We start from the raw sequence: 72,089 nt of genomic DNA, 5'->3' as shown, positions 1-72,089 counted from the left end.
TTTGCTGGCAAACATAGGCCTATACTTCAAAATGACGCTACAAAACGAGATAACTGTTAGTTTATTTAGCATTATCAACTTAATGGTTTTGGAAACAACTGTCTGTGTCTAACTCTGTAGTGATCTTACCTTGCATTGTACCGTCTCTTAAAACAACAAGCGCATCGCGCAGGCAGGCAAAGGTGAAAAGTCACGTTGATAGCCTATGACGTCACCCAGCGGCAGCTGCGCACTGAGCGCCGGTAAACGAGGCTACAAAGTACAAACTTTACTTCTCGATTATTACTTTTAGACATTTTTATTCTCGAATAATTTATTCACATGTTAATGTTTAATTGTTCATGTGTAATTTTACAAAGCATTGAAAATTTAAATGACCACTCAAAAGGGCACTTTGGTCCTTCAGAGGGAAAAGGGCAGGGGCTCGGGCACCCATAGCCCCCCCCCTCTGCACGTGCCTGGTTCACACCAAATGCGAAATTTGTCGCCCGTTTGCGTTGTCGCCGAAGTTTTGTCGCGCCACACATCATAATCTCTCGCTGTGCAAGTTTTGTCGAATTTGTCGCACCACAACAAGATAACCACCATTGCATATCTTTACCTTTTGTGGAAGAGGGAGAGACAGTATATTCATAATATTGTAATGACCACAGAAGAGGCAGTGAATGAAGTATTGAATAGACAGAGATTTATTAGATAGGCCTACCTAATAAACCGTTGGAACACACAAGACCGGAAACATAGCAACGCCGGTAAACAAACCCAGAGAAGCCCAATCCCTACGAGAGCTCCCTGCACTACGGCCATCCGGAGGCACAAAGAGCTTTTGGCCGTGATATTATAGACAAATATTATATTATATTATATTATATATAGAGCTCCGGGAGTCGCAAACGGCAACATTCACTTTCTCCTCCATGCTGCAGTTCACCCCGGACTGCACTGCACTGAGTTTGACAGTTGAACGCTGATTGGCTGTTACGTTACACATGTGACTCAGTGGCCACGCTGTTGAATGCTGATTGGCTGTCATCACGCGAAATTCGCGTCAAAGTTCAAATATTTCAACTCGAGCGAATTTGTCGCGCCACAAATCCTCGCGAGCGCGCTCGCCTGTGCACGGCGAAAGTGTGGCGCGACAAATGAAAACTTGTCGCCGGCTTTCTCTCGCGAAAAATGCGCCCAATACGCATCTATACGTTCACTTTGTATGGGATCCTGTCGCCCCGTCGCGTTTGGTGTGAACTCACAGTTATGCTTCATAGTTACCATCAGGAGCGAGGCACCCCTAAAACTTGGGAGTAATAAATGTTGTTAAACTAAAAATAAATTTGTCTTTGACAATGTTAAATGATGTCCAAAACATACTCTGTAGTTTGTGGTTTAAAATGTATATGTTAAGGACGAAAATGAAAACATCCCCGCTTAGCAAATGGTATCATCCTCTTCTCACCCGCTTCTCCTCTGTACCTGCACCGCTCCGCAGCCCGACCGTAGTCCAACGCGACTCACGCAGAGTGAGATCCGTTTAGTTGTAGTGTTGTGAATCAACTAAGTAAGTTACTCCAAAGCTGTGTCTCACACTTTTTTCCTTTTACCTAGAGTTGTTCCGATACCATATCGGTTAGTGCTGGAGTCGAGGCACCGTTTACCAGTTAGCTCCGTTAGCACCAATAGCGCGGCTACAGTCAAACTGGAGCGGTCCATTTATTAAGCAAAAACAGAAGCGCCACAAGTACCTGTGTAGTGCGTACGTGTGTCTCAGTTGTTAAAATTTATCATTACTTTGAGACTCATTTTAACAATCGGGAGTCATGTCAACATGACGTCAGGCGCATCTTTTCTGGTCCGTCGTCATGGAAACATGAAGCCCTGCCAGTTGTGCAGCGTTTGGACCGGAGTGAAAACAAGCGTGTGTACAGCTGAAAAACGAAACGACATATCACTGTATACCACCAGTATGTGTGAAAACATTCACTGTGGCTTTTTTTATAAATTGTTATTTATTCATAGATTTATATCTGTTTTTTTTCAGTTGTGTCTGACTATCACACTAGACACTAAAAGAAAGTTAAAATATTTTTCTTTTGCTGTATTCATTCATGTTTTACAGAGGATTTAAGCTGAACCAGGCTTTGCAACAATAATAATCACATCACATTCATGCAGGCGTAGTAGCAGGGCTGGACTGGGACAAGAAATCGGCCCTGGCATTTTTGGCCATGGCAGCCCACCATGATTATTTATACGATATGCGGAGGCACACAACATACCAGAGGATATATGCGCATATTGTGCTGTTTCAACAATTAAAATAAAGCGCAGTAGCCTACATGGATAAGAGTAACCATGTTGAAAAATGCATACACTCTTTCACTATACTTACAGAGACTTTCATCTTTGGAGAGATGGCTACAATGCCACAATACCCATCTTGAAGTGAAAGTGGTTGTCAAAGAAACATTGCTAGAGATGTCTTTTCAGTGTTTAATGAAAATACTGTTTATACAAACGTGTACATTGTTTATAAAAATAGAAATTAAACAATTAGGTACGATCATAATTTTAATCTTTTATATAATAGCCCAAAATAACCTTTTGTTCTTTCAATGGCCACATGTAAAAACAGGAGTGGAGATTAAAAAAACTATCAGATCCTCGTGATTAGACGCTTACAAAACGTTTACACTCAAAAAAACAAGGCAGATTACAGGAGTTTGAAGAAGAGAGGGTTCTGCATTTGTATTTGGGCACAATGGAGGTTTTGCAGCTAGGTCAAATCTCCTCTGAAATGACTAATGCTTATAATATGTACAGTTTGAACCGTCTCACAGTCAGCAGAAAATGCTAGAACAGAGAACAACAACAACAACAACAGGAAGTATACACAATATATGTATTATCTTATTTACACTAACTAGAACACACCAAATTATAACACAGTAAGTAAAAGTGGCACCCTAAAGTATGAGAGAGAGAGAGAGAGAGAGAGAGAGAGAGAGAGAGAGAGAGAGAGAGAGAGAGAGAGAGAGAGAGAGAGAGAGAGAGAGAGAGAGAGAGAGAGAGAGGCAGACAAAGGAAAGAAAGAGCAGGGATCAGTTAAGGTATAGTTTAAATAATCTTTAGGTGAACAGAGAGATAATAGCTAATTTTGTACTTACATATGCTGAGACAAAAGGCTGCATGGACCTTGGTGCTCTGAGGGAGACAGAAAGGAGCAGTCAGATATGATAGATTCATCTGATACTGTCTATTCTATAATTAAAATAAGAGCTATTTAGTAAACTCACAATGAAACAAAAAGAACACACGTGAACTCCACATCATGGGAAGGCAATCCTTCACTCCAAAAATTACCTAAGGGGAGAGAAAGAGAGGCCACGTGGGTCAAGGGAACAGTGAAAATTTGAATGTTTCAAAAAAAATTACATTGATAGTATTGGTGTCTTTAAAGTAATACATTAATGGATAGTTGCATTCATTACAGTCACTCTGTAAAAGTAGTAGGCTTTATGACCATCCAGGTGGATGCCAGCAAGAACACAAAACAACAGTATTGTAAACTTACAAATTTGATGAATGCCTGTGAAGTCCACACCAATGAAATGCACATCCCTGGAACATCCCTGGGGGACAGGGCAGCCTTAAGAAAAAAGAGTTTGACAGACACAAAAAGTGAGTGATACAAACCAATTGCATTATAGCAGGACAGGACTGATGACTAAAAAAATAAATAGAGCTAGACAACAGTCTGATATACATACTGGTTGAGAAAATGTTGAATGGCCCTCCAATAGTCCACAAGAACAAATATGTAGCAAGGCAATGAAATTGGATGAGCAGGAACTTGAGCAACTGAAAACAGCAAGGGCACCCTGAGAGAGGAGAGAGCAAAGCAATAACAACATTATTTTCTGTCAACATTTTTTATTAAATCCACTAATTTAACACAAATGTATTTATTTATCATAAATCTCACCTTATAAAAGCAGTTTCTTCATTGATTCGCTCTTCTCTGCAACTCTGTCAATCACTGTGTCAGTTTCAAGGGACACAAGGACATCCTTTTCAATGGCCATCAACATGAAGGCTTCCAGTTTGCTGGCAGACAGGCAACTCCTCAGTCGGTTTTTGATGTAGCGAAGGGTTGAAAATGACCGCTCACAGGCTACCTGAGTTATTGACAGGGTTAGCAGAAACTTGTATGCCAACCCAAGTAGCGGATATGCGTGAGTCAGCATGTTAAACCTGAGAAGGATTTTGTAGCAGCACAGGGGGCACTCTTTGCAAGACACACAGGTTTTGCTTATTATTTCCATCTCTTCTTGGCCATCTGATTCCTCTTCAACTGCTTTAGTTGCGTAGTTATCCAATTGTGATTGTACCAGCCTGTCCCATTGCTGTGCCAAGTTTCTGAGTTCAATCTGTAGATCTGTAACAGTTGCCCTGCTGTCATACACAACTAGACACTTGCTGAGTTCTTGAAGTGCAGATTCAGGGAGAGCACCGCCACTGGTCTGGATGAGGGGGAAGTTTTTGGGATGTAGGAGGGATAAATCTGCATACAGAGTGCCATGAGTGAGGAATCTGTTGTGCATGGCCTCAACAGCTGTATCCAGGATCTGGTGGTGAACATTGACCTCATAGGCCTTTTCTGAATCACTGAGGCTTTCATCCTGGGCCATCTCTCCTGGCAAGACTTTCTTCTTCTTCAGCCTTTTCTGAGGTAGTGCTGCCTCCACTTCCAAATCTAGATCATCCTGCTCCTCTAGCTTTTCATTTGCCCAATGGACAAAACAGTCAGCTGCATCTTTGACAGCCGGGAAATCTCTTGCTATCTTTGTAAGTGAATCGTGTGTTGTGGTGACCATCCTATGTGCAGAGAGGATGTCCATTCCTCCGGTCTGTAGGTATTTTGACAGTGGTGAGGTGAACTCAAATACCCGGAGGAATAACTGAGCTGTGAGCACAGTTTCGTAACGAAGTAAGCCGTCTCTGTATCCTCTGGCTTTGTTTCTTGCATTTGATGCAAGTGACTTCAGCTTCATTATGGCAGAAAGTGTGGACACCACTTCAACAAAAAGGCCGCCATCAGGTCTGCCAAAGTTTCCAAAAACTTTCCTCAGGGCATGATGTTTAGCCCACCATCTCGTCTCTCCAATTGTTGAGATGCGTTTGTGCCTCTTGTCCTGGCTCTCGGTCTCCCACACACTCACTCTTGTGTATGAGTCCCTGATGAATACGGCAATGTCGTTCAGCAGGCCAAATAGTGATCCGCTTTCAATGACGCTATGGGTGGTATCGGACAATACAAGGTTCAAGACATGTGCATAGCACCACACATGCTGATGGGTGGGGTTTTTGGATGCCATTAATGCAGAGAAACCTCTGTATTGACCCTGCATATTAGAGGCTCCATCTGTGGCGTTTCCAATGCACAGGCCTATGTCCAATTGCAGACTCTCAAGGACTTCTGTTAACAGCGTCACGAACGACTGTCCTGTAGTTGTGCTGCATTGTACGACTGCAACCAGCCTTTCATGGACTGCATCCGTCACAAACCTCAAAATCACAGAACACTGCTCTCTCCCTGTAACATCTTGTGTTGTGTCGAGCTGCACAGAATACATTCCGGCTTTTTTGATGTCTGCTGAGATGCTCTCTTGAATTAAATGCTTGATAGCATCGATTACTGCATCCACAGTTGTTTTGGACAGGAGGGTAATGAGAGAGCCTCTGCCTTGTGTGCCTGAAGCATGGATCTGCTTGCTTTTCTCAATTACACTGCTGAGGTGCTCCTTTAAACACACATCATATTTCCCCAACAATATAATGAGTTCTAGGAAATTGCCATGGTCGAGACTGTTGATGTCCAAGGTGTACGCAGCTTCATTGTGCTCCTGCCTGTAGCTTAAGCCTCTCTTCCCTAAGACTTTCACAACCTCCACCACACGTTCCAACACCTGACGTCTCTTCTTAACCTGCTCACGGTGTCCTTTCAGCTGTCTTCCCTCAAGGAGGTGATCAACACTTGCTCTGGAGCAGTTTAATACATATGCCTCAGCACACTGTCTATGTGCCATGCCTCTCTCATGCTCCTCTATTCTTTGGTGCACATGCCTCCAGTCTGTCATGCCTCCAATGAAAGAACTTGGGTCATTGGGCTTGCTAAAAGCAAGCTAAAGAAAACAAAATAAAGCATTATGTTGATCACTATAAGTCAGCCATTTCCATGCCATGTCGTCCGTTCTTGTGAAGAGCCTCTGGATGACAGGGTTTGTGGCATTCTGCTGTGGGTGAAACTTAAAGAATTCCTGCCTTTTTGTGGAATGTGGGCGGCTAAAATAGTCTACAACTGCCTGATCTTCCTGTGACTCCTCCGCTCCTACTCCAACAGTCTGACTTGACTAAACATAGAGAAAGAGAGAGAGACAGGAGCATTAATTTCACTAGTGTTATTTCTCTGGTTACCTACTAATGAATAATCATTCATTAAAGGGACACTGTGTAATATGACATCATCTAGAAAGTTCTAGAATGCAACGCTCCCTGGGTAACCCCACCCCTTTGACTAATAACAGAAGCTACAGTGGCCTTCAAGGACAAGAACAATTCTAAATTCTAAACAATGCACCTGATGACATTCCAAAAACATGGATTCCTCCATACGACTTGCCCGCTCAATGGACAAAATGTAACATTAATATTTGTAATTCTCCGCTCAGGAGGATAATTCAGATTATTGGCAGAGGTGATTTTACACCAATGAGGACATATTTATGAATGAGGATATTGATTTTAGCTAATAAATTACTTAAAATGTTACACATTGCCCCTTTAAGGCATAGCAATATTTCACTATTACATGATAATAAATAATAACTGTAAGCTATAACACCTGCAAACTATAACATAATAGCAAGCAAGCTAAAATAACACTAAGTTGGACACAAAGTCTACTCATAGCACACACACACACACACACACACACACACACACACACACACACACACACACACACACACACACACACACACACACACAAAAGAAATATTAGAACACATGTTTTCTCCAGGGAATACATGTTTATCTAAATTTAGTTTATTAAGCTTGCTCACAAACAAGTTTTATCTATGTTTTCATGTCCCAAAAAAGCTGTTTACCCATATAGCCTAAAGCCTAATAAATTAATAAAGCAATTAAACACTGACAGCTTCCTCACATTAATGTTGTTCAAATAGCAATAGCAAAGTGATGCTCTTTCAATACACAGTCAACAGAGCTATTTCACTCCCCAAAGAAAAGCTAGCAAATGTTTAGTGGGCTAACTGTTGTGTTAGCTAAAATAGCCACTTTGACCGGGCTCAGTCTAGATTACTCTGTACAACATGATGTTATAACGCAGGAGCTAACTGTTAGGAAACTACATACTGTGTTAAAGTTTAGGAATCTAGCTTAACAAATATTTCTTTATCAACACAAACTTAAATTTCAACTTCTTACCGCCGCCACTTCGTCTGAGGCTGAGCTCGGCCCCGGGGCCGGGCCGCCGCCAGCGCCACCCATCTCTGCACTTGGCCTCGGCCTCCATTCAGTCACCTCTCCGTCCACATCATCACCGTCATCCTCCTCAGCCTCCGCCGTCGCAATTTCCACCGAAGCAGGTGCTAATGAAGCCGGGCCAGCTGTCGCGGCAAACATGTCCGATATTTTAGCACATGTTGCAGAGTTTGCCTCTAGGGCTTTTCTCTTTTTATCTCGGACTTTCTCCGCGCCTCCTTTCCGTTTTTTCTCCATTTTTCTGTCAGTGTCAATAAGTGACGTGACGTGACTGATTGACAGCCGAGACCCAAGGGCGGGACCTCGGCCCTCTGCTGTGTATGTGATTGGGCCAGGCCCAGCATAGAACTAATCATAATGAGTAATTGCCTGAGACCGCCAGGGACAAAGTTTTTTTTTTTAACTTTCAGGTGAAGTTGACAGCCTGCCTGGCCTGCACGCACCTATGTGCCATGGGGGACCTCGGCCCTCGGCCTCGGCTGTGTGACTTGGCCGGGCCGGGTCCATTAAAAAAAAAAAAATAGAATATTTTTTTTTTTTTAATTTATTTATTTATTTATTATTATTTATTTTTTTTATGGACCCGGCCCGGCCCAAAATGCCTGCCGGCCCACCGGGCATTGCCCGGTACGCCCGATGGCCAGTCCAGCCCTGTGTATATATATATATATATATATATATATATATATCATAATTGGGGGGGTGTAAAATTGGACTTCCGCCACAGTAGGGGGCAGTGTGGTAAGGGAAGCTCAGGATCATGGCATCAGGGAATAGCCCAGGGGGTGTTGATGAAAACAGCTGTTTTGTAAATATCTATAGGTTGTGCACAAGGTGTGGGTATGTATGTATAAGGTGATTGTTTATTTAGTGTCATGTTTATTTTGTATTCACACAATGTACTTTCTGTTCAGTTATGTAGGATTGGTAGCTTTAGGTACAGAATGTTCCCCCAACTAATGGCCTTGATTGGTCCACTTAATTTCCCTATTTAAGGGCTGCCTCATTTGGTGTTTGGGGGAGGCCAGTACAAGAGACGTATGTTTTGGTTAGGCTATGCTATGCTATCTAAGGTTATGCTTGCTGACTGATGCAGTCATTTTCTTTTCTTTTGGAACGTTGCTTTATTTTTTTGTGAATGTTTTGGGGAAAATAAAACTTTTCTTTGTCCTGAGACAATTGCCCTAATTTTAGCCCAAAGTCTCAGAATCTGGTTGGCCGTGTCCCAGATACGTGGGGCGACCACGCCGGTCCCTCACAATCCCATTCAGCTCCTAACCCTCCTGGGCCTCGTTTCCCGAAAGCGTTGTTAGCCTAAGTGGATCGTGAAGTGCGTCGTAAGGGCATCGTGGAGTTTTCACCGCGTTTCCCGAAAGCATCGTTGGTAACGAACGTCGTGAAAACGCTCGCAACTAACGAGTACTCTTGGGGTACTCGTAGGACGCTAAGAGCATCGTTAGCCTGCTATAGCCTCAGTGGCGTCACCATCGGACATTCCGTGTATTGGATGCGTTTTATTAAAACGCATTGCGCCTTTATGTTCTTAGTTTGGTGATTAATAAAGTTTATTAATTAATTTATTAATAAAGATGTTAAAATGGCCAAAATAAAACGGGACAGTCCAGAAAATGTTTGCGCAGGCAGGGCACTAAAAATGTGTGAGAGAAAGTGGGGGGATTTGTGCAGACTGACATAGGCTACTCATAAAACATAGCCTAAAATAACCCAAAAAATTAAACAAAATAATGAATGAAAGAAATGAAAAAAAAATTAAAGGCAAAAGGCTGGGATATGGTGGTGATTGGTCACGTTGACGGGGATGTTTAGTGACATGGGGGGGGGGGGGGTTAAAAAAAAGCTGCGATCACTCTTCGGCGTGATTCCAAACCAGCAGCGTAATCCGGGAGGCCGTCCCGAAACTTCCTCGTCCTCATCCGGTTCACCCAACGCCACCCCAGCCTTGGCTGCAATGTTGTGCAACATTGCTGTCACACAGATCACAGCGCACGACTTGGCTGGCGCAAACTGGAGCCCTCCGCCAGACTTGTGGAGGCATCGGAAGCGCAACTTCCACCTGCCGATCGGGCGCTCGACAATGCACCGGGCCAGACGGTGGGCTTCGTTGTACTGTTCCTCGTGGACGTCTCCCGGGTTAGCCACTGGGGTGAACAGGTGAGGCATAAGCGGATAGCCACTGTCTCCGAGGAGCCGCCACTCTCCCCTGGAGGCTGCAGCCAGCCGTCCGATGGAGGACTCGCGGAACACAAAGGAGTCGTGAGTGCTTCCAGGCCATCTCGCTACGACATCCAGGATGATGCCCTGATGGTCGCACACCACCTGGCAGTTGACAGCGGCATATCCCTTCCGACAGATGTAGACGTGGCCATCAACGTGGGGCGTGAGAATTGGAATCAAAGTTCCATCCACGACTCCGGCCACTTGTGGGATGCGGAATGACCGAAAAAAGTTCTCTTGGGTCGCATCCATCTCGTCTCTGCTGTGGAAACGGACGTGTCGCGGACCGATCTGCACACTGACGCCTTGCACAGGCCCTGGTTCCGCATATAGGCCTATATAGTGCAAGGGACAATGCAGTACGTCAGTGCTGCATTGTCAACAAGTGAACCGGACGAGGACGAGGAAGATCTGGAGCGCTAGAGCTCTGGAGCGCTAGAGCTCTGGAGCGCTAGCTCGCGCTGCCTCCCAGCCATTATTTGCACTGACGTACTGCATTGTCCCTTGCACTATATAGGCCTATGTTCAGAGACTAATTAATCAAACCTGTCAACGATTGTTAATTTGATGCGTACAACAATCAAGGAAACTTTATGCGGAATCAGATTAAGTCGGCTCTCTTTGCTGCGCAAAGCATGTTTCAGAAATCAGCCCATTAAGATAAATGTAGTTGTCACACAAGCTATTTTTAATTTTTTGTCATGGAATTATTTCAGGGGGGAAAATGCCGTGAAACGCACAGTGCATTCAGGATTAGGACTGATATATGTCGGCTTAAGCCTAATCAATTGTGTTTTAATGTCTTTAGCATTCATATAATTGCAGTCTATTTTTTTCGTAGGCTACTCTGCTGTTGTCCTTGATGGGGAGATATTTTAACCCTTTTTAACACAATTTTCCTGCGACATTCCTGCGTCTCCCCCTCCTACGGAGCCCATTTCAGCACCGTGTCAGTAGACAGTTACAATCCTACGACGTCGTTAGCGCAGTGCACGCGCGTTAATGTCAAGAGGAGTTTCGAGAAACGCGACAAAGAAAAACATGAGAATGATCGCACGACCAAAGATCCGTCGTTATCGGGAAACGGGGCACTGGATCTTAGGGGACACCAGCTTTCAATTTTAAATAGGCTAATTTAAATTGTAAATATTTTAATTACTGATAAGTAGTAGAAGCAAAATGTGCTGTCTTTGTAAATGATGAAAAAGCATACAAACAAACACAACATGACGCAAATAACTTCAGTCATAGCTTGTGGCAGTGCGCTCACTCATGCGCTTTTCATTAATGATCGGGCTATAAAAAGCCCACGTTGACTATGTTATCGCGGACAAAAGGGGACATTTCATAGTGGATTGTGAAAACCGGGACATTTTAGCGTCCCAACTTAACTTTAACGTCCCAGGCTTTTGCTCGGACTCGGGACACGCAACTCAAAATCGTGACTGTCCCGGTAAAATCGTGACTGTCCCGGTAAAACCGGGACGTCTGGTCACCCTAGGTTAAACGCGGAAACATGAAAGATAATTTCAAATTCTTACGAATTACCTTTTTCTCTGTGTGCCTGATGTTCATCCGCCAAAGCCCTGCTGTGCTTGATAACGTGGTGCACATTCTCTCATGACTTGAGCTGCACCTGGCAGTGGCAAGCTGCTACGCTGGTGGGATGGGAACAGCGATGCTAGCTGACTTTCCTTGTCCACACATGGCATTACAACATTCGGTTGCTGACCGATTGTTGTGGCATGAAACCATTCAAATAGTCTATAAGAGCTTTTCAGTTTGAGTGAAGGTGTTTCAGTTGTGTATGTAAAAGCTTTTACTTGTGTATGTGTGAGGTTTTCACTTTAGTATGTTAATGGTTTCATTTGTGTGTGAGAGGACATTTTTTCAGCTGTGTATATGAGAACATTTTACTAGTATGTGTGAAAGCATTTCAGTAGTCCATGTAAAAGGTTTCACTAGGTTTTATGCAAGCTTTTCAGTTGTGTATGTGAGCGTATAATTTTTCAGTTGTCTGTGTGAGTGCTTCAGTTGTGTATGTAAAAGCTTTTCACTTGTATGTGTGCGAGGTTTCAGTATAGTACGTGATTGAGTTTGGTTTCATATGTGTATGCGCATTCTTATTCTGAATAATGTCCCATACGGCCCCTCATAGCATGCAGCTCACACACACGCACACAGTGCCCCTGAACGCATACATACACCGTACGCACGCACACACATACGCGCATGAACACGCACTCGCTTGCTGACGCAGACGTTTCAAGACAAAAGCAGCGCAGGACACCGCATACAAACACACCACAAATTATGTCTATAGAATCCACCACAAGACAAAATTTTGGTGCTAAAATGGAATATTACTCTCCTCCTTGAGCCTCCCGAAATGTCTTTACATTTTGTTGCTCAAACTTAACAATGCTTACCGTTACCCCCTCCGACCCAGCTAAGGCACCAACATAATGGCACCCTCACTTTTACCACCGTCATGTAACCCCCCCTTCCCCTCACCACTGGAAACCGCTCTCCACCCCCCTCTTATGATCCCTCCTCAAACACCCAAGTGGACCCTCCTCCCTGCATTATTACTGCTGACCAGGTCAGAGGAGAACTGAGGAAGCTTCGCCCAAAGAAAGCAGCGGGCCCAGATAAGGTGTGCCGACGCCTATTGAAGACCTGCGCTGCTGAACTTGGGGAGCCGCTTCAGCACGTCTTCAACCTCAGCCTACAACTAGGGAGAGTGCCCACCCTCTGGAAGACATCTTGCATAGTTCCGGTTCCAAAGAAAACCCGACCTAGCGAGCTGAAGGACTTCAGAAATGCTACGGAATGATAGCGCTGCGGCGCGGCGAGCCGCTCCTGGGACGCTGCTGAGGCGTTCCGCAGCCGCGCCCGGTGGTAATCGTGTCATTGATTAGAGTGGAACCTATCTGCTGCGGTGACCGCGGCCAAGCCGTGCCGCAGCCGTAATGCGTCCGGTGGAATCAGGCCTTGACTGTGCCCGCCCCCTTGCCCCTTGATGTGAGTGCCACCGGTCGGTGGCACTCACATCACATCTGATGAAGACCCTGGAGTGGCTCCTTCTCAGACACCTCAGGCCTAAGGTGCAGCACGCTCAGGACCCACTTCAGTTTGCCTACCGGACAGGGGTTGGTGTGGAGGATGCCATCCTGTATCTCCTACATCGGGCCGACTCACATCTGGACAAGGGGGCGGGCACAGTCGAGGCCTGATTCCACCGGACGCATTACGGCTGCGGCACGGCTTGGCCGCGGTCACCGCAGCAGATAGGTTCCACTCTAATCAATGAGACCATTTCCCCCGGGCGCGGCTGCGGAACGCCTCAGCAGCGTCCCAGGAGCGGCTCGCCGTGCCGCAGCGCTATCATTCCGTAGCATTTCTATTTTTGCCGCAAGCCGTTGCTGAACCGCATCAATTTCAACAGAGCAGATCGAGCAGGGCAGGAAGTGAAAAAGTAAAAGCCATAGAGCATCCGGTCAATTTCAAAATAAATCACAATACTCAGCTCATGTAGCACAACTTCACATCAACATTATTACGTCATGACCGGTGGTACCAGGTCAGCAGTCAATCAATCAAAGGGACTCAAATCATCCTTTTTATAAGGACAGTCAGAAAGGACAAAGCCTGGCAAATTGCAGTAGTTTTGGGAGTGGAAGGTGAGTACATTAGGTTTAGGATTATTGCGTGATCTCGCGTGAATACGGCTGGCTCGCAAGGCAGCGCTGCGCTGCCGTAACGCGCCCGGTGGAAATGCAAGCAGGGCAGAGTCGCAGCCGTTCCGTGACGGCTGCCGTAACGCGTCCGGTGAAATCCCCGCGTCAGGATTCTTTTCCTAGACTTCCCTAGTGCCTTCAACACAATCCAGCCCCTCATACTACAAAACAAACTGTCAGCTATGCAAGTGAACCCCCACCTGATAACTTGGATCACCAACTACCTCACAGACAGACCACAGACTTTTCGATTAAAGGACACCACATCGGACATCTTAATCAGCAGCACTGGGGCGCCTCAGGGGACGGTGCTGGCCTCTCTTCTCTTCACCTTATACACCTCAGACTTCAGCCATAACTCTGAATCGTGCCACATTCAGAAGTTTGCTGACGACACAGCCATCATGGGGTGTATAAGGGGGGACCAAGAGGAGGAGTACCGGACTCTAGTGAGAGACTTTGTCACCTGGAGCCATGCAAACAGCCTGCAGCTCAACACATCAAAAACCAAAGAGCTGGGAAGTCAAGGCCACGCCCCAAAGCAGTGGACATCGATGGGGTAGAGGTGGAAACCGTGGGCAGCTACAAGTATATGGGAGTGTGGCTTGACAAAAAACTGGACCGGGCAATCAATACCGACCACCTCTACAAGAAAGGCGAAAGCAGGCTGCAATCTTTTAATATCTGTAGTAAACTTCTGTCAATCTTCTATCAGTCGGTGGTCGCCAGCATCTTTTTTTGCACTGTGGTGTGTTGGGGAGGCAGCACAACCAAGAGGGACTCCTCCAGGCTTGACAAGCTCATCAGGCGGGCCGGCTCTGTGGTCGGCTTCAAGCTGGATTGTTGTGATGACAGTGGCAGAGAAGAGAACCACAAAGAAGCTTCTAGCCATCTTGGATGACACCAGCCACCCTCTGCACACTGTCATCAGCAACCAAAGAATCTCCTTCAGCGACAGGCTGCTCCTCCCATGATGCCGCACCAACAGACTAAAAGGCCGTTTCTCAATTCCTAGCACGCGTACTACGGACTCGATGACTTGCAAGTACGTACTTGGCAAGTCCGTACTTCAAGCACAGACTTGCGAGTACGTACCTGCAATTGGAACAGCAGCGGACTCGATGACGTCACCACCTCTGCTACGGCCTCATTCAGGCATATACTACTGAACAATATAAACAAATGATATAAAACAAAATCCCAGCCTCTTTCATTTTCAAATAGTATGTAAATATTCTGAATGAATAAAAATTGAAAAGATATGCGTGTCCTGTCATGTGTATAAGCTATACACACACGACTTTATATATATATATATTTATATATTATCTTATATTATTTTTATATTATATATTATATAAATACATATATAAGTTAAGAGTAACTTAAGCTACAGTTGTGCGTCTTCTCCATATTGTCCGCCATCGTACTGCGGGACTCTCTAAATCGACGCCACTTCGACCTGGGCGGGACTTTACGTCCTACGTCACTCACTATGGGTTTGCATGTGTGCGCGTAGCCGTTTGTCTCAGGGATCTGTGCACGAACTCCCTTGCACTACAAATTACGAGCGTCAGTGTCGTACGCGATGGAGGGTGGGTGACATTCCTACAGTCTGTGATGATAGGCTATATTTCTACAAATGACTTACTATTACTAGCGATTAACATGACGAAACAACACGAACTAAGCTAACATTAGACTATAGCCATACCAGATAACGCCATACCAGCTAACCCTAACTATTTATATTAAACTCTGAACCATTTTGCAACAGGCAACTGTGTGTTGGTGCGTCTTAATGCTTCCTGCGTCTGCATCTTTCCCACTCCTGGCTAATAGTTTCAGCTTTTGTACTGTATATCAGAAATGATCACCCTGTACCACACTGCTGACTTGTTGATGTTTTGTGAGCACTCACGCATTTCTCTAGGTATCATAAGTTTCCTACTGGAGTCATCAAAACTTTGGACTTTGTTATTGTAAGAAATATTGTGTTGCAAAAACACTTTGTGTCTTACCCTTAGCGTTACCCTAACCTTAACCCCAGTAACATTTCTTCATCATAAACTACAAGTTACGCAAAATGGCATGCAAACATCCAGTCCAATATGAAAGAAAAAAGCTAGCTTCATTAAGGAATCGAACCCCTTATCCCCGCGTTAATGAGTTGTTCTCTGACCACTAACCCATCAGGTCTTAGTACATGCGATTCAAGAGTTAACCACTTGACAATCTTTCAACTTCGGTTGCCTAGAAATTGTAAAGACATGTGTGTGTACATTGTGCGAGTATCCGTCACTCGCGATGTGTGTGCAGTCCAAAATGAAAGAAAAAACCTTGCATCACTAGGGAATCGAACCCCCAATCATCAGTTGGTCTTGCTAACTGTAAACAAAGAGATCGCATTTTGTTTAACTTCTAACTAACAAACGGGTTTATGCGTTCACTGAACAAAGATTATGTTAATAAAAGACCACTTTTCCATCAGAAAAATCATCAGAACCGTTATTACCAACCCATAGACACTAAAGCCAAAACCTTTCTCACATGCACACCCATCGCGAGTGACGGCTATGCGCACACATGCACACCCATAGCGAGTGACGTAGGACGTAAAGTCCCGCCCAGGTCGAAGTGCCGTCGATTTAGAGAGTCCCATCGTACTGCTGCGAGTGCGAAATGCATCCTGGGATTTATAGCGATTGCAAGCACACACGAGCCACCTCCGATGCATGCTCGGTGAAACGGCGAGATCGAGCCAGAGGAGAACTGGCACTCGCGGGTTAGTTCCGGTTTTCTGGACTGGTGTTTTTTCTAATCCTTTCTAATCCTCACTAGTGCCGATGATAAAGCTTTTTTTTTTAGTAACGTTTATGAGCCATTTCTTTCTCCTAAAATAGAAACCTGGATTAGAATCATAATTTTAAGACTGCATCAATTTAGTTTACATCAGTAAACAATCTGCTAGAGAGCAGTGTTCTGTTGTTCTCCTCATGCCTCTTCCTTTCTTGATCTCTACAGTCGGACCTTGATGCTGTGACAACGGACACAAGTCTTCTTCCTCTGTCCTTTTCCCCTGCCTCTGTTCAGTATGTTCAGTGTTGTTAAATAATTTCTCTTTTTTTTTATTAGTTACTGTTCTTATTGTGTTCTTGTTAGTGTGATGTTTGAATAAACTTGCCTGTTGCAATGTTGGTATAATGTTTGTATAATTACTGTTATACAACTGTTACTGTTTCAATGTGACCCAGACCATATTTCTCATTTAACAAACATGTGTAGCTTATAATGTGTTGCATGGCAGAGCAATTACGGTATATTCAATGGCTTAAAACAAACCCATCTGTAAAGATCAGTGAATGCATAGAAATCAATTACAAGTGGTGTAGATGGTTTTCCCTCTGCAAGATCATTAGCCCAAGTCCTACAAAAAAATAACGACTGTAATAGCAGATGTTGAAGTTGTTAAATCGTTAACTAACCATTTGTATGGAACAATCGTTTAAGGTAAGTTAAGTGCTTGAGTCTCGACACTTTAGAGAATGTCTAGCGCACAACTTGAATAAGCCATGTGCGATATTACCCGGGCTCCAGCGCAACTTTCCTTAACAGGTGAAGCCTCAGGTAGCCTAGGACCATTCATACAGGAGCAAGCAAGAACGTTACCATTTTCTGTCCTTTGTAAACGAAAAGACGGACAATCCGTTTCCACTGTAAGTGCAGTTTATCATTGCACATTTACGAGGCATTTATTTTTTAAACTATCTTTATTTTCGAAAAATAGACAATGACAGATTAAATGATATTGAGCGGGATATTGACTATTATTTAAGGTGGTCATACCGTACCTACCATGTATATAACACATTGAACATTGAACACAAGAAATGGAAGAAATTCCATTTATGCCATGTACTTTCACCATACATACTATCTAAAAAATAAAAGGACCTGCAGGAAAATATAAGTACAGTACTCAAAAATTGAGTTAACACGTTTCTGATTGCTCTTCAGCTTCAGATGCCGTAAGAGGGGTCTCTGGTCGTAATCAGTCGCAAGTCCTTCCCTGACCAATCAGCATTCATTAGCAGAATGCTAGCGTGTATGGCCAACAACGGCCCAAACTGTAAGAAATCGAAAGGACATAAGTACTCACTCATTTGACTTTTGAGCCATAATCTATATTGAACTTGCGGAATCTTCAATACAATTTGCGATATTTCAACGACAAGCAGGTGAAAGAGGCCTAATTAGCCGTTTAGCCCCATAGACTCCCATTCAATCTGGACTCGCCCGCGATCACCCCCAGTGGATGTCTCATGGAACTACAACCAAAATCGGTACAATGGGGCGTATAGGGAGTGCCCAGGCTCTTCGTAGACGGGCTCTGATAGAGCCATGGATCGAGCACGCATCAAGAACACTTCCGGGTTTTACACAGTACTCGCTTGATGCGTGCTTCGAATTGGAACAGTGCTCGGGCAACGACTGGTGACGACTGGTGACGTCTGGCGACTCCATCGTGCCATCGCACTCCACAACTCTGCACTTGGAGGGAGGAGGGGGGAGGCAGTAGGAGGAGTACAGTGGATGAAGAGAAACAGAAATAGGATAGACTGATCGATCGAGCTTGCATGATCTATTTATTTATTTATTGCTACACACTCCATTTATTATACAAGAACGCAAATAAAATATCATAATTGCTGATAAAATCTGCTGCTGCTGATTATTTTTAAAATGTATTTGTCTTGATGCATTTTAGCTTGTTATTCTTGCTTGTTTATGTGTCTTGTCCGTACTACCGCTGCTGGTATTTTGAATTTCCCTGAAAGAGCATTCCCAAGGGATCAATAAAGTGTCTATCTATCTATCTATCTATTACTCTCCTTGAGCCTCCCGAAATGTTTTGCGATTTTGATGTCCCCCCTCCCCCGTGCCGACTCTTTTAGTTGTTGTATTTTTCTAATGTTTTGTGTGTATGCCATGTGTGACTGTAGGTTACTGCTGCCTGTCTTGGCCAGGTCACTTGAAGAGATGTTTAATCTCAATGACATATTATTCTGATAAATAAATAATATAAACATCTTAAAATCAGTTGGCCAATGTACATCCAATGCAATTTGAGCCCTGAATAATAGTAAAAACTATTGAATAATTGATTTGCATGCATAGTATACTACACTTTCCACTGAACATTTACCCCTGTAACCTATTTGCTAATTTTATGATGTAATCAAATGCTCACACTAGCTGCTTTCAGACACACATTTTGCGGATGCAACATAAAATATAATGCATCATTTTAGCAACATTGCGGTTCATTGATGATTGCGATGGTTCTTCCCGTTCTGCCTCCATTTTGTCTATGGTCAATGTGATGCTGCGGCTATGGGCGCGTCCTTATTGGGGCTGCACCAATACATTTCTCTTGCATGCAGTCAATTAATCAGTTGCGGTAAAACTCAAAAAGTCCATCAGGCGGCTGTAATTAAATAGAAACAAGCTCATAAAAAATCAGTCCTCAAAGAAAAATTTGCCTCCCAACCCCTAACAGCCCTTGTGGATGTTGCCCTCACCCAAGACCATTATGACCCCTTCCAGCCCCTACCCATGCTTCACTGCTCCTGAGGTAGCACAAAGGAGCAAAGTCTGGACCGAGTCCTGGAGTTGATAATTGAACAGCAGGGACAGAAGGGGTTTAAGTCTGATAATGATATGATCATATCATTATCAATCAGTAATATGAAAATGCTGTTCTTAAAACCAAACTAGGTATTTAATCATTGGGCTGTTCTGCAGGCTTCACAACAGGGGGTTGCACTCATCTAATGTATCTCGATCATATCACCTTTACACAATGTTTTAGGCAGCCTAGTTTGACTTGCAATAGTGTCATAAAATGTATCTGAGCCCCGACCCCTCCCCTGCACACAAATCAGCTTAAACAGTATCATGCTAGGATAGGTTCAAGGTTCAAAATTGTTGTCTTTATTAACTTACATTATTTATAAAAGATTACAAAAGAACAACACTCAGCATAACAATTGTTTACTTTTTGTAATAAGAGAGTGAGTGAGTGAATGTGTCTGTATCAAGCAGCCTCCCAGGTTGGCAGCCAGATTTTCCCGCTGGGAAAAAAAATGGGGAAGAGATGGTTGGTGAGAAAGACAATCATGAATAATCACTTGACAATCAAAGCTGCAATGTTTACACTGTAACCTGTATTCCAATTTAATTAGGTATTCCAGTTTAGATTAACCAATGTCATAACATTGTAACGACCAATGAAATATCTGAATAATCCACAGTATGGAAATAAAAGGAGGACAAGGAGTCCCGCCGGGGAGGGGGGTCATTTCGCGATTGCTCATTTGTGTAATCGAGCAATTGCTCAAAAAATACATTTCAAAGTGGACCGGCCCACCGGGAGACCGCCCGATCTTCCCGATCTCCAGCCTCTGCTGCAGAGCGAATTAAAATCGGCGGCAGAACGGCCTGGGGGTCTAACATCATAATATATATAAACTATAAATGCATTTCACATTAATCGCAATTATTACAAGGGTCTTCTCAATGCCATGGACCGCTCCGTTCACTTGCATCGGCCCTTCACAACTTCCGGCTGTGAATTATATTTGATAATTCACCGTTATCATTGAAAAATCTTGGGTTACCTGTCTCAGGTTCAACACCAGTCTCTGACCCCTCGTTGGTGGTGGTGGTAGGGGGTGGCTGGTCTCTGCAAAAGGTGTAGACACATAGAATATTTACTATGATAATAATGTACTATAATAATAATAATAATATGCTGCTTAAGCACATTCTCACCAAAAAATATGAAAGATGACAAAGCATTGCTAACCACACCTTGTTGTTGCATTGGGTCTTCAACGGACTCGAAATTTAAAATGTAAATGGCCTATCCTTGACCCTGTGGCAAATCAGTAGCTGTGTCTGATGGCACTTTCTTTCCTGAAAGCAACACAAAGAATTTACAATTAGGTCAAAATGTGAAAGGTAGGAGTGATGCAAAGTAAACATACATCTGTCATAATCCTTTTTTGTACATTTGGTTATTTGATGTAATTACATTTTTACAGTCTCCTACATTTTTCAGAATTGGGGTTGTTTAGAGACGTTATAATAATAATAATAATAATAATAATAATAATAATACATAGGTTTTATATAGCGCTTTTCTCGGTACCCAAAGACGCTTTACAAAAACACAAAACAAAAAGGATACAAATGGACAGTACAATACATACATGCAAGATTTCAAGATTCAAGATTTTATTAAATGTCCCACGAGGGCAAATTTGTTCGCAGCCAGGAGAAATGGTTTAACCCACAAGACAAGACAAAACAACAATGAACACAAAACACTGTGGAGACAAAGTGCTCGAAAGATAAAGTGCCAGGATATAAAAAATGTAAAATACAAATTAAAACATTAAAACATTAAAACATTAAAATAGATTTAAAAAAAAAGTCATCGCAACACAAGTAAAATAAATTATCTGCTACTGGCCGCATTGAATGCCCGGATGGCTGCAGGGACAAAAGAATACCCGTATCTATTCCTGCTGATCCTTGGTAAACACAAACGTTTGCCAGAAGGCAACAGCCTGAACTCAGAGCTCAGCGGGTGGGCACTGTCAAGACGGATATGAGAGGTTTTCTTGAACAGCTGTCTGTTATAAAAGCAATTGAGGCCCTCTAGCTGGATGCCGGTGATTTTGGAGGCAGTTTTAACAATAATGCCAAGAGAATTTTTGTCCTTGACAGTGAGGTTACCAAACCAGCAGATGAGAGAGAAGGAGATGACCGAGTGTATATATGCACAGTAAAACAGTTTCAACAGACTTTTTGAAACGTTGAATCTGACTAGTTTCCTAAGGCAGTAAAGACGTTGCTGGCCCCTCTTGCACAGCATGTCCGTGTTAACATCAAATTTTAGGTTATTGTCGATGATCGTGCCCAGGTATTTATAACTAGACACAAATTCCACTGGCTGGTCACAGATGATAGTGTTCTCAATGGGATGGGGGCCACGTCTGAAATCAATACAGAGCTCCTTAGTTTTTGAGATGTTCAGCTCAAGGAATGCATCGTTGCAGCAGGTCAGGAAGTCCTCTACAACCTGGCCATGCACAGTCTCATCATCATTGAGAAGGCTGACTATGACCGAATCATCGGCGTATTTTAGGATGAAACGGTTGTCGTGGTTACTGCGACAGTCGTCGGTGTATAAAATAAACAAAAGAGCAGAGAGAACACAGCCCTGTGGCGAACCAGTGGAGGTGGACAGAAGGCTAGACACAGTTGTATTCACCTTAACACATTGGGATCTGTTAGTTAAAAAATCCAGTATCCAACCTACTAAACATGGGTCTAGGCTAAAGGTGTTAACTAGCTTGTCAATAAGAACATGGGGCGGGATCGTGTTAAAAGCCGAGGAGAAATCGACAAAAAGTAGCCTGGCGTGCTTCTTACTGCCCTCAAGGTGTTTAAAAAGCAGATTTAAAAGAGTAGCAGTAGCATCCTGGACGCCTCTTCCCTCCCTATAAGCAAATTGAAAAGGGTCAAGAATGCATACATACAAATACTCCAAAACAACAATACAGAGAAAGATAGGACAACAAGAAAGAGAGAGGGTGAAAAAAGATTTGTCAGGTGTTGTAAGTGATGTTGAAGAGATGGGTTTTGAGATGACTTTTGAAAGACGGCAGTGAATCAGAGTTACGGATGGCCAGGGCGATGGAGTTCCAGAGGGTAGGGACGGCAATGGCAAAGGTTATAATGCAAGTAAATGTTGAATTACCTTTAACAATTAAGCTGTAAATGTCTTTAATGTTATCGAAACATTTCCTTTCCCCGACACTTGAAATAAGCCCCTCTGGTAGGAGCATCTTTGCCTCCTTCTTCGGATATTCCAGAAGGAGGATGGGCCTCGAGCCCACTGAATTCAGCTTCTCGACCTGAAAAAAAAAGAACTTTAAAAACAATAATGAATTGTGCCAAAGATATATGGAGATATCAGTACTTTTCAATTGCAACTCAGAGGCACACTTTTATTTATAGAAGAGCTGATGTTGACGCCACATTCTTAACCTAACATTAGTACTATGGTAATGTTACTTACCAGAATGACAGCATCATCGAAAAGGTGTGAGGTGACATGGTTTCTTTTTATGTTGGCCACCCAGGTATCTTTTTCATGTCGAAACTTGGCTGTGAACATGGGGCATACTTTGAAGCCATTATAAATGGGGGCCTGACATGCAGCGCATGCCTTCTTTAAACCTCCTCTTGCCATTGTTTTAGTTATGCTGTAAACATAAACAGGAAAAGCATAATTAGAATGACCCTTTTATAAAAATGACAAATTCCTTAATGGTTAAGCGAGATTTAACCATAAAACACTTTCAGTCTTTCAACTCGTAGGGAGTGCGTAGGGAACCAAGTACCTGAGGGGGGCACCAAAAATTTAGGTTTGTAATTTTTTTTTTATAATAATACATTAATGAATTAAAAAAATATGTAAATTAGTTATGAAGAGTCCTACCGTAGTTTGTTCTTAATTGTATAACATATCACTCAATTTCGGCAAATTAGATGTTTTTACCTAATATATAAAAAGGGGCTCTCCTCCTCCAGCTAGACCTTGAAAGTCAGATCTAGATCTAGCTACCATGAGACAACTGAGAAAAACTAGCCTACATATTTGCAACACCATAACAGATTGAAACTAACTTTCACGATGCACCCTAAATGATGCAAAAAAATAGTTAGGTAGGCTTATGACAACAACTTTGGTGTTTTGAAGAAATTAACATTGCACATTACACATGGTGTAGATACTTACTTACCGATCGTGTAACTGTGAAGCTGCAAAGTGGCGAAGTCACGCCACTTCCGGTAGAGCCCATCGGACCCAAGCCAAGCCCATGGCCAAGCCCCCAGAAACAGTGCAATTTTCCGGAATCCAACAGTGCTCAGAGGCCACGCCTGGTATTGCACCTGCTTCAGCGGGCTGTGGACGGGTCCGTCATTTCATGTGGCTCAGAAGTAGATATCGCCGTTCACACCAATACAAGTGGGGAACAGGAATGTGTCTCGGCAAAAAAATGTCTGGATATCAATCAAAGGCTCATAATAACCTTCATGCCATGTCCTAAAAATATAAATGGAATTTCTTCCATTTCTTGTGTTCAATGTTGAATGTGTTATATAGATGGTACGGTATAACAACCTTAAATAATACAGTCAATACAGTCCCGCTCAATATCATTTCATATGTCATTGTCTATTTTTCGAAAATAAAGATAGTTACAAAAAAAAAAAGCCTCGTAAATGTGCAATGATAAACTGCTCCAACAGTGGAAACGGATCGTCCTTTTTTTCGTTTCCCAAGGACAGAATAAGGGAACGTTCTTGCTTGCTCCTGTATGAATGGTCCTAGGCTACCTAAGGCTGCACCTGGTAGGGAAAATTGCACTGGAGCCTGGGTAAAATCAAGTTAAGCGCTATAGACATTCTCTAAAGCAGGCTTCTCCAATCGGCGGACCGCGGTCCGGGTCCGGACCAAGTGACGGTCCTATCCGGACCCATGACCAATTTAAAAAAAGAAAACATTTTTTTTATGATTTCACTATACAAAGCATGATTATTTTAGTCAAATCATTTCTCACTGAAATACAAATTGAAAGGCAGAATAGTCTGTAGTACAGCATAAAAACAGCAAAAAGCAATGATCTTCACAGAGCGAACATCATGCACTCACCGAACTCCCCCCCTCCCTCCGTCTGTCACGGCATGTGCGTAATAGCGTCACTCAAAAAATAGCTAATCAAATTTTTTGTTTACCGGAAGAGCGATTTGGAATGAGAAAATGGCTTGCTCGAAAATAAGGAAATTTGACCCCTAAAACAGACATTTTAAAGATGAATGGACTGACCATTCATCTTTAAGAGGAGAGAGAGAGGTCATGTTTCCCGAAGCTCCGCTGGGCATTGGAAAGAACTACTTAATTCATCGTTCAGATCTACTTTATCTTATTTTATTTACCGAACAGTATATAGTTTGTTTCCGTCGTCCTCAATCACTCGATTCAACAATACATTTTGGCACTTTTTACTCCCGGATCAGACCGCAGAAAAAGCCTTGGACTTTCCTATCGCCAACATGCCTCTGTATTCGGATATCTCAGGCACGGAGACTGGGAAATGCACAGAGTGCGCCAAACTGAAACAGACATTGGCTTTAATTGAAACGAGACTAGCAGCAGTAGAAAAATGCAAAGGACTATCACAGGATACAGTGCCGATGGGTGAGTTTGCTGAGCTCACTCAGATACAGCAAGATGATCAAAGCTACACTGTATCCTTCCCGAAGCTGGACAAGAGAGAGACAGTTCCAGCTGCGTCTCACTGGATCAGAGTCGGCGCTAAGCCAAAGCAACATACCAAAGTGAATCAACAAGTTCACTCAACACCAAATGCTAAACTACCCAAAGCTAAAGTTATCAGCCGGATTAGCCCGTCACTCAAATCAACCCTGCCACTGAAGAACCGGTTCCTGCCACATCAAGAGTCCACGAACGCGCCTGCCACCGATGCACCCCTGAGCCCCGAGATGCGTCCGGACGGACAGTGCAGACATGTGTCTGCCACCGTCCAACAAGGGCCCATCTCAGAGAAAGCAGATGAACCAGACACTCTGATTATAGGAGACTCAACTATCAAGGATATAACCGGTATGAAGATCAAAACATGCATCTTCCCATATGGAATGGTTAGTGATATCAACCATAAACTAGCCAAAATCATATTGGAAAACCCCAAAATCTCACAGATTATTGTGCATGCAGGATTTAATGATATTAAAAGAGAACAGTCAGAACTTCTGAAGAGGGATTACACTGATCTATTGGATACACAAAAATACAAACAACAACAACAAAATACAAAATACACATCAAGTCTTCCATCAGTGGACCCATACCAACAGTTGACAGGGGAATAAACAGATTCAGTCGTCTACTTGCACTGAATACATGGCTTTCCAGAGTCTGCAATGAAAGAGGAAGGGACTTTATTGACAATTTCAACTTATTCTGGGGGCGCAAATATCTTTTCAGAGCAGATGGCCTACACCCAAACAGGTTAGGCTCAAAACTGTTGAGGGACAATCTTCTCTTCTCGCTTTACGCACAGGCCACAATCTTGCCATGGTCTGACGCACAGGCCACAATCAGAGCACAGGTTGAGAAGAAGCGAGACTACAGCCTCCCCCACACAACTACTCTGCGACTATCTGACACACAGATAGCAGACAGCCCACAGACCTTGAAGAGAGACAACAGCCCGCCCGACGCCATCAACACTGTGCCCTCCCCCATCGCTGATGCTGGCTTGGCGAGGAACGGCCACCCCCTTCCTCTGCATTCCCCCATCGATGATGACCTCCAGCCTCATCTCTCCCATAGCCACAACAACAACTCCAGCTCCGATGTCTCCCTTTGCGATTTTCCAGCCGAATTTAAAGATCCCATGCCATTCTATTTTATGATGCTTTAATATAGGTATTAGTGGGCCACAAACACAGTATTCAAAGACGTCCACGAAATTCAGCCGTGGTGCAGAGTTACAGTCACTCCGAAACAGTCGCACATTGAGCTTCCCTCAAACGCGCTGTTTCGGTGGGCGTGTCAAGGCAGGTCAAGGAGGGGGGTGGGGGTGTGGCCCTGAGCAGCTTGTAGCCACTACCATGCGCTCTGTATACGGTGGGCGTGTCAAGGCAGGTCAAGGAGGGGGGTGGGGGTGTGGCCCTGGGCAGCTTGTAGCCACTGACAGTACCATGCGCTCTGTTTACGGTGGATGTATCGTAATGGCTCTTAGAAACCCATATTATACATAGATATCTATATCATATAATATATAATATATATTATCACGGCCAAAAGCTGTGTGAGCCTCCAGACGATAGGTTATTATGAATCTCAAACGACCGCGTCTTCTTCAGATTGATGTGGAAGTGGAAGAACCAGAGACGTCGGAGAACCCAACGAAGTCCTTTGTGATTCATTATATCGTCTGGACGCGCACACAGCTTTTGGCCGTGATAATATGTATTATTTGATATAGATATCTATGTATTATATGATATTATTTAGATATAGAGCAGAGCTCCAGGACTGTACCGCAAGTGTTGTACACTTCCTTGTTATTTGGATAACCGTTCTGCTGTTGGTGTGATGGCGCATAACACGTCGGACTCTCGTCTCTGGTATTTCTACAACGAGACTCGTAGTGGGGGTTATCTCAGCCATGGTTGAGAATGAATTGGGGGAAAGGAACTTTGGCTTTGACTCCCTGAAGTAGGCTACATGAACCACGACATGGAGGAGAAAAGGATTGTTGGCCGCGAATGTATCCCGCTTGAGCCCTGCTTCCCGCCGCCTCGGCAGCGGTCAGCGCTAATCACCGCATCCTGAAGCCGAGGCGGTGGTCCATCGGCAGCGAGGCTCCGGCGGGAGACGACCGCGGTCAACAATCCCTTTCTCCTCCATGTCGTGGTTCATGACTTCAGGGAGTCAAAGCCAAAGTTCCTTTCCCCCAATTCATTCTCAACCATGGCTGAGATAACCCCCACTACGGGTCTAGTTGTAGAAATACCATAGACGAGAGTCCGACGTGTTATGCGCCATCACACCAACAGCAGAACGGTTATCCAAATAACAAGGAAGTGTACAACACTTGCGTTACAGTCCTGGAGCTCTATATCTAAATAATATCATATACTACATAGATATCTGCATCAAATAATACATATTATCACGGCCAAAAGCTGTGTGCACGTCCAGACGATATAATGAATCACAAAGGACTTCGTCGGGTTCTCCGACGTCTCTGGTTCTTCCACTTCCACATCAATCTGTAGTAGACAGAACCGTGCGCTGCCTGCTGCCTGCTGCCGGCGCGAGGCACCACCGCCCGGCTGCCCGCTGCCGGGCGGTGGTGCTTCGCGGCGGTGGTGCCTCGCGGCAACCGGTGGCAGGCAGCATGTCGCAGTTCATGTAGTTCGATGTCGTTCTGCCATTGCATTCAAAATTCTGTAACTAGCCTGTTACTACGAACTAAGCAACTACCGTACACGTATTAGCATTTAGCACTAGCTCAATCACGACTCCTTCAGAATTCTTGTGGGTGGTTACGAACCAACCAAGTGGGCAGGGCCATGAATAATAATTTGACAACGCTACGTCACAGTGTCACCTTATCCAGATCGGCTCATTTCTTCTGCCTTTTTCCTTTCATTGCCTATTGCATTCAGCAGACAAACTGCATAGATTTCAAACTTACCACAGCTCACAAACTTATTCAGACCTATGTTATTTAACAAACAATAGGAAAAATGTGATTTTAATGGCATGGGCTCTTTAAGAAACTGGAACATGCTGGCATCAAACTTGCATCTGTGTCAATGATAGCATCGCCACGTCATGGCCGCAGGCTGCTAATGCCCCGTTTACACCATCCCGCTAATGGCCGCTAATGGCCGATGGACCACCGATGTGGAAGTCGGGGTGATTCGGGTGACATCGGGCTAAAAATGTATGATCGGGTCAATTTATCGGGGTAGCATTTACACATACCCGATGTTGTAACGATAACATAACGATTTATGCCAGGGAAGACACCCGAAGTGCGTTTGGCGTCATTTGACGTCATTTCGAATGACGCCAAACACGTCAAATGACGCGTTTGGCGTCATTTCTGGAGAAGGCAAAGGGGAGACTGGTTTAGACTGATATTTATTTATATATTTATTTATATTACAATAGCGATTTTATAATAATAGAACGCCGGTTCTAAATGGACAATGTACCCTGTAATTATAAAAGACATCCATCCATCACCCCCTATTTATACCCAAGTGGCAGATTGAGGGTCTTCCTTAACACAATCTGTTCACTCACAATCGTTATTTGTCTAGGGTTCTCGAAGGTCTTTCGTGTGTTGAAGTTGCCGATATAAAGACGATACAACACGATAAAGCGCGGAAGATTAACGAATATAGCCGATGTGCCCAGGAAAATTCCCGAACTATTTGCGATGTCTTACGTTATACTCCCGTTCTATTCCCGATTATAGCTGATTAGCCCATAGCAACACCTGGTAACCGATTCTACCCCGATAGACCCAAAATTAACAAACATGTTCGTTCTTTGCCGATGTTGCCCGATCATTGAGCATTTCTTCCCGTTTCTTCCCGTTGTCTAACGATGTTCCCGGGAAGAGTAACGGTGTTTCCCGATGCAACCACGCTATTTGCCGATGTTATAACGATAGCTGCTGATTTAGCCATCGGGCACCATCGGGGCCCACTATCGGGTAGGTGTAAACAGGGCATAACACTGCTAACACCCAGGAGGATGGCGCCCCACCCCCGCCCCCGTACTGATAGTAGTCCTGAGTATTACTGAGACAAAAAAGGGTTCAGCCGTAGACACAGTATAAAGGAAGTTTCTCATAATCTGCTGAACCCAAGGTTGCCTACGTCAAAGCAGGGCAACTTTCGCATTCATGCTGCAACCACTAAGAGAGTAAACAAAGGGAAACTTAGACACACTGCTAACCTCACAAATCTCATATCTATTGCCTCCAAACCAAAAACAACCTTAAAGCCTATCAACAGCACCATCAGGATGGCTCTACTTAATGTGAGGTCTCTTAATAACAAATCATTTTTAGTTAATGATTTTATTAACACTTCCAAACTGGATTTTATGTTTTTAACTGAAACATGGCTGGAACAAAATAACAGTGCAACCGTTCTGATAGAGACAGCTCCTCCCGACTATAACTTTTTTGATGCATGTAGATCTGGAAAAAGAGGTGGAGGGGTTGCTGCTATATTTAAAAATGTATTTCAGGGGAAACAGATGTTATTTGGTGATTTCCATCGTTCGAATACCTTAGTGCTGTATTGAAATGCTCCCCCAGAGTTCTCCTATTAATTATTTACAGGCCACCCACATATTCTGCAAATTTTTTCGATGAATTCACAGAATTATTGTCTAGCATCTCCACAGAATTTGACTGTCTAGTTATAACTGGTGACTTCAATTTTCATACTGATGATTTGAATGACAAGTGTGCAAAAAAACTTTTTACCATTTTGGACACATTTGAAGTGTCTCAACATGTGAAAGAGGCTACTCATTGTAAGGGGCACACTCTAGACCTGGTTATCACAAAGGGCCTCAATGTTTCTGATCTCTCTGTGACTGATCCTTCCTTGTCTGACCACTTTTGTGTTTTCTTTAACATATCTTTTATTCCCGACATACAGACAAAATCAAACACTGTCAAAAAACGGTATATCAATGAAGATTCTAATGTACTTTTTAAAAAGGCCATCTCCTTGCTACCACCTCTAAACCCATGTTCTGCTGATGATCTTGTAGAAAACTTTAATTTGACAATTTTGAAAGTCATAGATGTCATTGCACCTTATAAGGTTAAAACGATTTCTGGAAAGCAAAAGGCACCCTGGAGAAAAGTTGCTTCTGTAACAGCACAGAAAAAGGAATGCAGGAAGGTTGAACGCATCTGGCGTAAAACAAAACTTCATATTCACCATGATATCTATAAAGAGAGCCTCCGTGCCTACAATTTAGACTTAAAAAATGCTAGAGAAACATTTTTCTCCAATATCATTAAAACCAACACTAATAATGCAAAAACCCTATTTGCAACTGTTGACAGACTGACCAACCCCCCAACAGAAATTCCACCTGATCTACATTCCACGCAGAAATGCAATGAGTTTGCAGCTTTTTATATTGATAAAATTGAAGGTATCAGACGCGCCATCAATATCTCCACGTCAAACAAAAATGTTGGACTACCACCCTGTTCAGGCAAAAATTACGTGGCAAGGATGGCATGCTTTAATGTTATAGACTCTCAAAATCTTGTGGAAACTGTGACACAACTAAAGCCATCCACCTGTTGCCTTGATACTATACCTACCAACCTCTTTAAGAATGTTTTCGACTGCCTAGCAGTAGACATATTGCAGATAGTTAACAACTCTCTCCAGTCAGGCAAGTTCCCAAAAGCTTTGAAAACCGCAGTTATTAAACCCCTTTTAAAAAAGCGGAGCCTAGATGCCTCTATTATTAACAACTACAGACCAATATCAAATCTACCCTTCATAAGTAAAATCATTGAGAAAGTTGTCCTCCAGCAACTAAATCACTTCCTGGCATCAACTGGTTGCTATGACACCTTCCAATCAGGATTTCGACCCCTGCACAGCACTTAGACCGCCCTTATTAAAGTTGTAAACGACATCCGTCTTAACACAGACTCTGGCAAAACCTCAATACTAATGCTACTTGACCTCAGTGCTGCATTCGACACTGTAGACCAGGGATGCCAGGGTGAAATTGGTCAGGGGGCCAGATTTTTTTGAAGTGAGATCTCAGGGGGCCGGATTACACTATCGGACTGAAAAGGCCTGAAAAGGCCAAAGACTGACTCAACACATGGATAGGTAGGCTATTTTAAATTATGCTTGAAGGCCTACCGATCGAAAATAAATTGCATTGGCCCCAAAATAGCCTCACAATGAGGCCTACAATTACATAGCCTAAAGCAGGAGACGGCTCCCGTCTAAAAACGTAACATTTTCCTATCCATGCAAGTAGCCTACATTTATAAATGATAAATAACACAAGTGTAAACTGTTAATAAATTGTATTTTATTTATTGAAGGCTTGCATAGGTGAACTAGGCGATCGCCTATGGCGGCAAATGCGTTGGGGGCGGCAAAAGTTTTGGGGGCGCCCCCTGGTGGCGGCCTTAATAAATTAATCAATTTTAATGAAACAAGCGTGTTTTCTAAACACGTTTCGAAATGGAATGGAGAATGGGGGATGAAAAGTTATTGAATCGTTCGTAACAGACCAGCAGCAGTAACATACCAACTGACGGATTCCCAAAAAAAAAAGAAAAAAAAAAAGTATTTAATTTTTTTTTTTTTTTATAAAAATTAAAAAAATACATATATTCTCCCCTCATCACCCGCGGGCCGGATGTGACATACAGTCGGGCCGGATACGGCCCGCGGGCCGTCACCCTGGCATCCCTGCTGTAGACCATACATTACTTCTGGAAAGGTTAGAAAACTGGGTGGGGCTTTCAGGCACTGTCTTAAATTGGTTCAGGTCCTACCTACAAAATAGGAACTACTTTGTTTCCATTGGCGACTTTGTATCAGAATCAACCAACGTGACATGTGGAGTCCCACAAGGTTCGATCTTAGGACCCTCTTTATTCAACATCTACATGCTCCCACTAGGGCAAATCATGCAAAATAACAATATTGACCATCATTGCTATGCTGATGACACGCAAATCTATGTATCGCTATCACCAAATGACTATCGGCCCATAGATCTGCTGTGCCAGTGCATTGAGCAAGTGAAGGAATGGATGTGCCGAAATTTCCTTCAAATAAATGAGGACAAAACAGAGATAATTGTATTTGGTTCTAAAACGGAAAGGCTTAAAGTAACCCAACACCTTCACTCTCTGTCCCTGAAAACCTCAATCAAAGCCAGAAATCTAGGGGTTATCATGGATTCAGATTTACATTTTGACAGTCACATCAAATCAGTTACAAAATCGGCATATTATCACCTTAAAATATAGCAAGACTTAGAGGGCTCATGTCCACCGAAGACTTACAAAAACTTGTACATGCCTTTATCACTAGTAAGCTTGATTACTGCAATGGTCTTCTCACAGGTCTCCCAAAACAAACTCTGAGGAAGCTTCAGCTTGTTCAGAATGCTGCTGCTAGAGTTCTAACAAAGACCAAAAAATTTGATCATATTACACCAATTCTGAAATCGTTACATTGGCTTCCTGTAGGTCAGAGAATTGATTTTAAAATCATGTTGCTAACCTATAAATCCCTACATGGTTTAGGCCCAAAATACTTAACTGATATGCTTCTACTACATCAGCCTTCTAGACCACTAAGATCCTCTGAGACCAATCTGTTAATTATCCCCAGAGTAAACACAAAAGATGGGAAAGCAGGATTTAGTTACTATGCAACAAATAGCTGGAATAAACTCCCAGAGGATTTAAGACTTGCCCCAACTCTGAGCACCTTTAAAACAAGACTGAAGACTTTTATGTTTGCTATAGCTTTCGGCTAAAATCTTAAATACATTGCACTTTCTAAAAAGCTTTTTTAACTTTGCCTTTATTTTCTATTTTAATACTAAAATGCCTTTTTCTATTCTACCCATTTCTTTGCATATGTTTTTCTTTTACTTATCTATTATTTTATTTTATTGTATGACAATGTTTATATGTGAAGCACTTTGAGTCTGCCTTGTGTATGAAAAGTGCTATATAAATAAAGTTGCCTTGCCTTGCCTTGCCTTCATTCTCCCGCAAGGCAGTACAAAACCTTTGTTGTGTCTTTTATGTGTCGAAACAGTGGCGCTGATAAAAAGCAGGAATATTAAGCGGCATTACTGATCCAAACACGGATCCTTCGAGGAAAAGTATCCCCAGAAGTCAGAAATATGAGCGTGGAAAATATCCGAGCTGAGAGCTCAGTATGAGAGGTCTACGAGTGTCTTCACACACTAATTTACAGGCCAGCAACGTGCAAATGAATGCTCACTTAAGATTGGATGGATTTTGGGGCAACATAAAAAAACTTTCAGTGACACGACTGTTGTGAAGGAGTGCTTGAATGCCGCTGCCGAGACGTTACCTTGAAGGTAAACAAAGGGATGAATTGTGTGAAAAAATAAAGCAAATCCCAATGTGAGCTGCAACGACAACCAGAAAATCTGAAATGTTATCAGATGACACACTGTCACAGCTTCATGTGGCTGTTCAGAGTGCCCCATCCTTAGCCATTGATAAGTCTTCAGATGTAACGGATAATGCCCAGGTTTTGGTTTAAGTGTGATAGTTTTATCAAGACAAGAAAGAGATCTGTGCGGACCTGTAACACCACTTGAGACACTGTTTTGCATACTTGAAATGAAGGCCTAATGCTCTTTTTTTGTGTTTATTTGAAATGTAGGCATGGTGTACCTGTTTTGCTTACTTGAAATGTAGGCCTAATGCACTTTGTGTTTATTTGAAGTGTAGGCCTAGTGTTCCTGTTCTGCTTACTTCACATGTAGGCCTTACCCGGGGATTCCACCGGACGCGCGCAACGTTACGGCTGCGGCACGTCTTGGCCGCGACTTTGCCCTGCTTGCATTTCCACCGGGTGCGTTACGGCAGCGCATCGTGCGTTGCGAGCCAGCCGTATTCACGCGAGATCACGCGATAATCCTAAACATAATGTACTCAACTTCCACTCCCAAAACGACTGCAATTAAATGCCACGCTTTGTCCTTCCGGCCATTGCCCTTATAAAAAAGATGATTTGGTACATAAATGAAATTGTGATAGGATACATGAGCTGAGTATTGTGTTTTATTTAGAAAATTGACCGGATGCTCTATGGCTTTTACTTTTTCACTTCCTGCCCTGCTCGATCTGCTCTGTTGAAATTGACGCGGTTCAGCAACGGCTTGCCGCAAAAATAGAAATGCTACTGAATGATAGTGCTGCGGCACGGCGAGCCGCTCCTGGGACGTTGCTGAGACGTTCCGCAGCCGCGCCCGGTGGAAATGGTCTCATTGATGGGAGTGGAACCTATCTCCTGGGGTCAAGACGTGCCGCAGCCGTAACGTTGCCGTAACGCGTCCGGTGGAATCAAGCCTTTATGCACTTTTTATGTTTACCTGAATTGTAGGGCTAATGTACCTGTTTTGTTTACTTTAAATGTTAATATGCGTTACTTTGTCTTACTAGTTTTTCATGGTTAAAAGTAAGCTATTTGGAAATTGAAAATAAATACATCTGAAATTATAAGGTAATATGCCGTTGATTGTAATTGACAAAAGAAGGCTATTAGGACGTGGTAGGTTCGGACCTTTCTTGGAAGGAATTGTTAGTAACTGGACCTTGTTCAATTTTAATTGAAGACCCCTGCTCTAAAGTGTTGAGACTCAAGCACTTAACTTACCTTAACCGATTGTTCCATACAAATTGTTTGTTAACGATTTATCAACTTCAACATCTGCTATTACTGTCGTTCTTTTTTGTAGGACTTACTAGGTCATGGGCTAATGACCTTGCACAGAGGGAAAACCATCTACACCACTTGTCATTGATTTCTATGCATTCACTGATCTTTACAGATGGGTTTGCTTTAAGCCATCAAATTAATTTCTCTGCCCTGCAACCAGTGATGCGGGCCACTTTTTTCAGTAACAAGTAATTATGCGTTACTATTTCCAAACCAGTAATCAGATTAAAGTTACTTATTAAAGTCAAAGACAATCTGTGTTACAATTTTTTAACCGGATCGCCGATTGGCGTTGAGAGCGATGGAGTGGTGTGTATGTGTGTGTGTCTGTCTGTCTGTTTGTGTGAGAGTGCGTGTGCATTACGCTTCGTGCCCACATCCATGATAGGGAACGATTTCGAACACAGCTAAGGAAGCATGCTCAACGGCCGCCCTTTTAAGGACGCTACGTCATAGAACGCCGACAAGCACTGTTCCAATGTTGAGGACACTCGAAAGCCGCGCCATTTTTGCGTCCTTTGTTTTTGAGAATTCCGAGATTTTTCAAGGATGCATCGCTGCATCCTAGACGAGCCAAAACTACCCACAATCCTCTGCGTTCACTGGGCGGGTTCTTGAAAATGGCAGAGCAGTACATTCAGAAATAAATAATAGCTTTCAGAAATATTTTGTTCCGTATTGCTTTTTATAGATTCATCATGTTAATTCAAATAATCAAGCCTAAAGACCTGTGCCACTTTTCAAACGTTTTTGCAACTTAATGATACGGTGCTATATTTTGCATGGACGTAGCTGGTGTTAAACACCACTGTCACCAATGTAAATTTACTCGCTCACAAGATTACATTATTTATGTATACCTGTTTGCGTTGAATCGTTGTTTTTAGGGTCAGCCCAGCAAACTGAGGCTTTTGTGCGCCTGAGGGTGGCGCACAAACATTTGTTTACCGGTGGAAGGGATAGTGACACTATCCAATGTTGTAAAATTAATGCACAACCGATCATTTGCAATGTTTGTAATTTTGAGTGAACGTATATAATTGTATTTTATATGATATACTTATGTGTTCAAAGCACTGGTAGATTGTAGGCATATATGAATGAATGAATCAGATGAGTTAAATAATATATCCAAATAAATACATGTTTATCTTTCTTTGTCTTTTGCCCCCTGCATAATAGTAATCAACCGTACTGTAAATGTGATGCATGAATTAAGTTCTCAGACAATTTCACTTAGTTTTATAAAAATTTAATGGATTTTCCTTTTAATAAAGACGATTCGATCAACCGCAACAAAGCTTCTGTGACTTCCCCAAAGAGGCTCCATGCGAAGGAGACATGACCGCATTCATATCAGACGAAAGTCAAATAAATATCGATCAGCTTGATTGCTGCCATGTTTTATTCATAAGCGCACATGTGTCTACAAGCGGACACGCAGTATTAAAAAGCGGTAGCGGAAGCGCTTCCACACTACCAAGTCGTTCCAAAGTCTGAACGTTAAAAACGCTAGGAAGCACTCGAGCTAGCACTCTATTCTCATCTCCATAGGACGCGACTAGCAAGGACGCGTCCTAGCAAGGCTGCAGCCTTCACTTTGGGAAACAGCCACGGCCTTTGTCTGAATTTCCGTATGTAGGCCTACGTCGCCGTGACACCCCCGCCGGTGGGCGGAACTTTCATGCAGTCGCCGTGGCGTCGCTGCTGTTCTCTCGTCTGCAGTCCCAATCAATCCCATTCAAAATTTCACACGTTCTCACGGCGACAAAGACGGCTCCTTCACCTCTTCCAGTTTATCCTTAGGTTTGGCACTATCCACTCGCCATTATGTAATGTAGGTTGATAGAGCTCAAATGTAGGTTGAAGAACGGAGATAAAGAGTTGGCTGTAAAGTAACGCGTTCGTGTTGGTTATTATTGCACACCCAACATAACAGTCCTGCCAGTGTCAGCTCTCTGCCATCCTTAGATATGTGAATGAGAAAGGGAGTGTGTGCGAACGATTCTTAGGATTTGAGGATGTCAGGGCAGAAAGAGATGCCGCGGCTTTCACTGAAGTTGTAATGGGAACATTAAGAAAGTAGGCCTACATTCCGGAGGAGAAATTAATGTAATCCTCACTGTTGTATGCATATCGTTTACTCTGTCTTGGTTGTTCAGGGATCGCTGTCCCGTTAAATGTTAGTTTAATGTTTTGGTTTTCTAACGAAATAAACGAGTCACGCATTCGTGTGCTCAATGAGAAATTGTTTCTTTCCATTCAATGCAATTTCCACAATATTATATTTATATGATTGGAAGATACGTGTCGTTGACCCTGTACGCTACCATGAATGAACTCAACTTTATGAAGTTGAACTTTGTCTGCACGTTTGATGTTTAGAAGCATTGCACATTTGCACTCCTGATACACTGTTAAGTGTTATTTTAGTTATTATCCTCTCGCCTCCAAACGACGCGTCACGCAGCGTTTTTTAAATTGTGTAGGCATACGCTTAAAGACATGCTTGTGCGGGTGCACTGCGCGCGTTCATGAATGCGCGTTCAAGTTTGCCTCCCTGGTGAGCTCGGCCAGGAACCGCTACTGGAGGAGACACCAGTCGGGTGTCCGTACCTCAGACAGCGCACGATCCCGTGAACCTGAGCCGCCAAACGGTGGAGCCCAGCCCACCCAAACTCTGATTTCTTCCATTGATGGCTTTCCAAACACATCAACACAGAACAGGAAAAAGTCCTCCTGTTCCTCACTTTAAAACACAGCTTTACATCGTTGTTTTATTTTGATCCCACCACCGCTATAGAGTGAACTATTTTTCTCCTCAGTCTCGCAGGTACTTATTGTCTACTTATAAGGCTTATCTTCTTAAAGTTATCGGCCACATTACATCTTAAAGACTCTCTGCGCGAGCGGCAGCCTGCTACCTCCACGCTCCCGCGCGCTGACTGAGCGGGAAAAGCACAGGCTGGCGATGATCGCGTCCAACGCGAGCCTGAGCGGCTGCGCGGGGAGCGACGGTGCGGGCGGCGCGCTGTGCGCTCAGTTGGAGAACACGAGGGCGTACCGGACCAGCCTCACTCCGACCGGGCACCGGGTGGTGGCGGTGTGCCTGGGCGTCACTGGCACGCTTGGGCTGCTCACCAACCTCCTGGTGCTCGTGCTGTTCTGCCGCTACAAGCTGCTGCGCTCTCCCATCAACATGCTGCTGGTTAACATCGCACTCAGCGACCTGCTGGTGTGCCTGCTCGGGACGCCCTTCAGCTTCGCCGCAAGCACGCAGGGCCGCTGGCTGATCGGCGGGGCAGGCTGCGTGTGGTACGGCTTCGCCAACTCCCTGTTCGGTAGGTCGCAAAAGTTTGGTTTGGGGTGGGAGGGTGTGTTTATACTGGGATGCACTGGGTTCTTGTGAGGTGGTTTGTATACTGGGATGCACTGGGTTGTTGTGAGGTGTTTGGTCTACTGTGATGTACTGAGTTGTTGTGGGGTGGTTTGTATAATGGGATGCACTGGGTTGTTGTGGGGTGGTTTGCGATGGATGAGAGATGGTCGTTGCGGTGGGTGCAGACTGGGTCTTGGTTTCCCAGGTTGTGCCTGTGGATGGATATTATTGTTCGTTTTCAGGGTAGAACAGCACATTGGAAGTTGTGTTGATTGTTTGTCATTAATATAATCCTCATTGTTCCTCATGTTGCATATGCCTAAACGTTTTCAACAGATTTTAACTTATGGATGCTTATTTTGCTTTATATGGGCATGTGCATAGTGTGAGGTCGGGGACAATATCTTAGAGTGTGGAGATCCCCGTGGTCCCACAGAATCACTGCTTTATAGCCCCTCACTGGTAGCATTATCACCGCATGATCACATCGACCGATACGAGCACGATGAATTTCGTTTGTATCCACAAACACCAGAAGCAGTATTTATAAGCATACGGGGTTGCTGAGAAGAGCAAGCTCTTTTGTAGCATACCTTTTTAACTGCAAGACGGTAAGACATGTTTTTATTATGGAGCGGCCGGCTCTGTTGATCTATTCATCTTTTATGCATTGGGGATGTGCATTGATATGTCCATGTTTTGGTGCAGTTGTTTAACGCATTTAAGTTTAAGTTCACCTCACTGTAGCTATCAAAAGTGCGTTTTTTTCCCCCCTGCGTGAAAAGTTGTATCTGTAAGTTGCGCGCGCGGGCCGCTGGTGGGTGCAAGTGCCAGGGCCGTTTATTGATCCCAGTCCGTCACTGCCTAAAGGCTCCTCAGGGGGGTTACCTTCATCAAGGGCGTAGCGCCCCTCGCTCGGACCCTCTCTGTTGATGCAAAGCTTCGATGAGACCCCTCAATGTTCGAGGCTTTACGCTGATATGCAGCAGGCTCATCTACTTAGGATTAAATACTCAGAGTTATAATAAGAGTATTTAGTCCTGATAACGTCCGGAGTCGTCTCTCCACTGCTGTGGAGTTCATGTCATAACCGCCGCAATGATATTTTTTTACCTCAACCAAAAAAAATATTTTCATGTTTCTTAAGTCATTAATCACTCACCTTGCTTTGGCTTTGTATGCTCTATCGATCAATCTACCGATGTATCGATGTATCTATCTACTTACCTACCGCTCTAGCTCTGTCTTTCTCTTTCTCTCTGTCTCTCTGCAATTTCAGTTTTTTTTTCACTTTCTGTATCACACGTCCTCCGGCGTGCAGGGGACTTGGTCTCAAGCCCTTTCAGAAGATCTATGCTCAACTCTATTGGCATCCAGATAGAGTTAGTGGAGTCTGTGTTTACACAATGGGATGATTAACCCTTTCATTGGTTTTGAATGAGTGATTAAAGAGAGAGAGAGAGAGTGATTAAAGAGAGAGAGAGAGAGAGTGATTAAAGAGAGAGAGAGAGAGAGAGAGAGTGATTAAAGAGAGAGAGAGAGAGTGATTAAAGAGAGAGAGAGAGAGAGTGATTAGAGAGAGAGAGAGAGAGAGAGAGAGAGAGAGAGAGAATTACGATGAAGAATTTTTAGTGGTAGCATTAACAAAGAGCTCTGTATTTGTCTGTCTCTTAACTACTCTTGATGACCGAGGCGCAGCTGGATCATCGCTCGGAAATTGAGTTGTACTTTGAGTGGAGCTCTGTTTTTAAATGACTGCAAGGTCGAGAAAATACTGGTTCGACTTCTCATCGAATACAATTTGCTGCCATGAGACACAACCACAGATACATAGGCGCCGGAACCTATGTGGCCGCGGGGCCAATAATGGCCGCCCCACTTATCGTGAAGAAAATAAATATATATATCTTTTTTTTTGCCTATTTCGTTTCTTAGTAATGTTTGGGCGAAATATTGTTACTATACAAAAGAACAGTGCTCCGTCTCCCCGCGGCCTTATATTGATTGAGTCTAAAACGTTCTCAATGATTCAGCCAATCAGAGTACTGCAGCAGGTATCAATCGGGTTGCCATGGCCCATGAGTAAAGAAATGAGCACTGCCATACAAGTTAACTAACGATCGCTGTAGGCTTCAATATCATGCAAGCACTTTATGTTTTCTTTTTCACAATTGCATGCTTTAATAAAGTATTGTTTTACCTACCATTACGAGTCTCGTTTGGTTTAGTAGGGAATTCGCACAATGGCGCTGCTGCTGCTGCTTGCTTATGGCTGGTTCAAACTACACGATTTCACCCGATTTTGCCCCGATTCGTTCGTCGCAGACAAATTTGCGAGTGGTACACGATTTAGAAACGTCGGCGACGAGACGAGGTCTTGTAATGCGACATGCTTGCGATCTACCCTTTTTTCGTGTCCATTGTTGACATGGAGGGAATCCCACAAACTGCTGGAGCACACGGGCCGTGTTTACTAACTAGTAAAGAACAAACTAGTAAAGTAAAGACTAGTAGAGATGCGCGGTTGGCGGTCATATCCGGACACCGTGGATAATCCACGGGTTGGGTGGATGGCTTGAAAAAAATAATACTTGGATGAATTGCGGGCGGTTCGCAGTTGAAATAAATAAGTAAATAAATAAATATGTAGGTTAACATATTGACGAGACGAACGGCAAACTGACAAATTATATTTTTCTGAAATCTCCGCCCAGCGCTCTTCCGCTGGTTTTCCATAAGCATTCCACTGTGCGATCATCCCTGCTGCATATGCCCTCACACATTGTTGAAATGATATGCTGGATGCTTTATTCTTTCGATGTGGCTTTTAGTTAATGATCGGGCTATAATAAGACCATGTTGGCTATGTTCGCTGACAACAGGGGACATTTCATAGTGGTTGGACATTTTAGCGAGCCAACAGGCTTTTTGTCTGGACGCGGAACTCGGGATGACATTGCAGCTCATCCGTTGATCTCTACTAACTAGACATCACTGCACTACGCAGAGGACCGCCATCATAATGCCTAGTATAGGAACTCGGGATCCATTGTTATTAACACTTTGTTGCTGCCTTCACGCTGCGTGAAGCACTGCAATCAAATCTGCGCAATATTAATGAATGCTCAAAGAAGGATTTATAAATGCTTTTTGGAATGTATACACATATGACTTAGGTCCCGTCTACATGGGCGAAAACTATGTTTTCGCCCATGTAGACTGCAACTATCTATTGGGGTAATAGTACAGGGACAAGTAGAAACGCTGTAGAACATATTGAAGGCGCTGATACGCTGTATACAAACATTCAGTCGAGGAGCAGATAGCAGACGTTAAACCTTTTAGATTGAGCAGAAATACTTTTTAATGTTCAGTTAGTAATAACATTTACAAAGGGGCTAAATAAAAAACAAATAATAAATATAGCGAGCAGCAATGTGGGGGTCAAGCAGAATGGGACACAATAAACTAATTTTGCTGGCAGTGTCAGGGTGTGGGTGTCTCCCTGGTTTTCCCTCCTGTGTTGATTGCTGTTCCCTCCCCTAATGTGTCTCAGCTGTTCCTCGTTGTGTTTGTTATTTAAGCCCTCGTCTTTCCTTTGTTCGGTGTGCTGTCATTGTGTGGTTTGTGTGTGGTTTGCTGTGGTTAGTGTTGGTTGTAGTCCTGCGTGTTCCGTGTTCCTTGTTCCCTTTCGAGTTCCCTGTTGTCTCCCGAGTTCCGAGTTGTCTCCCGAGTTCCCCGATACCTGTGCCTTAGCCTTTAGGTCTGAATAAAGTGCCGTTTCCCTCAATACCCTCTGCGTTTGGGTCCTACCTGCCTGCCTGCACCTCCAGCCCCCTAACAGAATGACAGCACCCCGATGGGACCCAGCGGACGCTCAATTTGGCCGTAAGTTGGAGGATTTACTAGCCAAAATAAATAAGACAATGGAGCGCTGGGAGGGTGTGGGGAACCACCCGGTTCCTCCTGGTACTCCAGCTCCCGCACTGACTCCGGTCCCCGAGCCCTGTCCGGTTCCTGAGCCCACTCCTCGCTTTCCGGCGTGGTACCGGCCTGTTCGCCTGCCTGAGGTGGTCCGTCCTCCGCTCCTGCCTGGGGGGGCCGGCCCCCTGCTCCTTCCAGAGGGGTACCGGCCTCTGCTTCCACCGGAGGGGGTCCGCCCTCCAGACCGTCCAGGGGAGGCACGCCCTCTACCTGGCCTTTCACCAGAGGGGACCCGCCCTCTACCCTGTCCACCAGAGGGGACCCGCCCCCTACCTGGCCTTCCACCAGAGGGGACCCGCCCTCTGCCTGTCTTTCCACCAGAGGGGACCCGCCCTCTGCCTGTCTTTCCACCAGAGGGGACCCGCCCTCTGCCCGTCTTTCCACCAGAGGGGACCCGCCCTCTACCCTGTCCACCAGAGGGGACCCGCCCTCTACCTGGCCTTCTACCAGAGGGGACCCGCCCTCTGCCTGGCCTTCTACCAGAGGGGACCCGCCCTCTACCTGGCCTTCTACCAGAGGGGACCCGCCCTCTACCTGGCCTTCCACCAGAGGGGACCCGCCCTCTACCTGGCCTTCCACCAGAGGGGACCCGCCCTCTACCTGGCCTTCCACCAGAGGGGACCCGCCCTCTGCCTGTCTTTCCACCAGAGGGGACCCGCCCTCTGCCCGTCTTTCCACCAGAGGGGACCCGCCCTCTACCCTGTCCACCAGAGGGGACCCGCCCTCTACCTGGCCTTCTACCAGAGAGGACCCGCCCTCTGCCTGGCCTTCTACCAGAGGGGACCCGCCCTCTGCCTGGCCTTCTACCAGAGGGGACCCGCCCTCTGCCTGGCCTTCTACCAGAGGGGACCCGCCCTCTACCTGGCCTTCCACCAGAGGGGACCCGCCCTCTGCCTGGCCTTCTACCAGAGGGGACCCGCCCTCTACCCTGTCCACCAGAGGGGACCCGCCCTCTGCCTGGCCTTCTACCAGAGGGGACCCGCCCTCTGCCTGGCCTTCTACACGAGGGGACCCGCCCTCTACCCTGTCCACCAGAGGGGACCCGCCCTTTGCCTGGCCCTCCTCCTGAGGGGACCCGCCCTCTACCTGGCCTGCCTCCTGAGGGGACCCGCCCTCTACCTGGCCTGCCTCCTGAGGGGACCCGCCCTCTACCTGGCCTTCCTCCTGAGGGGACCCGCCCTCTACCTGGCCTTCCTCTTGAGGGGACCCGCCCTCTACCTCGCCTTCGCCGGCCTCCTGAAGGGTTCCGCCTTCACCGCTGCCGGCCTTCTGAGGGGGTTCTGTGCCACTGCAGGTCTCCTGAGGGACTGAGCCCTCATCGTCCTTGCCGCCGGCCTCCTGAAGGGTTCCGCCTTCACTCTGCCTCTGCTTGCCCCCCAGGCCGTCCGCCTGAGGCTCCCTGCCATGCCCTGGGGCAGTTTTCTGGACGCCCGCCTGACGTCCCTCGGCTCTGCCGCAGTCCATTTTTTTTGATTCCCCCCTCCTGGCGCCCCTCCACCCACCCGTTTTGGGTTTGACTTTCTTTGTTTTTTGCTTGTCGTGGGTCGCCTGGGAGTCGACCCTTAAGGGGGGGGTACTGTCAGGGTGTGGGTGTCTCCCTGGTTTTCCCTCCTGTGTTGATTGCTGTTCCCTCCCCTAATGTGTCTCAGCTGTTCCTCGTTGTGTTTGTTATTTAAGCCCTCGTCTTTCCTTTGTTCGGTGTGCTGTCATTGTGTGGTTTGTGTGTGGTTTGCTGTGGTTAGTGTTGGTTGTAGTCCTGCGTGTTCCGTGTTCCTTGTTCCCTTTCGAGTTCCCTGTTGTCTCCCGAGTTCCCCGATACCTGTGCCTTAGCCTTTAGGTCTGAATAAAGTGCCGTTTCCCTCAATACCGTCTGCGTTTGGGTCCTACCTGCCTGCCTGCACCTCCAGCTCTCTAACAGGCAGACGTAATCCGTTAGGTGGCTACATGATGTTATTGGGAAATGTTTATCACAATGAAAATACATTGAAGTTGCTTTGAAAGGGCCAGAATAGACTTGCTGCCAACAACCCCCCCCCCAGGCATTGATGAGGCCCAATTATTTGGCCATCATCAGGATACGGTCATAAGACTGTGAGCCAAGTTTGGTTTGGATGCATGATGGCCTTGCAGAGAAATGAGCTCACTTCGTGTTTGACGTCCCCCTGAGGTCAAAGGTCAACAAATTGTTTGGATGTCCCCAGAATGATGTCATGAGTCTATGTACCAAGTTTGGCTATGATATGTTAAAGAGATGCTGAGAACAGGCATACTTCCTGTTTGGCGTCTTTGCCGTCAAGTTTGATTGGCTGTCACGGCCAAAAGGTTTTGAATCTGAAAAAGCTGTGTAGCACATTTGTTCAGCTTGGTCTGAATATCATATATGGCAAGTTTCATGATGATTGGACATAATTTGTGTCCTGTGGATATGTACTATTGATTTTGACAACTTTCAACATGGCGGCCAAATTCTGATGTTGGAAATATTTTAATAGCTACATGGGGTGGTCTGATAGTATCACCAGACATTGGAAATTTGATTGAAATATACTCATGTGAAGAGAGAAGAGTTAACACACATCTTTGTTAATTACAGCGCCCCCTAGAGGTTGACGGTCGCTAAGTTTGGTTATGATATGTCAAAGGGCTGCTGAGATATTGGCACTTCCTGTTTGGCGGCTTCGCGGATGAATTTGATTGGCTATAGTTGCACTCGGCTTGGATCAAGGAATTCAATGATACCTTGTTTGTGAATATCGGATGAATGGGTCGAAAGTTATAAACATGAATGCATGTCCAACTTTGACCTGTTGGTGGCGCTAGAGCTGATGAGCTAGCGACCTCAAATTTGCTTCATGGGCTGATGGGACTGTCCTGAACCAGTGTACTAAATTTCACAACTTATCACCAAGGCGTTCTATGGGCTGCCATAGACTCCCATGGAGGTAAAATAATAATAATAGGAATTCATACGAAACAATAGGTTGTCTCGCAGCTTCGCTGCTTGATCCCCAGTAATTCAATGCTCTAATGTCGCCCAGCTGGTGGGGAGGCGATGACGTCATCATTTGTGTTTCAGGCGTCCACAGTACTAATCCTAACATGAAGACATGAACCACGAAAACACATGGGTCAGTTTCAGAGGTTGCGCTAGACTTTTTCATTGTCCGTCATTTTGACGGACAGGGTCGTAAAAAATCTTTCATTGTCCATTATTATCTGTCATTTTATTTTAACTTTTAAATGGTAATATAGGCCTAGGCCTAAGCTATAATGCTTATATTCAATAGCCTCACTTGTTTTTATTGACTTATTTTCATTAAAAAAAATAATTCACAGAACAAGCGTGTTTCAATAATAATTAATAATTTATTTATGCATTTCTTTCTGACGGTGAGATCTCGATTTTTCCGCTTTTAAAACATTGCGGCTGTTGTGCCTTAACATAGAACGATGTATGGGCTGTAATGGGCTATTTTTAGCTGAACGAAGACAATTATAGTGAAAATGAACAGTCCACTTATAATTCTTGGTAATCTTCTGTAGGCAGCTCAAACTTTCCTTCTTGCCCGCATGGATTTGAAAAGTGTGCTTGCTTGCTTGAAATCAAACGTATCGATGGATACTGCTGCCGAGGCGATTGTCATTAGATGCTGCGTCTTTGCCTCCGACAGACGACTTCTCGTGGCGGTTTTTATGTTATTTTGAAGGCTGAATCCGTGCTCAGCTGCAACACTTGACACTGGGATAACCAGCGCCACTTCAGCCAGCGCTCTAAAATCGGGAAACATTTCCCCTAGCGAAGTGATGAGCAGCCGACAGGAGCCCCTGAACGAGGGATTTCCCGACCCTGCCAGCACTCTCTTCATCGGGAGAAAATCCCTCTGCATGCGGTCATTCTCAACCAGTGGTGCAGCTGCACCCCGCGGTGACCCGTAGTGGGCACAGACGCGCTCCAATGCCTCTAGTCCGTGGGTCTTCAACGCGCTGTCAGCTGTAGGATAGCGCGAGGCGTTGAGCACGGTGTCGAGATCTGCGATGATTCCCAGATGCTCCTCGGGAAATCTTTTTTTTACTGACTTGGTGATCTCTGCCAGGTATTGGGAGCACAGATTGGAGAAGAGCATTTGGCTGAGCATTTGGCTGCGTGAGGGTGATGCCACAGAATCTGCCGTCCTGTGACGCCTCTTTGAACTTTCTCTCCGCCACACCTGGCTCACTTATCAGGTCATCCAGGTGGCAAGTGTCATGTTGACCACTGGCTGGATGGAGGATATGTTGACGTCCTCTTTTTGGAAAGTGAGGTTCATCCTGTTGACCACAGATAGCACGTCAGTGAGGAGGTGTGTCAGGGCAGGGAATGTGAACTTCTGGAGCTGCCTCCTCAGACCCTTCGCTACCGGACAGTCTCTCGCGGCTTCCTCCTCCTCGAGCTCCAGCACCAGAGCAACCCAATTTGCCCGTACGCCCTTAACTGCCCTCTCCAGGGACAGCCAGCGCGTAGCAGATGGCTGCTTCAGACTCAGCAAGTCGTGATCCTCCATTTCTTTTTGGAGTTCATTCAGTCTATGTGTTCGGATGGGGGAATTCTTGTAGAACGTGTAGATGTTGTTGACGGTGGTGACATAAGCATCTATTTCACGCACCGCCTTTGATGCGTCTCGGGCTGCCAGTGCCGTCCTGTGCGCACCACAATGAATGTTTATGATGTAGGGACAGTCATTCTGGCGCAGCTGTTGTGCGACTCCGTTTTTTCGTCCCACCATCGCATTTGCCCCATCACTTCCCAACCCAACAACCCGAGACATCACTACACCACGACCTGAAAGCACATCTTTTATTTTCGCTGTGATGCATTCGGCAGTGCCAGAAGGTATGGCATAGTTGCCAATGAACACTGTTTCTGGCTCCCCATTCTGTTGAAGTGTTAGGTATGTTATCAGCATTTTCTCAACAGTTATGTTAGTGGTTTCATCAACTATCACACCCACGTATCTGCTGTTTGCGATGCGGTCATCAATGGCAGAGGTTACGGTCGCTGCATGACTGTGTCATGGTGAGTGTACGTGTGTGCACTCAAGTTTGGACACCCAGCAGACTGTAAGAGGTGAATCAGTTTGGGATACTGATGGCTAGGTGTACTTGTATTGGCCATGTGTAACACAACCTTAAGTTGTGTTTTTAGTGCCGCGTTACAGGCAACCTGGGATTTGTCGACGTGCTTCTCCATCTGCACACTCTGATTGACCACCACGCAGGATGCGATGTGGCTGTGGCTGCTTTTGTGGTCATTTAGGGCCGATTTCTGCATCGTCGTGCAGCCCTTAACAAATCCATTGTTGGCTTTTGCTCTCCTGCAGATGTCACAAAACATTTTGCTTCCTTCTGCCCTCAGCCAAGTAAACTCCCTCTCCCACTGAACCCTGTACTCCCGCCTGACCTCCTTCCCGCTTGTTGCTTTCGCTGCCGGTGCCGCTGACAGAACAGCCGTTACTGCAGGCCCCCCTTCTTCATCATCCTCCAGCAAATCGCTCCCTCTCTTCTCTCCTCTCTCAAGACCAGCGGAGCTGGGCTTTTTAAAAAATCCTTTTACACTTAGCTGCCGTGACATCTTGCTACACCAAATCATAACACCGATTTTTTTTCAGGAAGGGCTGTGATCGTAATGCTGATCGTAACTTGTGATGCTGACCGTATGCTCTATCCGGATAGACAACGAATTCACGAGCGATGAAAGAGATGACAGCTAATAAATAGATAATTAATATGCACGAGCACGCCACCAACAGGTCGGGCGTGAAGGCTACCGGTAGCGATTCATTAGTCTATCTGTCAAAGTAACGGACGGCCATCGGATTCTGCCGTAGGATAATTAGATGTGTGTGATAATTTTAAGTTTAACCACCCCCTGCACAATGTAAGCCTAAATGTTGGTTTGCCTGTACTTTCATTAAAATGATCGCAGATATTCGAGCAGCCGTGATCCTAAGCGTCCTTAACAACAACAGCACTGATCACGTACAGGTGACAGCGAAGTGACACAAACAGCTCAATGCATCTCTGCAAAATTACATGTTTTCTGCAGATGATTGAGAAGGGGAAACAGCCTACTGAAACATAGCTACATAGGTAGATAGCCTAGCCTACTGCAGCCTAGGCTACATCTCAGACTGTGCTAATGGTTTTAAATCGGAGCATGGCTTTGAGCGCGATGGAGCTGAACACTTGCTCAGCTGGCTACAATGTATCGACCCACTGAACACCAGAACTGCCGTAACTTCGGCTCAGTTTGAAAGTTGGTGTCGGCAATGAAGCTTATGTAGAATAAGAAAACTGTCACAACTTGCCTGTTACTTCAATTGTGATTTTTATTCTTATGTTTATTATTGGTAATGGTCATTGTAAAATCCGTCAAAATGACGGACTGCCTTCAGATTTTTCCGTCATAGTTAAAAAGTATCCGTCAATGACGGACATTTGTCGGTTAACGCAACCTCTGGTCAGTTTTAACATCTCCACCCTGGGACCTGGCACCCTCGTGCGCAGAAAAACGTCCGAGAATTTATCGATTCATGCGTTTTTCAATTGAATGTAAAAAATACACCAATAAACGAAAATTTCTAGTTTTGATCAAATAATTTGCAATTTTCTGCCAAAAAAACGTTAGCACTTTAGAAGAACCTTGCATCAAGGACTTCCGGCCGGGCCTCGTCCCTCAAGCCAATATTAGCTGGTCACTCTTCTAGAGCCAGAAGGTAGTCTGGTTAAAGGACCTGATCACTCTTCTAACAGAAGGTAGACTGGTTAAAGGACCTGTTCACTCTTCTAACAGAAGGTAGTCTGGTTAAAGGACCTGTTCACTCTTCTAGCAGAAGGTAGTCTGGTTACATGTCCCAGTTGCCTAAATGTCATTTGCTTGTTTTCCTTTCTGACCGATCGAAGCCAAGACCGCATATCAACAGACATCTAACTTTTGGACTTTTTTGTCCCAAATTTGATTTGTGAGAATTAATGTGATCCCCTAGTGTTACAGCTGTGCAGTTTTCCATTATGAACATGGGATCCCTGCATCCTCTCAATAGCATTTTCACTTGTATTGAAGGCTTTAGATGTAAACACACACACACACACATATATACACACATATATATATATATATATTAGAGCTGTCAGTTAAACGCGTTATTAACGGCGTTAACGCAAACCAAATTTAACGGCGTTAAATTTTTTATCGCGCGATTAACGCAATTATTTTATAAAAAAAAAAAAAAAAAAACTTTTTTTTGGCTCAAAACAAAGAAGCAGTAGCCTGACTGCTATGTTCAAATGACATTTGTTCAAAGCAGTCGTTTAATTGCACTATAGGCTCTTTTTTTGTATCGTCCTGTTTTGATCAGTGTATATGCCAATGTTGTTATCAATAAAAAATCATTTGCACAAGGCAAGCCGATGCACTTCACCATGTTGATAAGAGAATTAAAATGAGAAGAATTATGGGACAAAAAAATCAAGGGATATTTAGCATAGAAAAAAAATTGCGATTAATCGCAATTAATTAGAGTTAACTATGACATTAATGCGATTAATCACGATTAAATATTTTAATCGCTTGACAGCTCTAATATATATATATTGTAGCTCCCTGCCTTTATGCAGGGAGTATGCAATAATACAAATTACTCTAAAGAGGTCTAGGCTCCGTGCGCAGCCCCGCCTTTTCCAGTGGACCAAGAAAGCCTGCGCCGTGACGACCGGGGGTTCGTCACGGCGTGGGCAAACTTGAGATAAGAAGGTGAAATCGCCGAGCGTGCCAAGCTGCAACCGAACCGGCTTGGAAGCGTAAAAAGGCCTAGGCCTAATCAATTGCGTTTTAATGTCTTTAGCATTCAAATTATTGCAGTCAATTCTTTTCCTAGGCTACTCTGCTGTTGGCCTTGATGGGGAGATATTTTAATGCTTTTTAACCCCATTTTCCTGCTACATTCCTGCGTCTCCCTCAGTACGGAGCCCATTTCAGCACCATGTCAGTAGACAGTTACAATCCTACGAACGTCGTGAGTGCAGTGAACGCGCGTTCATGCTAAGAGGAGTTCCGGGAAACGCTCCAAAGAAATTCACGATGGTTCGCAAGATCCATCATGAGAATGATCGTACGAGCGAAGATCCATCGTTATCGGGAAACGAGGCCCTGGTCATACCAAACGGGATATTTTTTAAATGAATTCAGAATAACTGAGTGTGTAGCGCCACGTTTTCTCACCCTTTCAGATGGCTTGGTAACCCAACGGAGGAGCGTCGAAAAATAGGTAGGATTAGCACGTTTATTTCGGTACACTACACTACAATAAAAGTGAACAGGGCCGCACTGTACCTCAACGAACAGTAGCGCACCGCCCGTTGGAAGCAAAGCATTCGACTGAGCGGTGTCGTTGGTTCTCGTAGCCATTGGTTTAGTGTAGCCAGAGCTCCAGCCTATTCGTGAATAGTAGTTGGCGCGATTCAGATCCCTTAGCTAGTCACACCCTATCAGAGGCCTGTCTCCCATTGAACCCCCTGTTATTCACCTGCAGCCAGCACTGCCGTGAATGGGAGTCAATGGAGGCTGAGGGAGGAATTTTCAATAGGTGATAGGGGGTGCTAATGTCCCTTTACCCAGGGAAACAAACATGTACAAAGGTATAAAAGTAGTCATATTTAAGGGCATTCATTCATTACAGTAGTCTGGGCATCCTACATTCTTTTCTTTTAACAATGTTAAGGAGGATCTTCTTCCCTCTCCTCACTGGAGTAGCCTCCACTGGTAGCAACAGACACAAAGTGTGAGGCCCTGGTCTAGAGGTACACAGAGGCCTGCTCCCTGGAGACAACTGGTGGTACCGCACACAGAGAGACATGCTGACTTCCACACAGTGGAGCAGCGCTCATGGTGGTTTACCATCACCAGGGCACACGCAAGGGTGAGCGTACACAAACAGACAGACACTGCCTCTCTCTAATCTCTAATCTCCTTCTATCTCTTGTCGTTTTTACACTGCCAAATATGCCCGTCTCATACCTTGCTTTTTTCCCGTCATGGTATCGCGTTTCCACTGACCAAGGTAATTACCAACTTGATTTCGCACCCCAATTTACCCTCTCGTTCCTTACACATATTGGGGGTTTCATTTTCATGTAAATGAGATTAGACGGTTCCAGGGGCGGGACTTGGGAAGAGGTGTTGCTGGGTTGTCGCTACAACAGCGACATTAACATGAGTATTTATATTCTAACTAAAGAGACTGTGAAAATCCGTGAGCTAGTGACCATCATAGGAGAGAAGACGATAAAGTCGCATTTAACGAGGACTTTGAAAGATGGTGCGATCTATGAGAAAGCAGAAGAGGGTCTTTCCTTACGAGGCTTTCGTCGGGATAAAAAAGTCAGCTAATTAACGAATATGTTGCCATTTTTGTACTTATAGTTATAATGTAGCCTACACTGATATTTAGTCTACTCATTCTTGCATTCGAGTGGCTTGATTAAAAAAATAATAAAACATTCTGAGTATGCAAATTATTCTAAAGAGGTCTATTCTCTGTGCGTGGTCCCTCCTGCTCCAATGAGCCAAGAAAGCCAGCTCCTTGACGAAGGGGGAATATACCCCTGCGGTTTTACACAGGGAAGAAAGTGAAACTGCAGGGTGTGCCAAGCCGTGACCGTACCAGCTTGGCAGTGTAAAAATGGCATCTGATTCTCCCACGCTGTTGGCGGACATCGATGGTGTGTCGGTAGGTGCCTCTTGTCTTGAGACAAAAACAAGTTGGCTGTTTACAACCAGATGACAACCCCTTGTTTTTAATATGAAGCCAGGTTTGATTTGGATATGCAGCAGTTGGACGTAGTAGGCTGTGGGATAGGGTTAGGGCAGGCGAGTGTTGTGGTTAACATACCCCTCCTACTTATTTGATATTGCTCGTCGTGGCACTTATTGTACACACTTATTCTCTGTCGCACTTAGTTATAGTACCTGGGTAGCATCTAAACCTAGCTATCTTTGTTGTGTACGGGGAATGGGTTAACAGGGGTGGTTAGTCCTTTGCACTTGGTTCTATGAACATCCTTACTGTACCGACAGCGATATATTGTTTCACCTTCTTATGACAAATTGTTGTCAAGTGTTAATGTAAATACCTGCTCCTTAATGGCTAGGATGACAGAATGAGAGACATGGAAACATAGGCAAATAGATGAAGGGGGAAATGGAAAGAGAGTGATCATGAAATGACAAAGAGAGCGGGAGAGACCCTTGAAGAGAGAGAGAGAATAAGGGTGGATTTTAGGGAGTGGTGAGCAAGAAGTGAACAAAAGGGAAAAATAAATAATAAATGTGGTTGAGGAGAGGAAAAACAGACAAACCTCTTTGAAACTCCTTAGAAGCTTTCGCCTTTTCATTTCATATTGCATTTCAGAGGCGCCTGTCATCCACGTTGAGTGGATCTGTAACTCAGAACGCTGTTCTGTGAGGCTCTTTACAAACCACCTACCCGATCACTTATTTTGATTTCCTTTTTCCCCTCTGCAGTTATTGAGAAAATAAGATGTGGAAGCTATAAACCACCAAACTCAATCCGGCTGTACGTGGGATAGGGATACGGGGGGGGGGGGGGAGAGAGAGAGAGAGAGAGAGAGAGAGAGAGAGATTAACACAATGTAATTTCAATGACAACCACATAAGAAATGTGCTCCTCAGGCGTCGCGTCTTTGACCTTACGACCTTACCTCCCTCTGCTCCCTCTTCTCCGGCATCGTGTCTGTGACCTCACCTCTCCACCCTCTGCTTCTTTTCTCTCCTCAGGCATTGTGTCTCTGATCTCTCTGGCCGTGCTCTCCTACGAGCGCTACAGCACCATGATGGGCCCCACTGAGGCCGACGCATCCAACTACCGCAAGGTGTCCCTGGGCATCGGCCTGTCCTGGGCCTACTCCCTGCTCTGGACCCTCCCCCCGCTCTTCGGTTGGAGCCGGTACGGCCCCGAGGGGCCCGGGACCACCTGCTCGGTGGACTGGACGGCCAAGACCACCAACAACATCTCCTACATCGTGTGCCTGTTTGTGGCCTGCCTGGTGCTTCCCTTCATGGTCATCGTGTACTGCTACGGCCAGCTGTTCCGCGCCATCAAGCAGGTACGTGAGGAGAGTGATCACGTGACATGGATTGAGGAGATTTTAAGGGACGCTGAAAAAAGCAGAACAACAATCGGCCTCAAGGGGTATTTTTGCGGGGGTTCCTCTGTATGCTTCAGTGCCATTGTGTTCCTCTATTCATAGCTTTTATCTTTGGGATGGAGGTACCTGGCAAGCAGTTATTGGAGTTCTATATACATTTCACTGTGCATCAAGTTGAAAACTGGCAACCGTAAAAGTCTCAAAGGTTAAAAACAGCGCTGATGGTTGCCATACTGTGATGTGGGGCTCGGCGTGAAGTGGAGGAGGTAGGAGTTTACTTTTACAACGAGCACCAAAATAATGACATTGACGGGAACATCAGAGTGTTGTGTCAGGCCCCTTTTTCAGATGACTGGGTGAAAGCCTAGAAATGTAATGTATTGCAGCAGGGATGGATGTATCGTACAACATTATTTTCATACATTTTACAAATTCCTTTCATCTCTGAAGAATAACAGGAATGTGCCTTTCTGCTATGTTTTGCACATTTAATAAATGCCTAAAATATAAATCACGCTAATTTTAAAATCACTTAATACTCAGGAAAACATTCACAATTTTTACAGTTTATTTGTTATTATTTGCCAGTTGAGCTTATTTTCTTTGAGTATAAACACGTTGTGTGTGTATGTAGGCGTATGTCGCTGAAAGTGGAAGCAGCTGAACCAGAGGGTGAAATGTAAGCTATACATTTTAAGTGAAAGATTTACAGCATTTCATTTGAAGTAGTGAGTGCACTTTGCAATAGACTTTAAGAAACGACATGCAAAATCAGAAAGTTTCTGCATGCCTCCTAGTTTTTCCCTGGCGTCGACCATGGCAAACACTGTCTGAACTTTACCTTCCCCTGAATTGTAAGGGGCCGTCCTGGGACTGAATCAAAATCAAACCCTATAACCAAACATAAGCCTACCTAAAACCAAACCCTATAACATAAACTAAACTCTAAAACCAAACCCTATAACTTAAACTAAACTATAAAACCAAACCATTTAACCATCCTCTACCTCACCCTTAAACCAAACCCTAAAACCAATCAAACTCTTGAACCAAATCCTAAACCTCAAACCACGTTGATTGTTGTACTGAAATGCTACCGTGGTGAAGTCTGAAATCAGAGGATTACACCGGTTTAACCCCCGGCAGTCCAAACAGCGGCCGGTGTCCAACATACAGTGTTGGGAAGGATATTTTAAAATGTATCCAGTTGCAGAAAACAGAATACATGCCCAAAAATGTAATTTGTAACGTGTTACGTTACATTACTCAATCTGAGTATTGTATTCTGAATACTTGGATTACTTCCAAGTAAGTGTAGGAATGCGGCATCAAATCCTTCTTACTAAGCAGACCTATTCTGGTGTGTTCTTCTGTTCCAACTGGCTGAATGTGTTAGGCCAAAGTCTCCCTGAAAGTGCACTATATTATATTATTTTCTGTAGAGGAACAAAGACTATAAGGGTATGTTTATGCAATAGATATGACCAACAGAAAAATTATAATTTTCTTTATTTACTCAACAAATAAAAGTAAAATAGAAAAACATGTAATAATCAGTTTCTGTACAGAATTTGCTACTACGTCTATCTATATATATATTAGTGCTGTCAAGCGATTAAAATATTTAATCACGATTAATCACATTAATGTCATAGTTAACTCACTCAGTTAACTCAAAAAAAATAATAAATAAATAAATTGTGTTAATTGCTCGATAAAAATATTAGCGCCGTTAAAATTGGTTTGCGTTAACGACGTTAATAACGCGTTTAACTGACAGGAGAGAGAGAGAGAGAGAGAGAGAGAGAGAGAGAGAGAGAGAGAGAGAGAGAGAGAGAGAGAGAGAGAGAGAGAGAGAGAGAGAGAGAGAGAGAGAGAGAGAGAGAGAGAGAGAGAGAGAGAGAGAGAGAGAGAGACTAATGATTAACACCAAGATAGTCCTTTAATTCGCTCTCTTTGGTCAAGACTAAAGCACAATGTTTATTCTATGGTTTGGTGCGGTTCCTTTTTACATTGCAATTTTCTTTGTCAACAACGCAAATGTGTGCAAAGACCGTTAAATCATTGGATAAAAATTTCGGGGGCGGGGTACAGCAGTGAAGAAAAAGGGGGGGAAAAGCGCCAGTGAAAGCAAATAATCATGGATATCCAGCGGGCTGCACTCGTGCTGATATTGATTTGTTTCATACAGGTGCGGACCGGTAGAACTACTTCTCCCTCATCCTGGTGCTGATTGTGTTAAATGCATCAGCGTTTTTATGTTTGTTTACCCGCATAAGTTTTATGGGTGTCTGTCCAAATATCCAATATACATTCCGTGACCTGTCGCTCCTGCTGCTCCATGTCGAGCCACGACTCATTTTCACCAGACGTACCGACAATGTGATGCTAATCTCGGATAATCAAACAATAATTAGATCGGTACTTATGTAACTACGGTTCTATGAATCCTGGATGACGGTGCTTCAAGCACTGAACGATCCATCTCGCGCATGCTCAGGTCGAGTGTTAATACCAACAAAGTCACCTGGGACCCCTGATGAGCTCCCGACAGCCTATATCTTCCGGTGACATCAGAGGATCGGTTCCTGCAGAATCTTCTCGCGAGTACACAAGGATTCTGAGTGACGGAGCACTCTGGCAGTCATCCAGGATTCATAGAACCGTAGTTACATACGTAACTACGGTTCTATTTCATTCTTACTGACCGGTGCTTCAAGCACTGGATGACTCATACCAACAAGGTCACGAGGAACTCCAACACATACCTCATTGAGAGGAAACAGCAGAGTCGGGCAACAGGACCACGGCCAACGGATGGGGAGTGGCAATGGCCTACCGGTAAAACCTGGAAAAGGTACATGGTGATGTCCATGATTCTGCATCACAGATGTCTTCCATGGGCATGCCCCGCAGGGCAGCCCATGATGTTGAGACAGCCCTGGTAGAGTGGCACCTGACCCCTTATGGCAGGGTGTGACCACCTCCTTTATATGCATAGGTGATATCCAATCGCTGCTTGGACAGAGCACAGCCCCTCCTAGGACCACCAGAGCAGAGGAAGAGCTGGTCCGACCTTCTAATGCCTGCGGTCGCAGCTACATACGCTCTCAGAGCCCGCACAGGACACAGCAGTTTTTACCTCCGGGGAGATACATTGTGCCAGGCGGACAGGTTGGTTGAGGTTTGACGATGACGGTACCTTCGGGAGAAAAGCTGGATTCGGCCACAGGGTAAACCCTGTCTGAGTTCCACCTCAGACATGAGTCACTCACGGACAGAGCCTGAAGCTCCCCGAAGCGCTTCGCTGACGTGATGGCGAGGAGAAAGGAAGTTTTAGTAGAGACCCACTTCAGCTCCGCCTGAGCCAGGGGTTCAAAAGGAGGCAAGGACAAAGGGTCCTCAGCCCTGTCTGAGCACCATGCCGTAAACAGCTGCCACCTATTGTCATACTGCGCCCGGGTAGAAAGCGCCCTGGCGTTCAATATGTTGTTGCAGACATTGTCTGAACACTCTGTCAGCATCGGATTGGGCCCTGCAGCGGCCAGAACCATAGCTGCTGGCAACAAGGGTTGGGATGCCAGATCTGGCCCTGCAACTGAGACAGGAGATCCTGCTTGTCAGGAAGGCGCTGTGGTAAACTGCTGAAGAGCCTGTGCAGCAGTGGAAACCATGTTCTCCCTGGCCAGAAAGGGGCTACCAACAGCAGTCTGTGACCCTGCTGGGGAACCCTCTGTAGTGAGCACCCTCAACTGAAAACGACGCCCTTGGAAAGCAAACCGCAGAAACTGTCTGTGGTGTGCACCCTCAGCACCTGGTCCCCCAGCCTCTCTAAAGGCTCTGGGGGAACGACGGGCAGAATATGAGACCTGAGGTTGCCCCGAGGGCTGTTGCTCAGGGGCCCGAAAGGCCTGTGCCTGCTGCTGAGCAGGCTGTGGATGTGGGCGCTGAGACCTGAGGTAGCCATAAGGGTGAGCCTGTGGGTGAGAGCTGTGCTGTGGGGCAGCTGAAGAACCTCTAGGCCTGCTAGGTGGAGGCACACTCCTTTGAAGCACGGATAGCTGCTGGCGAGTCTTTCTGGCTTGGACTGTTCGCTCAAGCGCCTCTATAGCTGCAGATCCAAACAGCTTTTCGAGGTTCCACTGGAACACTGCGGAGGGTTCTCCTGCACGCCTCAGTGAGAGGACACTGTGCCAACCAAACCTGGTGGCGAGCCTGGACGAGAGTGGACATCTACCGCCCCAACTCTCTGGACAACAGCGCGAATGCCTGCAGAGAAGCGTCGCTGAAATCATGGGCCGGAGCATCCACTGCAACCTCCTTCAGGGATGCTGACAGAGCGAGCTTCAGGTGGGACATAGAATTGCTTATGCGTCCCATGCGTGCCGCTGCGCCATAGGCTTTGGAGAGCAGGTCTTCCGTAACCCGACACTGGGGACGAGGACACTTCACATCCGGTCTTAGAGCCTCATCAGTCTGCTCAACTGCTGGCATGCAGTCCAAGCCAAACTTGTGTGCATCCTGCATGGCTGCCAGGGTCCGACCGTAGGATATTGCATGATTATTAGAATAACTCCAGCATGCATGCAACTCCCTCAGATACTCCTCCGATGGAGGCACGGCTGGTGGGGGCTGGGCCACGCCTGAAGAAAGCGCTGGCTGGAGCCGGCTGCGCTTGTGGCACATCTAGCTGCAGACGGGCCATGGCCATACAAATGATGGCTCCCATTGAGTTGTCCTCAGAAGCACCAGTAGAGTTGCGTGTCGAAGGAAGGGAGCACGCATGTGAGTCTACATCCGGTGGGACCTCATCCGGGTCATACTCAGCAAACTCGGCTGCTGACGTTGCCATAGAACATCTTCCTCCGGCTCCAAGGCGGCTGCAGGAGGAGCAAGAGCACCTGGCTCCCCTGCACCAGTCCCAGCCTGACAGGCCAGGAAGAGAAACTTCCTGTTTTGGTCCACCTTGGAGGCAAGCCCGGACTCCCCTACTCTCCGCAGCCCGACATTTAGAGCGACCATCCTGAGCTGGATTACGTCGCTGGGCTGGGGGCAACCGTTTGGGTAACGAAACAAGGCCCAACCGTTGTCCCACCACAGCCAGTCTAGCAACTCCCACTGCCTGAGGCATAAAGATGCAGTTCATGAATCCAAAAGACCCTCCTTCAGTTGCCCGAGGCCAAGGCATGAGGGACACAAATCATGGCCATCCTCATGCTGCAGGGAAGTCATACAGGCCGAGCATGAGTGGTCTAACCCTAACAAAATCACACAAAAAAACACAATCTTTGCCAACGAATGTCTGAAAATAACACCAGATAAGTTAGCCTCAGCGGGAACACTGCTACCAACTACAAGTCACACCTCTGCTGGGAGCAGGAGCGAGAGCACTGAGCGAGAGCACTTCACCAGTTGAGGGTAAGAGGTCAGAACGAAATGAGATAATAAGTGCAGTATAAATGCCGGGAGAGGGAGCGAAAGCACAGCCTTCGCTGACAAATGTTGCAGGAATAACAGCCTAGACAGTTAGCCTCAGCGGGAACAATGCTACCAACTACAAAGCTAACTATAACTATAAATGCTGAGAGTGGGAGCGAAAACACTGCCTTCACCAGTTAAGGGTAGTTGCTAGTACGCAAAGTGGGCACAACCGAGTTGGCACCAAAGTAAAACGTACCTAAGGCGGGAGAGGGAGCGCAGACACTGCCGTCACCAATAACAACGAAAAAAGGGTAACCGAAATTAAATGATAAGCTTAGTACAACTGCAGGAAAGGGAGCGGGTACACTGCCTTCACCGAAACACGAAAATATAACCCACAAAGTAAACTTATCCAGCCGAGGATGATGCGTTCCACGGCAATTCAAAGCTCTCGGCGGGTCCGTTAAGGCCTTTGGAGGGCGAGCAGCTCACAGCTCCGACAAGATGTCGCAAGGCCACCAGCAACGAACAATCAAAATAATAATAGCCACTTAGCTTTAGCTAGCGCGGTGATACATAGATACCTGCGAAGTGAGAAGATGAAAAGGAACAGATCCTCTGATGTCACCGGAAGATATAGGCTGTCCGGAGCTCATCAGGGGATACAGGTGACTTTGTTGGTATTAACACTCAACCTGCGCATGCGCGAGATGGATCATTCAGTGCTTGAAGCACCACCTCTGGCGGTCAGTAAGGATGAAATAGAACCCATAATGCACGCAGCTGAGCGGGTGCCTGTTACGTCCATGGAGGCGTATGCTTTTCAGAACTGGATCTGACAGAGGTGCGTTCGCTTTGACATCTCAAGCGAACCGCACCAGGGTTCATTTGGAAGCGAACCGAGACTACCTCAGGGAGGTCTCGGCCGGCTGATTTGATGCGCATCAAAGTGGGGTGGTTGCATTGACACCAACAAACCAATGTACCGAACCAATGGACACAACTTGTTTAGTGCGTACTAAATGTGAAAGCACCCCTGATTAAACGTGAAACAATCGTGAAACAGAGAAGCATCGTCATGTAATCCATTGATAAATGGAATTATAATTTGTATTCTGAATGCGTAACGCTGGTACATGTATTTCGTTACCCCCCAACACTGCCCACATAGAGGTCTCCAGGGGGAAAGGGATGAATGGTTGGACCATTCACAAGTAAACTTTCACAATATGCCCAATAAACAATATCTCGTTTTCAAAATAATGTCGCAGGTAAGTAAAGGGCTGAAAGAAGTAAGCATCCCATCAGAAACAGAAAAACTGATCTTTTCTTGTCTTTCTTGTCTTTAACAATAGCCTTCCCTTAAAAGATTAACTTCAGTGTTAATTATATTACAGCTATATAAACCTATAAATCCTCAGCCATATTTCCATAACAATGACCATTGGAGCAATTACTGTGCACAGCCCTTTACCATGTCCCTCTTCCCTCGCTCAAGTTGGATTATCTCCCCCAACCTCACTTAATTACACTGTCCTTCTACCCGCTTGTTTGGAAACAATGTTGATTGCTTTTATTTATTTTTGCGGCATTTAAAGTTGCTTGAGGATCGGTTGTTGTGTGGTCCGTTGGAGCCCTGCTGTGATTCGATGAGGGATGTTGGCCGGAAGGGGTGGCGAGGAGAGGGGTGCTTAGGAGGGGGTAATGTTGGGGAGGATAGGGCCTTTTTCTTGTACTTTATTGCGCGTGAAGTGGGCTGTGGGGTAACACAGCCCAGCTTTTCACACTCACTTCCAAGATAACCGGCGGCCGGACGGAAATAGTTCTGAGAGGAGACTTAAGGAAAGGTTAAACTGTCTCTTCAGGGGAACACACACACACACACACACACACACACACACACACACACACACACACACACACACACACACACACACACACACACACACACACACACACTCTGAGACAAAAGCTCATGTTGACCAACACAGAGACGCACAGACACAAATAAATACAGACACATACAACACACATACTCCCACACATACAAACACGCACACATACACAGAGACTCACACAAATACAGACACACACACAACACACATTTACACACACACATGCACACATATTCACACCCAAACACATGCAGACACACACACAGACACACAGACACGCACAAACACGCTGACCCATGAACACACATACATACACACACGCACACAAACAATGTCAAATAAATCAAATGTAAACACACACACGCACGCACAAGTACTTGCACACGCACACACATAAAATGACAAACAAAATAAACACAGTTTGCAAGAACAAATCCCAAAGCGATTCTTCCAGGAATACAGATCACTGTATTAGCCTGAAAGCCCCCGGCCAGCTCAGATAAACAACGATCTCTTTGAGCCCACATGCCTCTGTCTATTTGTGTTCTTTCATTCAGTTTATTAGAAATAAACACCTCTGTTCCAGAAAAATCACACTAACTAAAATCTCTTTTTTATATATATATATATATATATATATATATATATATATATATATATATATATATATATATATATATCAGTGGCGGCTGGTGATTTTTAAAGTGAGGGAGGAAGGACTGCGCGCTTGGTTGCCATTGGCCTGCTTGCACTGTTGGTGTATGGTGGCATAAGAATGTGAGACTCAAGTTGTTTCAGGGTGTTTTGGTGAACTACAAAATAGCAGGGAGGGAGTTATGTGAACAAAATGTCTACAAAGCCACCAGTGGCATCACTGTAATTTGAGAAGGAAAGGATGCAAAGCATATTAGTCTAATCAGGCCTACTGTTGATTTGTAAAAGTAAATAAAAAAATCTGGGCCTATTATTGGGCCTATTTTTGCCCTCACTGACTGAAGTTATTTAGCTATGTTTATTTTCAGTTACAATTGCTTGTAATGCTACCAGTAAGTCATGCGTACCTAGCAAACCATGTAGCACTCACAACACTGACGTTGCCATTACTTCTGATGACCTTGATTTTGGGAAGTGGTCTACCTCTTTCTGAATGAATGGAATGGTTTTTGTAATAAGACGTTAACAATGTCCTCCGTTTCCAATGTTTCCATTGTGCATTTAGGATCTCGCTATCGCAGATTTCACTTGCTCTGCGTCTCTCAGACTGAGCATCGCGGCAATGCAGAACGGGTTTGTTATCGACAGCGTTGCCAGATTGGGCAGATTTCCCGCCCAATGATAATCTTTCCAGCCTAACATGGTTAAAAGTAGCCCAATTGGGTGGGAAATCGGACCAATCTGGCAACACTGCTCACCATCCAGGGATCCTGCTTATTGGTTCATACCGCAGACGGATAGATTTTTGCGCGAATCAGACCCCTTAAGGTCCCACCCACTCAGAGGAGGATTTTCCTCCTCTCTCCCATTGAAACCCATGTTATCCACCGGCCGCCAGTACTTTCGGGAAAATGAATGGGAGTTAACGGCGGCGGAGGGAGGACGTTCCTCCCTGAAGTAATTGTCAATAGGCGATAGGGGGTGCTAATGTCCCTTTACCCAGGGAAACGAACATTATATATTCAAAGGCAATAAAGTAGTCATATTTCAGGGCATTAATTCATTACAATAGTCGGGGCAATCTACATTTTTTATTCTCAACAATGTTAGGGAGGATCTTCCTCCCTCTCCTCAATGGAGAAGCCTCCACTGATATATATATACACAAAGGACATTCCTCACCACTTCTCTGTATTGTGCATTCCCTGTTTCCACTGTGCTTTTCTCATGTGTCAGTGCTCTTTTCAATTTCCCCCAGTCCCCATTCCACAACTGCTCCTGATCCGAGATTTTCTCGTCCTTTTTATCTGGATGTAACTCCATCTTTACGTTTTTGTCTCCTATCACTCCCCCCTCCCCCCGATCTCGCTTTTGAGGGAGACACTTTGGGTGGCCGTTAGATGAAAACGTTGAAGACTCCTAAAAAATCCCTTCTCTCTCCATTCAAATCCTCTGCTTGTTTAGTCTCTAGGATGTTTTCTTTAGTACCAGCTGTCTCTCTCTCCATTTGTCTCTCATCCCTCTGGTAATCCTTGTCTTTCTCTCCCTCCGTTTTGCTCATTGTTAAATGTTCCTCTGATTCAAACCTCTAGCTCTGTTACTCTCATTCTTGATCTCTTCGACATATTCTCTATCATCACTTTCCATTTCTGAGTGTCTGTTCCTCTCATCACTTCCTCTATCGTTACCCTCTATCTTAACCTTCATCCCTCCGTCCCCTTTCCTTATCCTCTCTCTCTTGTTCTTTCTTGTTCTCTCTATCTCTCTCCTTCCCTAACCTTCCTCTCTCTCTCTCTCTCTCTCTCTCTCTCTCTCTCTCTCTCTCTCTCTCTCTCTCTCTCTCTCTCTCTCTCTCTCTCTCTCTCTCTCTCTCCTTCCCTAACCCTCTTGTCCTCTGTTGTCTCTCTCTCTCTCTGTACACAAGAGCTCTTCTGCTCACTCATGGACATTTGCCTGCTAACTTATCTTTGCTACTGATGCCAGCAGCCAGACCTGCCCCCCGCCCCCCACCCCCCCCACCCACCCACTCAGGTGTAAAGCACCTGCTCTGTATTTAATGGTGTAGGGAGGGTGTGTGTGTGAGATTGTGTTGGGAGGGGGGGGGGGGGGGGGGATAATTGACTCCTGGTGACACATTCATAGAACACACCGTTTCAATAAAGGCAGTGCATAGCTGCCAGCTGAATTCCCTGAGCTAATAAGATGGCTTTTCGAAACCAACGGGCCTCGTGGGATTGAGCCAATCAATTCCTCATTTATCTCCTGCGGTGTGCAAGGCCTGTACCGATTGATGGGAGGCATCCACTTTGCTCACAGCGCGTCGGTGGATGTCAGATCATTTAGAGACAGACGGGGGGACAACCTGACCGAAAGAAAACACGACGAGGCGACCAAAATGTTTCAGTAAAGTAGGCGTAACACAGAAGGACTCTAGGCCAATTAAAGGTTTAAGACACATAGACACACAGGCACTTCAACACACACACACACACACACACACACACACACACACACACACACACACACACACACACACACACACACACACACACACACACACACACACACACACACACACACACACACACAAAGCAGACAGATAAACAGACAGACAGACAACCATACACAAGCGGCAGGAAGAATTCCGACAGGAAGTTCCACGCATGATGACTCCTCATGTGACAGCTGCAATGCTGTCGCCGTCTCTCCGTGTTCGCTGTGACTTTTGTTTTTAGTTTAATGGAATACCAGGGGCTGTCTGGGCCCTGGTGCTTCACTGAAGCTAGCTGCACGCATTAACATGTCCTTAACATGACACTTTCTTTCCATATTTTTTGCCTATTTCGTAATCTTATTCACCTATTCAACAACCTACTCAATTGTGATTTTGCTTCCAAATATAATGCACCTAAAAGTTGACTTTTGACAGTAACTTGCGGAGAGGAGCTTAGCTTTTGACCGATAATCACCCCAAATATATATCCCGTCCTATCATATCTGATCTGCAAGCGTACCGATTGAATGCGAGCCAATCCACTCCAGAGGGACCAGGCTCTACTTAAAAGGACAAGGTCTGAGTCATCACTAGTTTCTCTCGTTTCATGCTACTCGTGTTTCTCTCTCCTCCTCTCTCCTCTCCACCTTCCGATGTCAAAACTTGACAGAGTCTTTCTTGTCAAACTACTGTCTACATTATTTTGGTCTGTGTTATTGTTTTACGTTCCCTACACTACAACCTGCACCGATGTCTACTTTCCAAGATGTTGCTGACCACAGGTATCCCTTAAAGGGTACATATTCTGAAAACAACACTTTTTCTGCGATTTAGGGTGTTCTTTTGGTTCTGTGGTCCGCCAAAACGCATACAAACTTTTAAATAAGTCTGTACATGATTTCCCACATCCCCATCCCCCTCCCATCAGAGCATAAATAAGATTTTGTGGACCAGCGGACGAGCGCTTGGTGGAGATGTTCGTGCATTTCAGAAGCAGGGAAATTCCATAAAAAAATAGTTGCCTAATTTTGCAGTCAGTTTGCCGTGCGACTGCCTTGCAGGGAGTCTGGCGGCAGGCCGGCAGCTCAGCTCCGGGAGTACAATCTCTTTCTCCTCCATGTCGCAGTTCAATCTGAACTCCAGAGAGTCAAAGCCTTTCCCCCAATTCTTATCAACCATGGCCGAGATAACCCCCACTACGAGTCTTTACTTGTTGTGGAAGTACCAGAGACTTCAGACGCAGTCTTTGTGATTCATACTATCATCCGGAGGCACACATTTTGGCCGTGATATTAGATATTATATAATATATAATAGTAAATAATTATTAGTATTATATAATAATATTATATATTATATAGATATAGAGCTCCGAGAGCCGCAAATGGCAACAATCACTCCTCCATGCTGTGGTTCACTCTGACAGCTCATTTGTATGTAATGGGCAGCAGCTAACTTACATTAAAGCTACAGACACCAGAAACAGCGCATTCTGAAGGGACTGAAACAGAGTGGAATAGGCAAGATTTTCTTTCCAGCTTCAAAAACATGTTTCCTGGAACTCATACTATGTTTACTTGTTGGAAAAACATCATAATATGTCACCTTTAACAAAGATTTATTTCATAAAAAACTCGTCCAGCAAAGGTGTCACTGTTAATCTGTCCTTCCGCAAGAATTCTTTACAAAGGTCCAATCTCCCGAGTGGACTAAATGATGATCAAAGCGAGGACAACCCAGACACCCTGACCCGATGTCTGATACCCGCTGTAGGGACCGTCTGCCAGACATGGATGATATGGAAAATACCAATTAGTGAGCTGCAGTGAGCAGGCTGTGGAGGAATGCTCTGTGTCTGGGAGACCAGTGGTGGGCTCTGTTCCCATTCTGTCACTGAGGGGCTGTCCATGAGCTCCTCACCTACTTCTGATGGTTTCTTTCTATGTGTGTTTGATTTGCTAAATCGCCAACCTCCCCACCCTCCCTTCCTCCCTCCCTCCCTCCCTCACTCCCTGTTTGGATGAAGAACCTCTTTTGCTTTGTTTTACCTGTTTGGAAGTTGAAGATGGTACGTGTGTGTGTGTGTGTGTGTGTGTGTGTGTGTGTGTGTGTGTGTGTGTGTGTGTGTGTGCCTCTCTCTGTGTGTGTTTTTGTTGTGTGTCTCTGTCTCTGTCTGTCACTTAGGTTGGATTGGTTGGTCGATATGCAAATTCTCATTTGTCGGACAATCACTGGTGTTACTCATGAGAAAAAAGCACATCTTATTCATTATGTTCAGGGGCTGAGGGGTAATTTGTAGACCGATGTATTCGATGTTTGAATAATAGTCTATATTGTGTTAGAAATAACATTCATTATGGATATGTATATAAACATTGCCAAAGCACAAAAATAAAAAAATATTAATAATAATAAACGTATTATTAAAACAGAATTCAATAAAGTCAATAAAATCGTTTAGATAAAATATAATAGGAGATTTTAATGTGTTCATACAGTGAACAAGTAGGCTATATTACGGTTTTTCTCTTTTCTATGCACAAAAAATTTAACTATGCACACAATTCTGAAAACTTGATGCTCATGTAAGAACTACAAGACTCCATTTTTTTCACTCATAGAGAATTTCTAAATCAAATTTTTGCAAAACTCTAAGCACAAATCTAATCATTTAGCACACCGGTAACACTTTATAATAACTACACACAATTCATCATTTATTAAGCATTTTTTACCTATTGGGTAATGGTTTGTTCACCATTAGTTATTTATTGTTCATACATAACGTATCATTAGTAAAGCATTTCTTCACACAGTTATAAATGGGTTTGTTCATAGTAAATAAGCCTTCTAAAAAACTATTAAATAATGGTTTGTTCACCATAAGTTATTTATTGTTCATACATAACGTATCATTAGTAAAGCATTTCTTCAAACAGTTATAAATGGTTTGTTCATAGTAAATAAGCCTTCTAAAAAAGTAATTTTACCATTATTATCTAGGTACTTAGGAATGTATAAGGCCGGTTAAAACCTGGAAGTTGATGATTAACAGACTATCTAGACCTACTGTTCATGCCTTAAATAAAATTTTATGATTTAGAAATAGGCCTCAACTAATAGCTGGGGTGTTAATACACATGTTACAAATACTTACCAATTAGGTTACCCATGATTAATTCATGAGTTACTACGGATTAGTTGACTAAATGGTGTGAACCCATCTAAAGTAAGCACTTTCTATGCTTTACAAAGCATTTATAAATGAATTGCAAACATAACCTGGACACAAATATGTATTATTCTATTTGGACATGCCTTCAGAACTATGCCTACGGATAGCTAGTGTTACTGCATCTTTAACAAGCACTTAAAAAAACTTCAATTCATGATTAACTCATGAGTTACTACTGATTAGTTGACTATATGGTGTGAGCCCATCTAAAGTGAGGACTTGCTATGCTTTACAAAGCATTTATAAATGAGTGGCAAACATAACCTGGACACAAATATGTATTATTCTATTTGGACATGCCTTCAGAAATATGCCTACGGATAGTTAGTGTTACTGCATCTTTAACAAGCACTTAACAACACTTCAATTCATGATTAACTCATGAGTTACTACGGATTAGTTGACTACATGGTGTGAGCCCATCTAAAGTGAGGACTTGCTATGCTTTTCAAAGTATTTATAAATGAGTGGCTAGCAGATACCAAAGAGACACAAGTTAAAACAAAATATTATTTTAAGAAAAGGGAAAGAAGCTATGTGCTGAAGTGCTGAAAACGTACAAATATTTATTTTAAACTACATAAATTCTTCTTTTCAACAAAGAACACACAACAAAAAAATACAGATAAAATATGAACAGTGGTATTGTACAGAAAATGTAAAAATTACTTTACAGGAACACTTGTAAAGCATAATACAAAATGCACATAATTATTTCTTTTTCAGTGGTAGCAGCTTACCACTGGCTTTAAGCGTGTTAACTGCGTCAACTATTTCTACATCGCCTAGAATTGTCAAGGCACAGTGTTCCGCAAATGCTTTCAATTTTGTGGAATGGGTATACGTTTTCAAAGCTTCCTTGTACTGGTCTGGGGCAGCAATGGAAAGCTCGGCGATTGGTGCATTGACCACCACTGTATTACGGTCAACACCGACCTTTCGAAATGCCCCAGACATGGTTCCAAGCCTCTTGTAGCATTTAAGAATCTTTTTGTACCGGGCCAAAGCCTGCTCGGGATTCCGGGCTGCAATTAAGAGAACATACAATTAGTGCTATCTATAGTAGTAGTTTTGTCATTTAGATTACTGTACTCATACTGTACTCATCTTTAACACGCACACACTATCTCCTTGCACACACACACACACAACGTCAACTATGCTCAGTATGTGTTGCCGGTGAGAGGCAGGAGAAGCTACAGTGGTGGAATGCCCACACACACACAGGGTGAAGGAGCACACACACACAGAGTGAAGGAGCACACATACACAAAATCTACTTCCCTACACACACACACACACACACACACACACACACACACACACACACACACACACACACACACACACACACACACACACACACACACACACACACACACACACACACTACACTACACTATGAATCTAGTGTGGCTTGTCAGCTACACACTTAAATCTGATTTCAATCTAGAATATGAGATGACCACAAGCTATTCCTCTAAAATTCACTGTGTGAGTGCTAGAAACAATCACACATGCAATGTCACATCATATGGGAATAGCCAGCTTGGAGAACACAACACAGCGAAGCAGGAGTGATCTAGCACCCAGGTGAGTGGAAAGTGGTGAAATTAGTATTTCTAACCTCTTTGCAGAGTTTTTTCCATTTTAACCCTCTTGGATGCCTTCTTTCTCCCTTTCCCCTTCTTCTTCCTCTTTTTGTCCTCTGAGGATGAGCTGTTGGATGACTCCGAGTCTGTACTCTTTGAACTCATCTCGGAGGAAGATGAGTCCAGTGTAGAGACACTATTGGAACCGGCAGTTGCTTTGGGCTCATCTTTTTTAAGAGCTGTTTAAAAAGATTAAAATACAAACATAAGAGTCACAACACATCATACATAACAACACATATGTGCACGCATACAATAATAATAATAATAATAATACATTTAATTTAGAGGCGCCTTTCAAGACACCCAAGGTCACCTTACAGAGCATATAGTCATCATACATTTTTTAAAAAGCAAGACATTGTGGAAAAAATAAATAAATAAATAAATAAATAAATAAACATAAGCAATAAGAAATAAATAAAAAAATCAAAAAAATCAAAACAGTGATCAGTTAGACGTTGTGTGCGAGTTTGAACAAGTGAGTTTTGAGTTGTGACTTGAAGGTTGAAATGGTGTCTGACTGTTTTATGTGTGGGGGGAGGGAGTTCCAGAGCCTGGGTGCTGAACAGCTGAATGACCGGGCACCCATTGAAGTGAGTCGTGATGTGGGGATACATAGTAGTCCAGCAGAGGTTGAGCGGAGGGAGCGGGAGGGAGTGTATTCTTGGAGGAGGTCGCAGAGATAACTGGGGGCTAGGTTGTGGAGAGCTTTGTAGGTGAGGAGTAGGGTTTTGTATTGGATGCGGTAGTGTACTGGGAGCCAGTGAAGTTGAATGAGGACAGGGGTAATGTGGTCAGATGATTTGGTGCGGGTGATGATCCGGGCGGCTGAGTTCTGAATGATCTGCAGTCTGTTGATACGTTCGGTGGGGAGTCCGGTGAGGAGGGCGTTGCAGTAGTCTATGCGTGATGTGACAAATGAGTGAACTAGGATTTCAGCGCTGGATTGGGTCAGTGATGGGCGGAGTCTGGCGATGTTGCGGAGGTGGAAGAATGCAGTCCGGGTGATGTTGTGAATATGGGATGCGAATGAGAGGGTGTTGTCCAGGATGACGCCGAGGCTCTTGACTTTGGAGGAGAAGGGTACTGGGAATCCATCGATAATTATGAGTGGAGCTGGGGTGTGTTGTGATTTAGTGAGGGTGGATTTGGATCCGATGAGCAGGGCCTCGGTCTTGTTTCCATTGAGTTTCAGGAAGTTCCTGCTCAACCAGCTCCGGATCTCTTCCAGGCACGTGACGAGGGAGGTGGGGGGGATGGCAGCGGTGGGTTTGGTGGAGATGTAGACCTGTGTGTCGTCAGCATAGCAATGAAAATGGACCCCATGGTGACGGAGGAGTGTGCCCAGCGGGAGGAGGTAAGTGGTGAAGAGGAGTGGACCCAAGACTGACCCCTGGGGGACGCCCAGTGAGACACCTGAACACCCAGACTTGTGGTTGCTTAGTTGAACAAATTGTTGACGGCCGGTGAGGTAGGATGTAAACCAGGAGAGTGCAGCACCAGTGATCCCAATACCAGCTAGGCGGTCCAGGAGCAGAGGGTGGGAGATGGTGTCGAATGCTGCGCTGAGATCGAGGAGGATGAGAATGGTGAGTAATCCAGAGTCGGCTGCAAGGAGGAGGTCGTTGGTGATTTTGACTAGGGCTGTTTCAGTGCTGTGTTTTGGACGGAAGCCAGATTGGAACGGTTCGTGGATATTGTTAGTGTCGAGGTGGGACTGTAGTTGTGCGGCAACCACCCTTTCAAGTGTTTTGGAGATGAAAGGGAGATTGGAGATGGGCCGGTAATGGTTAAGGTCAGTTGGGTCAGCACCAGGTTTTTTTAGGATGGGAGTGATGGCAGCCAGCTTGAGAGTGGGGGGTACAGTACCAGTAGTGAGGGAGGAGTTAATTATGTTGGTGATCATGGGGGAGATGGACGGAAGACATGCTTTGACAAGGGAGGTGGGAAGAGGATCGAGCTGACAGGTGGTGGTTTTGGCTTTGCGGATGAGTTCTGAAACGGTCTGTTCTGTTACTCGGGTGAAGTCAGAGAGGGAGCTGATGAGAGGTTGGCCAGAGGTGATCATCCAGGGTGGGTCATCAGAGGGGGTGCGAGATGAGGCCAGTTGTTGGTGAATGGTGTTGATTTTAGAGCTGAAGAAGTCAAGGAACGCAGTGCATTGGGTGGTGGAAATGTCTGGAGGGAGAGATTTAGGAGGCTGAAGTAAGTGGCTGACTGTTGAGAAGAGGACTCTGCTGTTGCCTGTACCAGTGTTGATGAGGTTGGAGTAGTATGAGGTTTTGGCAGTGGTGAGGGCATTCTTGTAGTCATGGAGGTGGTCCGAATACATTTGGCGGTGTACAGTGAGTTGAGTCTTACTGTAGAGTCGCTCCAGTCGACGACCAGTGGCTTTGAGCTGGCGCAGATGAGGAGTGAACCAGGGAGCAGTGTGGGTGAATGAGACTGAGCGGGTTTTCAGGGGGGCCAGGGTGGTGAGGGATGCAATAAAGAATACAATGAATACAAAGAATACAATGCACAGCCAGATCCTGCAAGTTCATGGTCACACTTTTTCCCCCACTACTTTTTAAAGTAATTTTAATACTAATGTGAATGTTAAAACAACAATCACAATACTAATGAAAATTGTATTCGGGAGATATGCGAATAACAGGTACACAAACACACGCAGACTGAGAGTCAGACGTTCCTGTCATTAATTGATAGATGTAGCCTGCTGCCAAGCAATAGTAGTACTATTTCCGATGAAAGCAAAGACTGCCTCATAAACCAGAACCTTACTAAGCGAAGACTTTAACATCATGAGTTTGTGGTTGTGTGTTAATAACAACAGTTCAATAACCTGATGGACTGTGGAAAGGGAATGTGTGAAACTGCTATAGGGCTTTGACTTTGGCCCAAAAATCATATTCGAAGTTCGTTTGTTTATTAATATTAATATTCGAATATATTCGAATATTTATTAATACTATTTTGACCATTAAATGCCTTCAGTAAGACCTGGGCTGAATCTGAATACTTAGTACATACTATTTCTGTTCAGTGTCTACTACTTCACCGTACTACAGCTATGCGTAGAACGCCTCTGAAACTCCACCGGACGTTTGGAGATGACGTATCTCCCCTCAGATGCCGGCAAAATTACCTTGATAAGTTACCTGTTTTCCGTCTTGTCATCGTTGCTATTAAATTAAAAATGTATCTTTTTACTTAATTACTTACTTTACTTTTTTAATGTCTCTTTTTTTCGCCGCTTTCTACGACGTCTTTCTAAGCCGCTGCTAGTGTCGGGTCAGCCATCTCTTCTTCGTTCGTTACCAGACTCCGGTTGCATTGTGGGATAGCGTAGGGACCTACCGTTGTATACTGTGGCGGTAGTACGCATTCTTTAACGTTTTCCATACTACACAATGCGTACTGAGCATTCGGACGCGCTA

At 44.7% G+C, this 72,089-nt stretch overlaps 2 protein-coding genes across 2 annotated transcripts in view; one reads left to right on the top strand and one right to left on the bottom strand.

Moving 5' to 3' along the window:
• The first annotated feature begins 37,371 nt into the window (after positions 1–37,371).
• LOC115548961 (opsin-3-like) lies at positions 37,372–53,959 on the top strand. Its single transcript, XM_030363920.1, has 3 exons — positions 37,372–38,071; positions 52,925–53,253; positions 53,930–53,959. Exons 1-3 carry the CDS (start codon positions 37,702–37,704, stop codon positions 53,957–53,959), a joined length of 729 nt encoding a protein of 242 aa, XP_030219780.1. The 5' UTR covers positions 37,372–37,701.
• Positions 53,960–67,535: 13,576 nt separating this feature from the next.
• Positions 67,536–72,089, bottom strand: part of LOC115549297 (coiled-coil domain-containing protein 106-like) — a 6,405-nt gene continuing 1,851 nt past the window's right edge. The window contains exons 3-4 of the mRNA XM_030364433.1: positions 68,622–68,825; positions 67,536–68,019 (exon numbers count right to left, since the gene is read on the bottom strand). Coding sequence (XP_030220293.1) covers positions 67,706–68,019; positions 68,622–68,825 — 518 coding nt within the window. The 3' untranslated portion in view covers positions 67,536–67,705. The remainder of the gene's footprint in view (positions 68,020–68,621; positions 68,826–72,089) is intronic.

The sequence above is a fragment of the Gadus morhua genome, chromosome 8 (genome assembly GCF_902167405.1).
Source record: "Gadus morhua chromosome 8, gadMor3.0, whole genome shotgun sequence".
Taxonomy (NCBI): domain Eukaryota; kingdom Metazoa; phylum Chordata; class Actinopteri; order Gadiformes; family Gadidae; genus Gadus; species Gadus morhua.
The sequence above is the reverse complement of the archived record's forward strand: the minus strand, read 5'-3'. Positions and strand labels throughout refer to the sequence as shown.

What these genes read in the sequence shown, in the direction of transcription:
- LOC115548961 (XM_030363920.1), top strand. Translation starts at nt 37,702, where the DNA reads ATGATCGCGTCCAACGCGAGCCTGAGCGGCTGCGCGGGGAGCGACGGT. An exon ending in CTTCGCCAACTCCCTGTTCG is followed by an intron (nt 38,072 to 52,924) that starts GTAGGTCGCAAA and finishes TTCTCTCCTCAG; the next exon opens with GCATTGTGTCTCTGATCTCT. An exon ending in TGTTCCGCGCCATCAAGCAG is followed by an intron (nt 53,254 to 53,929) that starts GTACGTGAGGAG and finishes GTGTGTATGTAG; the next exon opens with GCGTATGTCGCTGAAAGTGG.